This window comes from Indicator indicator, chromosome 11, assembly GCF_027791375.1.
Source record: "Indicator indicator isolate 239-I01 chromosome 11, UM_Iind_1.1, whole genome shotgun sequence".
In the NCBI taxonomy this organism is placed as follows: domain Eukaryota; kingdom Metazoa; phylum Chordata; class Aves; order Piciformes; family Indicatoridae; genus Indicator; species Indicator indicator.
In genome coordinates this window covers 1658311-1715690 of record NC_072020.1, presented here as the reverse complement: position 1 = coordinate 1715690, position 57380 = coordinate 1658311, and the positions used below count along the sequence as shown (strand labels likewise).

The 57380-nt window shown below is 43.8% G+C and overlaps 2 protein-coding genes across 2 annotated transcripts; one reads left to right on the top strand and one right to left on the bottom strand.

The window, feature by feature from the left end:
• The first annotated feature begins 14769 nt into the window (after positions 1-14769).
• On the top strand, positions 14770-22987 carry STARD3NL (STARD3 N-terminal like). Its single transcript, XM_054384911.1, has 8 exons — positions 14770-15012; positions 15908-15985; positions 17844-17921; positions 19568-19621; positions 19723-19840; positions 21977-22075; positions 22803-22872; positions 22971-22987. Exons 1-7 carry the CDS (start codon positions 14788-14790, stop codon positions 22853-22855), a joined length of 705 nt encoding a protein of 234 aa, XP_054240886.1. The 5' UTR covers positions 14770-14787; the 3' UTR covers positions 22856-22872; positions 22971-22987.
• Positions 22988-26193: 3206 nt separating this feature from the next.
• On the bottom strand, positions 26194-42574 carry MLH1 (mutL homolog 1). Its single transcript, XM_054384852.1, has 19 exons — positions 42468-42574; positions 41628-41718; positions 41395-41493; positions 39610-39683; positions 38165-38237; positions 37070-37161; positions 35710-35752; positions 34393-34481; positions 33665-33777; positions 32968-33061; positions 31874-32027; positions 30801-31150; positions 29476-29624; positions 29038-29146; positions 28813-28876; positions 27990-28154; positions 27167-27259; positions 26764-26877; positions 26194-26377 (listed from the first exon to the last, which is right to left on the bottom strand). Exons 1-19 carry the CDS (start codon positions 42572-42574, stop codon positions 26210-26212), a joined length of 2241 nt encoding a protein of 746 aa, XP_054240827.1. The 3' UTR covers positions 26194-26209.
• Positions 42575-57380: the final 14806 nt, after the last annotated feature.

The window sequence follows — 57380 nt, the reverse complement described above, 5'->3', positions numbered from 1 at the left end:
CTCTGTGTGCTGAAAGAACTTTCAAAAGGCAGCAGAAATTCAAAATGGTCTTTTGTTTAGAACCAAAGTACAAGCATTTCTTTGTTTCTTTCAAGCAAGCTCTTATCTTTAAGATAGGCTTTGTCTTGCTTTGATGACAAGCAAGAGCTCAAGCAACATTTCTGTCACTGAGCTGACTAGCAAACTGCTGAGGGTTTCAGTTCCCACTAACATCACAGAGAGTGGGATTTTGAGGAGGAGAGAATCGTATAACGTTTTGGGTTGGAAGAAACCTTTATAGGTCATCAGGTCCACCCCCCTGCAGTGAGCAGGGAAATCTTCAACTAGATCAGGTTGCTCAGAGAGCCCCAACCAACCTCACCTTAATGTTTTCAGGAATAGAGGTTCTGCCACCTCTTTGGGCAGCCTGTGCCAGGGTTTCATCACCCTCATTGTAAAAGGTGATATCCATCTATCTGGTCTAAATCTCCCTGCTTTTGGTTTAAAGCCACTACCCCTTGTCTTGTTGCAACATGCCCTAATGAAAAAGATTGTCCCAGTCTTTTCTTGTGGGCCCCTTTTAAGTACTGGAAGGCCACAATAAGGTCTCCTGGGGAACCTTCTTTTCTTCAGGCTGAACACTCCCAACACTCTCAGCCCCTCCTCATAGCAGAGGTGTTCCAGCCCTCTGACCCTCCTCTGGATCCACTCCAACAGGTCCATGTCTTTCCTGTGCTGAGGACTCCAGAGCTGTACACAGCACTGCAGGTGGGGTCTCACCAGGGTGGAGTACAGGGGTACAATTTCCCCTTCCTCAACCTGCTGGCCATGCTGCTTTTGATGCAGCCCAGGTTATGGTTGGCCTTCTGGCTGTGAATGCACCTTGCCAACTCATGTCTGGCTTTTCATCCACCAGCATCCCCAAGTCCTCCACAGTCTGGTCTCAATTTTTTCATCCCCCAGCTTGTACTGATACCAGGATTGCCCTGACCCACGTGCAGGACCTTGCACTTGGCCTTGTTGAACCTCATGAGGCTAATGGAGAGCCACTTTTCAAGCTTGTCCAGGTCTCTCTGCAGTCTCTCTTTAGAGCACAGGATTATAAAGTTCTGTTGGTGCACATTAGAAATCTGGGGGCTTTTAGCATTTGAGAAAACAAGGGTAGCTGGGAGCCACCTAACTTCATGGCATGCAAGAGCTACCTGCAAGAGTGGTAAGAGAGCCTTTTGATATGGTTTGTTATGAAATATGCTAAACAGTGCTGCTCAGCTACTGCACTGAATAGCAAGCAGCAATTACTGCTTGCACTAAAACCATCACATCATCCCCAAAAAATATCTATAAAGGAACATATTTTATTTCAATGCCTGACAAATGGTGGGAGTTTCACATAATTCTTTTTATTGCTACAGGGTGATCTTACAGTTCCTGAACTGGGTGGTTCCTTCACTGAAATTGAACCACACCTTGGAAGAAAGCATTAACATCAGCTTTAACATGGAAGTGTGACAGGTAAGTTATGTGAGAATCCTTAAATCAACACTTGCTTTGTAATGTTTTAGTCAAGAGATTTTTCTTCTCTGCTCTCTTGTAAAAATACTTAATCCCATCTGACATATATTATCTATTTGAGAGGAAATCTGGTCACCACCAGTGAAACTTACTTCACTTTTCTTAAAGGAGAAACAGATAAGAGTTGACCAGCAGAGGTGTTAACTCAGCTATGCAGGGATATCTTTGGTCACTGGTTTGTAGCCTGAAGTTTGAGAACCAGTCATGCACAGGAATATGAACCTCTCATCACATCCTTAAATATATTCAAGCAGATCAGTTCCTTTGATTTCAAAGGAGATTTGGGGCTGTAATAATTTTGCTCATCTCAGTATCTATCTTTACACACCACATTTAACAACAGAAGTATTCACATATATTGTGTTGACAGAACTCATTGTTGACTCATTTCAGCTGTTTATCTCTGTGTGAAAGAGAAGAAATACTTGAGACTTACATCAGGAAGTTGCTCATCTTACACTGATGTAATTGATGTAATGAGGCATATTAGAGATAACTGTTGCAACTTATGAGCATTAGCTCCTCTGAGAACAATTAGCTGATGTCCCAAAGCCAGTGCAGGCAGCAAAGAGAAGTATCCTACCTAAACTGGGACACTCTTAGACCCGCAGCCTTGGGTCACACTGAAATGACAACCCATATTTCAGTTCCAGCACAGGCTAGGAAGCTCTATACCCATTCCTTGGGAAAGCCAAGTGACAAAAAGGCCTCCTTGCCTCTTCCCAAACTTTTGTCCACCAGTATTGCAGTGACACATTCACTTTCTTAAGAACAGCATTAGAAAAAGGTGAGGCATATTTGCCTCAATTTGACATCCTTCTTGCCCTACCCCTGCCACAGTTTAAGGCTAGGGAATCTTTAGAAAGCAATTTATATGCAGTGGCTTTAATTAGAATGTACCTATTACTTGTCAAGTAGCAATAGCACTTTCAAATATGGACTTAGGATGCCTTCAGCCCTCAAAGAAGTACCAAACCCTAATAGTCTTTCACCAGAAATAATGAATATAAAGCTGAGAATAAGCATATTGAGAACAACACACAAATTTCAACCTGTCCTTGTGGCTGGCTACTTATTCTGTCAAAGAAACTACTATTGCCATATGCTTTCTTTTTCAAGGGGAGCAGACCTAAAGACTGAAAATAAGAATGTAAATAGAAGCAGAAGAAAACCAAACATGGAAGGCTTTAGGATGTGAATTATGAGTCATGACCCTGGCTTCTCTTTCCATTTTCCTTGCTCCAGAAGATTATAGACACCCTTTCCTTAATGCCTTGTAATAGGCACACATGAACACAGTCCAAGGTAACAATTTAAGTGGAATGTTGTCCAAGACCTATGTGCAACCTGCTCCACTCCTTTGGGAGGTGGAGCAGGCACTTCATTACCTGCACACAAAACTCAAGTTGCTCACGTTGAAACCTCAGTGTCACCAGAGAAAGGCATACCTGGTAGTGAACTGCTTTAATAAACTGCAGAGTCTTTCTTCCTCCATTTCACTGCTCTAATGCTATAACTGGGAGGAATTTTAGTTTGCTCTTTTCTCTGATCATGTACAGCAGGGCATATTACCTCTGTTCATTTTTTTGTTAGAAGAGATGTATCCTGGATCTAGCCTGCTGCACTGACCTGCAGTCGAACTTTATGACATATAGGATTGGAGAAGCTTTGGGCTTCTGCAATAAGGATGCAGACCAGGATTCCCCAAAGTATAGTTTTCTGAAGTGGCTGGTTGGTTTCGTTTCTGTCGTGTTTTTGCAAGGAGGCCAATCACGCTTGGATTTTCTGGTGCTAAGCTCTGTAAATGTAAGGACTGCGCCACGACAAGCCTAAGCGGAATTCAGGCCAGTGACAGCTGATCAGTCTCACTGCTTGTTTTGACTGCTCCACTACAATTTGGGGTGTCCCCATACAAAAAGATGAGACCCCCACCAGCGACAGTGGGACCACCCCAGAGGCCCAGCGGCCCCGCCCCGTCTCTTAACCGAGCTCACAGGAACGCAGGGGGCTGAGCTCCGCCCGCTCCGCGCCGGGCTCCGCCTCGCCAGTCCCCGCGGCCTGCGGCGCTGCCTGCCCGCGGTGCGGGGCCTCTCTCGGGCCGGAGCGGCGAGCCCGAGGTAAGTGTCGCTGCCGCTTTTTGTCCGGCAGCGGGGAAAGCGAGGGGAAGGGACGAGAGGAGAATGCGGGGGGGCTGCGGGGTGCGCGCAGCTGATGGGGGGGAAGCCCGGACGCGCCTTCGACTGGGGCCGGCGAGGAGGCCGCGGCTGAGGGTTGCTGCGCGAGGGGCGGCCCCTTGGGCGGGAGGGGACTGCGCCGCTGTGATGCTGTCCCTCGGTGCTCCTCTCCCTCTGTGCTCCTCCCTTCCGTGCGGGGGCCGCTTCTGTTCCTGGGGAGGGGGCGGCCCGCTCCGTCAGGACTGCTTTGTCCCCCTCGGTCCGCAGCCTTGCTTGGGGGGAACACGGCAGGGTGCAAGAAACGGCGTTTGGTGGGGATAGGGAGAGGAAGAGGAGGAGGAGGAGGAAGAGGTCACGTGGCGGAAAGCGCTGTGGCGGGGGTCCTGGTTCCGGAAAAGGGGGGCTTCGGCGGTGCTCGGCAGTAGGGCTGTGTGTGCTGCCCCCCCTCCCACCCGGCGTCGCTGCTGCTAGCAGAACCGAAGGCTGGAGGAGGGTCGCTTTTCCCTGTCTTTCTGAAATCCCAGTTCAGCAAATCTATGCTGGCGGAGGTACAGTGGCCTGCTTGTCCTGCTGATGACGGTGGGAACAAGACGGAGCGGGCAGGAGGCTCGTTTTCGGGAAACCAGCCAGAGGGTCGTCAGGAGCAGCTTTGGAAAGGCACGGTCCGATTTTAGCATCCGAATGGGAAATGTGTGGTTCAGTCTTGAAGTGTAACGTTTTTTGCCCGTGTCTTGAGGGTTACGTTTTACCTGTATCTTGAGGGTTGTGCTGGAGCATCCGCGGGGTGGACTGGTTACACTTAGACAAGTTCGAGTTGTGCTTAGCAGTTAAAGTTATTGATGAAGTGCTGAGTTCGAGTCAGTTCCTAGTTGTGTGGCAGTCAGGTGTAAATTGACTTTAGCGTGGACAGTATTCACCACAAACACTAAACTTGAAGGTAGAGGGTTTAAAAAAAAAAGTCAAGTTGGCGTATTTCTGCACAGTATGCTTTATTGTGCACGTTGGTCGTCTTGGCTTTTGTAATGTGATGTAGGACTGCGTCGAGCAGTAATTTCCTAAGAGAGCTGGCAATTTGTTCTGGAAATCTTAGTGTTTTGGGGGATCGTTAATCCAACACGGTGAGAAGGCTCTGTTCTGTTTATAAGCTGTTTGCTATTGTTTTTAGTAGATGGTTTTCATCAGCTTTGCAGTTTTTGAGTACACCAGATGCAGAGTGATTTGGGTTTTAATTTGTTGATGGTCCTGATGTTTTGAGCTAAATGCACCAACGGGCCTCTTGTTATGAGACAGGTCCTTAACTTCAAGCGTTTTTCTGTTATTTGTTTGGCAGGCTTTTTCAGGATGAATGCTGTTCTTTGTAGACTTTGTGTGCTCCAAATAAATACTTGACCTTTTTACCAATGCTGAAATTTGTGAATTACTAAACTCTTAGTTGAGACGGGGGTTAGGCATTCTTTTCAGTACATTTGGGCTAGAATGGGGCTTCCTTGACATGGTTAATTCTAATTTTCATAAATTCTCAAGTGTTTAGCCGGGAGTTTTTCAAAGTGAGTTTAGCACAATCATTCTGGAACTTCGTCCACACAAAAGAATGTATTTAGAATCATAGAATCAGTCAGGGTTGGAAGGGACCACAAGGATCATCTAGTTCCTTTCCCACTTTAAGCTTTGTCAGACTATCCTAGTTAAACACATTTTAATAACTGTGTTTGTTGAAATGTTTTACAGGGCCAAACCTAATTTCTAGTCAGAAGGATTAGGGGATTTAATTCAGTGAATTAAGTCAGTTCCTTTGCAGAAGGAACATTATCAGTTGCTTTGCAGAAGAAATTGGTGAGATGCTAGTGGTACATCACACTTGTGACAGCAGCAGCTGTGATTTTGCATGGTTAACCAGCAGCATCCAGCTGAGTCACTTTAAAGGATCATGGATGTGTTGCTTGTTAAATGCTGTCTAATTAAATTGTATCTGCTAAAAGTCTGAGTTTGAAATCCTTACAGATCATATTAAAAGAAAACTTGTCTGTTACCTCTCTGTCTCACTATAAATTCAGCAAGGAGTAAGATTAAAAATGAAAGGTTGTAAAGAACCAAACAAGTATCTTGTGATGATATCATGCTTTTCATGTTACCACTCAGTCATCAGCTGAAGCCATAAACCAGCATCATTTCAGACAGAAGGAGAGAATTTCCATGTAGCACTGACAGAAAGACTAGACAAATTATGTGGAAATGTCTTAGGATAAATATTTTATGCTGAAGGCTCTTTGCTAGAATTTGCTGCTGCTTGGATTGGATAATTATTTCCTTACAATACTCTTGAAACTTTATAAGGAGGCAATATGAAACCATGATACTTCCTTTTTGTTTTGAAGCATCTTCAAGAACTGTAAAAGAGGAATTAAGAATACTTAATTCCTTAAAATACTCTGTTTTAAGAGCTCTGAAGAATTTCAAGGACTTGAGTTTGACAGGAGAAAACTTTTGCACCGTTTTGCTGAATAGTTTCTCAGGGAAGGACAGAATCCTGAGTATTTCCCACTACTGCATAAAATAACTGACATACTTCAGGAAGAATCCCACAATTCTGTGGTAGCAAAAGAGCTGTCCTTGTGCAAGTAGTATTTGACTAGCAGCCCTGGGGTGTTGAATTGGAGAAAACAAACCAATGTATATGAATATCCTGTGTAATGAAGCATTGTTGTGTGCTTGATGTTCAAGGCAATCACTAAGCTACTTGGTCTCTAATGAATTATGTTGCATTTAGAGAAAAGCAATAGACATGCTGTTGATAGCTAAAAGGGGTTTATTTGGCCTACAGTTGTTTTAACTCTGGCAAAAGGCAGGGATTATAAGCCCTTCCTGCTTATTAGTACTTAGTGGAATAAAATTTGCAGTGAAAGCTTTATTTTTCTGAGCTGATGTTGGGTGTGCTGCAAATCAGCTTCAGTGAGCCAGGTAATAGCTGTGAAAGAAGACATAAGAAGACTTACAACCAGATTTGGCTCAGATTTTTTAACTGCCTTTTTTATCTTCCTATCACTTCCTCTTTATGCCTATTCCTCTTCCTCCCTGCTTTCAGAAGAAATCAGTGGCTTATTTTTATTATTTTTTTGTTTTTTTAAGTGTCTGTAACTTGTATGTTACTGGCATGTGTACCTGTACATAAAACATACAAAAATACTGTAGACATACATTTATGACTGTGGGGAGTTGATTGCATTTAACCTTAAAGTCATGATGTAGTTTCAGGGCTTTGGCAAGACTGGTCTAGAACATCTAAAGCAAAAAAGAGTCAGTGGTGGGTTTTGTTGGGTTTGGCTGTGTTTGTTTTGTTTTTTGTTTTTTTTTTTTTTTTAAGAGAACAATCACTTAGGTTTGGTAATCAAGTAAGTGAATACTATCAACTGAAATAAGTTGTTTGAAATGGGATGAGGTGTTGTTAACGCAGGAAGGACATGGACCTTATGGAGCAAGTCCAGAAGTGGGCCACAAAAATGATCAGGGGGCTGGAGCACCTCTGCTACAAAGACAGGCTGAGGGAGCTGGGGGTGTTCAGCCTGGAGAAGAGAAGGACCTAACAGCGACCCCCCAGTACCTGAAAGGGGCTACAAGAAGGCTGCAGAGGGACTGTTTACAAATGCCTGCAGTCATAGCATGAGGGGCAGTGGTTTGAAACTAGAGAAGAGTAGACTTAGATTGGGTATTAGCAACAAGTTCTTTACCATGAGGATGATGGAACACTGGAACAAGTTGCCCAGGGGGAGGTAGTTGAGGCCCCATCCTTGGAGATATCCAAGGGGAGGCTCGACACAGCTCTGAGCAACCTGATGTAGTGGAGGATGTCCCTGCTTACTGCAGGAGGTTTGGACTAGATGCCCTTTGGAGGTCCCGTGCAACCCAAACCTTTCTATGATTGTGTAATGCGCACACTTCAGTTTTGCAGTTTGCAGTGGTTAACTATCTTTGAGTGTAGCTGAGATCAGAGGCACACCTTCAGAATGTGTTATGGTGCATCCTTTTTGTATGTTAGTTTTTGGTATTATTCTTCACAATAGAATATAGTTGCATATTTAAGATCATGTTCTTGATTAAGCAGAAGCTGAACTCAATGCACTTTGAGTCTGGCAAGCATGTTTCAAGCGTCATGAATTTATAACCAAGTACGTTTTCAAAGTCACTTTGGTTTGACTAAAGAACTGCTCTGTTTCCTATACCTGGTTTGAGCCACCTCTGTGGAGGCACAAAGTCTTACTTGCTCATTTTAGAAGAAAAAGTCTGGGATATGCTGTGAAGAGGGAACCCTGAGGGGAAAGTGCCATTGGAGATAAAAAGAAAGGCAATGCAGATACAAAATTTGCAAGATGTTCACTTTACCATTTTCTCAGCTCTTCTAGAATAAGTGAAGTGATTGTGAAAGGGCAACAGCATACTGCAGGGCAGTGCTCAGTAGCAGGGCTTCTCCAGCTGCAGGGAAAAATGAGTCCAGGGCTGGAGCACTTTGATTTGACTTTCTGAATCCGTGAGTCTCACTCTCTTGGGATGGGGGAAGGTGACATCGCTGTCCCCTCAGATGTCCTACTGACCCAAAAGATTGACTGACTTATTTTTTTCTTTCTCCTTTTAGCTTGCAAACTGTGTCCTATGCTCTTCATCAACTTCTTCCCATGCTCTGAGAAAAATACAGCTCAGTACAAGTGTGGGATGTGTGCAGCTGTCCTGTTATATTTGTTAGGTCACTATTGAAGCATGGGAGATTGAGGAAACATCTTTCTCAAGGAACCTTAGAGGGAAAAAAATAACCCAAAACCTAAAAAGAGTAAGTGGGTTGGAGTTTTTTCTGCAGGAAGAAGTTAGCTAAACGTAGTTCTTAAATTGTGTGACTTTAGAGTTATGTAATCACTTTGCAGAAAATAAAATGTAACACACCCCCACACCTCCCCCCCACCCTGGGTTAAGGAAATAATAGAGAGTAGGCAAACTAAAATAACATTAATTTGGTAGCAAAAGCACAAATACTTCCTTTTACACTCACTCTCTAATCAAGGCAGGTTAATCACTCTTCTTGCTTTGTTTTTGGCCACCTGCTTGGTGGTGTATCTTACAAAATCTTGGGGATACATTTTTCAGGGCTCATTGGTATGGAACCAGATGTGCATTACAAATATAAGAATAATTTATGCTATATAAGCTGTACTCAAGTAGGTTTTGTGTATGAATCTTGTGTGGTGGATGAGAAATCTTTTGGCCTGAGGATAAGTAAGAGCCGATACTTCAGGGTCAAGCAGAGCTACTCTAGTTGTGAACCCTCAGATAAAGCCAAACCTTTTGTAAGGAGCTCTCTCCAGTATGCTGATAAGTCTTCCCAGTCTTTAAATGTATTGCATATTTATAACTTGTAATACCTGTTGTGTTGCTTAATCGACAATGTAGAGTATTGCCAAAGAGTTCCCCATAGTATCTTGTGTGAACAGAAGTTCAGGGAATTTTGTGGGTGGGCATCACTTTGCCTTTTTCAGTCCTATTTTCATTAAAGTTGCTAGTGCCTGTCAAATGCAACACTAGCTGCTTCTTGCTGTTTAATGAGTAACTAGCTAGGAGCTTGGTCTAGAGGGTACACTGTAAGATAGGGTATGTCGTTAACTGTGCAAGTAAGTGGAGTGAATGTTGGAGTAACCTATTCCGAAGTCTCACCACCCTCGTATTGAAGAACTTCTTCCTAAGCGTTCCCTCAGCTTCCAACCATTCCCCCTTGCCCTATTGCTAGACACCCTTACAAAAAGTCCCTCTGCAGCCTTCCTGTAGGATCCCTTCAGGTATTGGAAAGCAGCTCTAAGGTCTGCCCAGAGTCTACTCTAGGATGAAGAAACCCAGCTCTCTTAGCCTGTCCTCACAGCAGAGGTGTTCCAGCCCTCTGCTGTGAAGTAATTGATAGTAAAACAGGTAAGTTGGGTGAATTTGAATAGGCACAACATAAAATATCTTTGTTTAATCCAATTCAAGATTCAGATGCTGTGTCTCTGATCTAACATCTCAAAGAGCACCAGTATTTTAAACTGAGTGATGACTGAGAGGATGGTCAAAACCTGAAACAGGTTTCTGGGAGAGGTGGGTGAGGTCGCAAGCCTGCATTGCTTAGTGTTTGTTGCCCTTCATTCTAGATGGAATTTATTGTTCTTGTACCTGAATAATGAGGAATGTCCATAGTGATATAAGGGAGTGCTCACAAGGGCTTTTCCCAGAGCTTGCCTTTCCTATGGAATATATCACACTCATGGCTCATAGTCACCTTGTGACCTGCCTCCAGGAACATTTGCCTGCTTTGGAAACTTTTGATGTTTCCAAACTGTAGCAGAAGTTCTCGGTGTCCTACCTGATGCTGTGTTACCCATTTCTAGCCTGCACTTCTTTCTGTATGGTTTATTGTTGTAGGGGATGACTCTTCTGTCAGAGCTTCACATGATAGGGACTGTGGCTCCATACAAATACACCAGGAGGTGCAGTGTCTTCTGGTTTATGGATACCATGATATCCAGAATGTGATGTGGACAAAGAAAAACTGTTTATTGAGTGATTGTTCTTTGCAATTTGAATTCAGAAGACCTGAGCATAAGCTTCACTGTTTCGTACATGTGCCTCCTAGGGATGAAAAGATCCACAGCCAGCATTAACTGGGCTTCCACTGGGGAAATTTCATTAGGGAAAGTGCCAAATTCACTCTGCTACTGGAAAAGCTACAGGAGATTAAACACAGATGGGTCAGTGTGATGCAGAGCATGGCACTGCTGTCCATGGGGATAGGCTGTGGTCTCCAGGAGTGAGTAAAGTGTGCCCTGACTTCTAAAGTTGAGGAAGGTTGTTGCTGGTAGTGCTGAGATGGGTAAGGAGGTGGCTGCCAGGTGGCCATCTGACACTAAAAGGTAGCTGCCTCTCATTAGGAGTCCCTATGTGCCTGTAGAGCCTCAAAGAAGGGCTGAAGAGTTTGCTGTTCATACACCCACCTGAAAGCACCTGCAGATGCTGCTGTGCTGAAATTCCAGATTGTGTCACTGAGGTACAGAGGAACTTTTTATTTGTAACAAATGAAAGAAACTATGGAAAACGAGCCTCTAACACACACTGGGCCATTAATCAGATTGCAGCACGGGAGCAGTGGGTGCAGGAGGCTGCCAGGCTACGTCTGCTGGTTAAAGAACCTCAACATTTTGATGCCAGCTCAGTGTGGCAGGACAGGCCCTTGCACCTGTCCAGCTGTGGAGCTGATGGATCAGCAGGCAGAGGCTGGAGGTGAATTCCCTTGCCCTGAGTGTCCCCCTCCAGAGGGCTGTAGGGCTAAAGCAGCCTGTCAGGAGCAAGGACTTCAGGCTGCATGGAATTTAGAAGCTCTATCAGATGCTTTGGGCACACTTGAAGCCCAACTGGTAGCCAGGGTGTTTGAGGGCTGTGCTTTCCTCTCTGTAAAGGGCCCCAAAATGCAAGTGAGTGCTGAAGCAGCACATCCTGAAACAATTAGCTGTACTGCACTAATTGCATTCCTGTACTGTGCTGTATCCAGCAGCAATCCAGGCTGAGAGTATCAAGTTCCTAGCTGATTGCACTGCTTGCCACATCAGAAAGAAAAGATAATTTCTGTAGTCAGTGGTGCTGGAAAGTTTGTGGGGAAGTGCAGGTGTTTCTTGGCTTTCTTCTTCTTGACCAATTCCTTGGCTTCTCTTTTCCTTTCACCAGGACAGCCTGACCTGGGCTTTATATCCCATCCCAAAGGTTTTCCTGGGGATGCCTGCTCCACAGCAGGGCCCTCAAGGGTGAGGAGTTTCAGCACAAAACAAATACTGCTTCCAGCCCCCAAGTGGAATGATTCTGCTGACACCCTTGGGTTCAAGTGGCCCAAGGTTCACCATAGTGCTGGAGACACCTGACCAAACACACAGCACAGATGTCTTTGTCCTGTAAAGCCTTTGGACAGCCATGTAGAGCTACAGGAGGAAGCTTTAAAGATGTTGTGCTTGGCCACCCTTGCCTGGTGCTTTTGGCTGGCTGGGACACGACTTGCTGTGGAGGCAAAATCCAACACTCCCTCCTGCTCTTATAAAGGTCTTCCAGAGAGGGAGACTTCACTGCTGAGCACACGTCTGACATCATGCAAGAGCTGCTCTAATCCAGACAGCACTGGCCCCAGTCTGTGAAGTGTGAGAGCACTTTGCTTCCTCTGCCTTGGTTGCTGTGACTGCCTGTCTGGCCAGGCCAGCTCGGGTGGCTGGTGTGGTGGGAGAGGCAGCAGGTGCCTGGGATGTGTCCTGCCTTGGTTCACTCTGGGCTTCTGCCTCTGATTTGTCTTAATGCTTCCCACAGGGACCATCTGTCCTTTCCATCCACATGAGACTGTTGGAACAAATAATCCTAAGGGCAATATTGTTCTGACAGTGTGAGCTAGCACAAGGTGGAAATGAAAGGGGGGTGAGGTGCTTTTGGTGTCCAAACTCAGCAGCTAAGGACCTTGGAAAGGAAGGAACAGGGTCATAAGCACTGACTGTTGATTTCCACCAGCTCGAGATGACTTTGTGCTCAGTCTGTCCACTTCAGCTTGAGGTGCAAATGTTTGGTACATCCTTGGAGTGAGCCTGAAAGGCCAAATCCATACAAACCTTCCTCCCCTCCATGGGGCACCTGAAGTCCCTGCATCGGTCCCCATAGGGCCACTGAGTACTGAGTGAGCAGCATCATTGCCAAGTCAGGTAAAGAAGAGGATGAGATTGAAAAGTAATGAAGATGGCGAGTTGTAAATATGCTTGAGAAGCTCTTGAAACAAGGGGGAGAGCAGTACAGAAGTTTTTCTCTTTATTCTGGCTAATGATGAAACTGATTACCTCAATCTTATATTCCCACCACTTAATGTCTCTGGTTATGTCTGCTCTACCTAACACTGGGCTGTATTAGAAGGGGTGTGGATAGTAGGTCGAGACAAGTTCTCCTCCCCCTCTACTCTGTCCTGTTGAGGCTATATCTGGAGTATCGTCTCTATCTGTGGGGCCTTCAGTTCAAGAAGGACCTCAGGGAACTGCCTGAAAGTGCAGCACAGAACCGCAAAGATGCTGAAGGGAGTGGAACGTCTCCTTGCTGAGGAAAGGCTGCAGGAGCTGAGGCTCTTTAGTTTGGAGGAAAGGAGCCTGAGGGGTGACCTTGTTCGTGTTGATGCAGATGTGCAGAGCAGTGTCAGGAGGACAGAGCCAGGCTCCACTCTGGGATGTCCAATGACAGGACAAGGGGCAGTGGGTGCAAGCTGGAGCTGAGGACGTTTCATGTGAACGTAAGGAAGATGATTTTCACTATGAGGGTGACAGAGCCCTGGAGCAGGCTGCTCAGTGAGGATGTGGAGTCTCCTTCTCTGGTGACTTTCAAAACCTGCCTGAATGCTTTCCTGTGTGACCTGCCCTAGGTGAACCTGCTCTGGCAGGGAGCTTGGACTGGATGGTCTCTCAAGGTCCCTTCTGACCTGTAACGTTCTGTGATTTTGTAACAGCTCTTTAATGATTAGGCCCAGCTAAAGACCTGTCAGCTTTCCTGGTCCCATGTCTTGACAAGTGAGAGCTGGAAGTCCCATACCTTGGGTGGTTTTGTAAAGCTATAGGTGGGAGCAGGATGGCAGCAACCCTCTTGTGCTTGGCCTCCCACTTGGTTTGGCCCACAGCTGGATCCCAGAATGAGATGGTGATTGATACTGGCTGGTTTTGCCTCTGATCACTTGTGGCCTGCAGGTAGACACTCACCTGGTAAGGTAGTTTCTGGTCTGTTACTGTTCTGATGACGTAGCCTGAGAAAAGCAGACTTTGAACTACCAGAATGCTGTTGTGTAGCTTCACTTAGACCTTGGCCATCCCCCTCTGGTCTGCCTCTTGTTGGCATGATGTATGCCCTGGCAGCTGCCTGCCCCCTCACCGTTCCTCCTCCCTGTGTCCTTGTATCCTCGTGTTTGCGGTGCTGCAGACACCCTCTCTGCTTCTCCTGTTGTGCTTTGCCTGACTCTGTTTTTGCAGGCTTGGAATTGAAACACTTTCAGAATACAAGAGTGGGAAAGGTTTCTCTTTTACAGTTTACTGAAAGACACACAGGAAGAGACAAGTTATGTTCTTGAATTTCTAAAAGCAGTTCCCCTAGCACCACAGAGGCTTGTCTGATGGGATTTGTATTGCAGGATCTATAGCTTCATCTTCTGAGCCTTTTGGATAAAATCCATTTCTCCGTGTGTTTCCTTGCAACTTTTGTGTCCTTAGTCGACTCTTTCAACAAGCCTTTATTGGAAAAAGGTTCTTGTGCAGTAATGTAGTGAATCACACATCACACTTCTCCAGTTTTATAGAAATCTAACCTGAATATGTTAATTTTTTTCAAGCCTTGTAGTCAGGAGAGACTCAGGGTACTCTAACCCCTGGGTTGAACGCAGTCTTTTCAGAGAAACCCTGTCTGGCAATGGAAGCTTTCATAGCAGCTGAATTTATCTAAGAGCAAAGAGCAGTGTATTTGCACTAGAGAATGATTACTACAGAATTACAAGGTTTTAATGAACTTTTAATCCTTTTATTGTGTCAGCTCTAGATGTGCTGGTAGCTAACGCTGCTGGTTTTCAGAATTGTATGTGGAACCTCCTTAAACTGGCTTCCTGTTGAGAGTGTTTAGATCAGATTTGGAAACCTTAAAGACACACAGCTTCATGCTTTTTATTCATTCCCATTTACTGATCTCACTCTAACAACATGGAGAACAGAGGCTTCTAAATCTAGACAGGCCCAATGGATTGCACATGGATCCTCATTTCATAAATCCTCAGAGATGTAGAAAGCCTAGATATGGCTAATTTTAGAAACAATTTGTACAGCCTACTCATCTGTTTCTCTTCCTTTTAGCCAACAAGAACTGACATGGCAAAATGAAAATGCCTACTGGAGCTGTGGGGGTTTGGTGACTAATGTGTTGCTTCTCTTTATTTGTTTAGAAAGTCTTCCTATATGGATCAGCCTTCTAGTGATGGTGAAACTGGAAGAAGACTACTCTAAGCAAACCCAGGATGAATCGAGGGCTAGGTGATGCAGAAAATGCTCACAGTAGCAGTGTGGAGTCCTGTCCTTCCTTACGGGATGTCCACTCCATCAACCCCACGCAGCTGGTGGCAAGGATTGAGTCCTATGAAGGCAGAGAGAAGAAAGGCATATCAGATGTCAGAAGGACTTTCTGTTTGTTTGTTACTTTTGATCTCTTATTCATAACCTTGCTGTGGATAATAGAATTAAATGTGAGTTATCTTTTGATTTATTCACTTCAGGAGTGGTTAATGAGTTGCTCTTTTCTATTCCAAATTATATGCTATTTGTATCTCTTTAAAGCAGCTTGTTACTTTTAAGCCTTCATGACCATAGTGTCTACTCAACTGCATCTCCTTTTAGTCATTAGTATACATGGTTTATTACCTTCTTATTATTAAACCTTTTGATGTTCCTGTAGTCTGTCAACCATGCTGAAGAAACAACTGGAAATCCAGTGACCTTTTCAGGCAGCAAGTAAACAAAAATGTTGCTGTACACCTTTGAAATCTTGCAAGTTTGAGTTTTACCAGGATTTGAGTGGTTGCCTTGTGAGTAACTCAGTCATATTTCACTGAGGGGTTAGTCCCTGCAAAGACTTCCAGTGCCCAAATCCTTTCTTTTACTGGGTATATTTTCTTTGAGGCAACCTTAACATGCTGTACCTTGCTAAAGAAAAGATCTGGAGTATAAATTCAGTTACTGTCTTGTTTCTTGTTTGCTAATGTAACTAAGCAGAGCTACTTCCGGGTGGCTTTATGATCAGCTGTTTTGATCCTTCTTACAAGACATAAAATGCTCAGACCTTACATTTAATAATTTCTTTTTCCTTCAACAACTTGTTTACTTTTGTTTTGGGCCAGTCTGAATGTAGCTCGCATAGGGCAAGTGATATTCCTAAATGTTTTGACTTTGAAAATTTATATAGTCATGAAAAATAAGGACACTGGTCTTGAAGTGGATATTTTTAACATGCATGTCCTTTGTACTTAGTTTAATGATCTTGTTGTACATCAGTGAGGAGCTCTTCATTTCACCCTTCAGATTTGTGTGTATTTTGGCTTTACTAACTTCTGTTCTAAAGCTCTGTGTATTGTTTCTTTGTAGGTTAAAGGAGGCATTGAGACTACCTTAGAGAAAGAAGTCCTACAATATGACTACTCTTCTTCATATTTTGATATATTTGTAAGTGTTCTTAAATAGAGAACAAACAAAACAGAAAGGAAGAAAAGGCAGCAAAAGGATAGTTTATCCACAATCTTCCTTCCAAAGGTGGTGCCTAGTTTGAGTTCAGGGAAAGTGGTGTTGGTCTTTTCTTGGTAATTTAAACCAGAAAGGCTCATGTCTGTTGTCACCCATGTAGAGGCTGCCCACTCCTGCTTTGGCAGCAGGCTCATGGAGCCTGTGGATAGAGATGCTTTGGCACACTTAAATTGTTTCTTCTGCTTTCATAGCTGCAGAAAAGCAGATGAGGAACTCAGTCAAGACTGTGAGACTGTTGTAACATAAAGATAATTCATTAAAGGAACAAGGCCAGTAGTGTTCCAGCTGAAAGCCTTGTTCACACTTTGCCCTGTATAGGTCATGTCTTTTGTAGATTTCAATGTTTTAGCTCAATCAATTTTTAAACTTTTCTTTAAACCCAGGTGATAGAAAGTGTGATTCTCCTTTACTATGTATAAGCACCTGAAGGACATGGGAGGAACTCTTCTGCAGTAGGAAGTTTCTCTGTCTTTCAGCATGGCCACAGCTCTGCATTTGCAATGTGTTTTGCACTGCATGGACCAAGTTACTGAACTTGAAGTGAAAGCTGTATGTTTATGGTTCTTCTAAAGAGCCCCATGCTTTTGCAGCCCCATTAATTCTACCAGTTTTTGTTTTCCTGGCAGAGATGGTTTGCTATGAATCATTTTATATTAGTGACTATATCCAGAATCCCTTTTTTGAAACTGATGTAAAAACCCATCCTTGTTTCTGCATTGAGCCATGTGCTATGTCAAATGGAATGGAGTACTGGGTGAAAAAATTTCTAAGCTAGTAAACTACTACTGCTTCTCCCTTTCTCTGTCACTGTTTTGCTGACAGGTCCCCCATGATATACCTTCATGTTACCTGTGAATGTTGGTGCTCTGGAAATCATTTTGCCCTGTAGTTGAACCAAGAGTTAAAATCATGTAATGCAAAATAATAGACTCTTATTCCCTGGGAAGTGACTAGGTCATTGAATTCCACAAAATTATTTGTGGGCTTATACAGGATTTCTTCTGTTTATGCTGCACATCCCTGAAATATATATTTGTATGAGATGAGAAGGGTTCATTATATCCCTGGCCATGTCTGTCCTTGATTTCTCTTCACTTTAAACATTTGTTTCACATTTTTCAGATCCTGAACACAACTTTTAAAACAAGTTGGAGACATCTATTATCAAAGACTAAACAGGGAAATTGAAGGTTAGGTTCCCTGACTCAGAAATCTTGGCTGTCTGCTATTTCATTACTGCAGTATATTTGGAATGGTTTCCTATTGCTGGCATCTCCATAAAGAGTGATTGATTGTTGCAGTGTTAATATTCCAATAAATACCACAAATTTAGTAAGCAGAAAATGGGGTTTAAAAATTCTTCCCATTTTCTGATTGCATCTGTGAAGTCTTTACAGTGTTTTATGACGTTCTTGCACAGTAGCACACCGCTAAGAACAGTGAGATGCACAGTGATGCTCAGGGCATTTGCTGGATTGACTGCATCTAGGTTTAACTGCTAGATGTCAGGCTGATGTAATGATCACAACCAGAATTGGTGTAACTTGTGGAATTGCACATGCCTGCCATATCCAAGCCTCTGTAGGCACCTGTGTGATGCCATTTGCTTTCCACATAGGAAATTACTTTGTTTTATAAGCACACATCCAAATTTCTCAGAACTTCGATCATCGTGTTTCAGGTTGTTTTGTAAGCAGTTAGCATTTTCAGTGAGCTGAGAATCTTGCAGTTCTTCTGTGTTCTGAATTAACCAACAAATATTTTTTTCCTCTCTCTATAGCTACTGGCAGTCTTTCGATTTAAGGTGTTAATACTTGCATATGCAATGTGCAGACTGCGCCATTGGTGGGCAATAGCTGTGAGTAGTAGCCAAGCGTAATGGAGTTTGAACTAGAATGGGTTGAAACAAGACAAAATTGAGATGCCTCTTAATGATTGTATGTTAAGAATCATCTTGATGCTATATATAAAAATTCACTGTATAGTACCAGATGAAAAATTTCTGTGCTGGGAGATTTTCAGCCTAAAAACAAGAATTGAATGGCACAGTGGGTGTGGTCCTTGTTAGTATGATGTTGATACACACTGAAGATTTATTTTGAATCCAGTATGGATGGCTAATTGTAACTGCTTGTTATCTGTGACCTGTTAATTGATGTTGGAAATATATTTGCATGTGAAACAGTGAACTGAATTGGAAAAGAAGAATTGGCATTATTGTACCAGAGATCCAACTGCCATTGACTCCCACATTCTTAGATTTTAAAGTTGTAGGTGCCACCCACTGAGCACTAGCACCTGTCTTGCTTCATGTTCCAATACAGAATGTTGAATACAACTGTCTTCTTAGAAATGAAGTTCTTGAGAACTGTAGGCAACCACAGTGGACAGAAGCAAATGTCTTTATTGCATCTGTACTGTCTGGTGGAGAAAGAGAGCAACACTTGATGACAAATTCATATTTCCACTGGTCAGTGCTTGAGATTGTCATCCAACAGGCGTTTTGCTGGCTGAGCACTTTGTAAATCTTAGACCTAGGTGCATGTAGAACATGTTTAGGTGTAACTTTCTTCAAGTGAGTAGCATGCAGTTTGTTCATTAGTATGAGTTAGCTGCCATGGTTGCTTTGAAATTTTGTTGTTAGCAGGGTGCAGGCATATACAGAATCCAAACTGCTGCTCTCTAAGTGCATGACTCTCTAGGTGTGTAGCTTCAGGGTATTTCTTCCAATGACATCTTCCCATTTGATGGAGTTTGTGAGATGGTGAGAGTGAACCCATCATGGCAGTAAACAAACAGATAAAGCTTCACTGAAGTTTTTGCAAAAGCCATCTGTCTTAAAGTTCTACCTGTGCTTACCAGAAGCTAGTTACGTCCTGCTATTAATTAAAGAATTGCTGGACCCAAATGTGAACAATACTTGTCCACTGGTTTTTTGGGTTTTTTCCCTTTTGTTCTGTAATTTGGATTTTTTTCCAGGTACTTTATTCTGCTTGGAGTACCTGATTAGACTTTCACAGTACCACTATGTGAATTAAAACATTCATTCAAGTTTACTCCTCCAAAGATTATTTTTTTCTGTTTGTTTTTTATTTGGATGGTAGTGAAAAGCATTTGGAGCAGTTGCTGTTTGCTTTTTCCAAAATACAGCGATACATTCTTTTATTTAAGGGACTTAGTGAATAAAATGCTGCATCTTCATTATCGATCACGATTTACAGAACTTTACAGAACTTTATAGATCACAAGTTATAGAACTCAGAATCCGTGCCTTTCTCTTGTGTCGAGATCATCATTTAGAGATGTTCATATTAGAAGTTATCTTTATTAAGGGGTTTTCTGTAGTAACACTTTAAGTTAAATGTATCCTGCTTGTGACCTTTTATTAATCTATGATCTTGCAGTTGTTGGTAAATATTTTAATTTGCAACTGATAGATAATGGCAGCAATGAGCAAGTGAATTCATTTATTAGTCTTAACTGTTCTTGCCCTGTCTCTTTCAGTTTACAACAGCAGTGACCAGTGCCTTTTTATTAGCAAAAGTAATTATTTCACAGGTATATATTCTCATCACATGTTTGTTTTACTTTGCTGTTTTTCTGAAAACAAGACTCTTCAGGCTAATTTCTATAATGTTGTGTGGTTTCTTGCCTTCAAGCTGTTCTCACAGGGTGCTTTTGGCTATGTGCTTCCCATCATATCCTTCATACTTGCCTGGATTGAAACGTGGTTCTTGGACTTTAAAGTGTTACCACAAGAAGCTGAAGAAGAGAACAGTAAGTTCTTGGTCCTTCCCCTCAGTCACTGCAGTTGGCAACATTTGATTCCATGTTATGTGGCAGAAGAAGGAGTCTTCCAGCTCCTCAAAATCTGAAGAGCTGTGGGAAGCATTTGGCATATCTTTTCCTTTTCTGAAGAGGATTATATGCTTTCAAATAAGTGGGTTTTCAGCTCATTTAAAGAGGCAAAGTTAAATGTTACAAGGGCCAGATCAGCAATTAGGGGAATGTATGTCATTTTGTATGCCTAAGACATGAAAATGTAACTGAGTTGGGCTGGTAGCATTTTATTTTCTGGGTGATGCATAGAATAAGTGTTTGGTTCTTGTTTACAGAAGAGTAGATACAATAACTCAATGTCACTGACTTCTTTTGAGGTGGAAAAGGGAAAGCAAAGGAGTATTGTGGAGAGGCTGCTTCGTGCACAGACAGAACGAGCCCAGAGCAAGTATGAATTTCAGCCTCTCTAAGATGAGGCAGCAGGTCATCTGACACTGGGTTCAACCAAATGGAGGGAACCCACTGGTTTAGTCAAAAGAGGATATTGCTTGAGTACACTTGCTTTTGCCTACAGAAAGGGAAACTTGCGGTAACTTTTTTTCCTTTGAGAGGGTGAAAGAGATGTCTCAATTAACAAATCTAACAAGTTCAGGGACTTTTGCATATTTTGTTTTATACTGACTATTCAACAGACAAAGAAAGTATCTGATGCATACACGTAAAATCAAGAATCTGTATTGCTAAATCTCTGTGGGATTCAGTGATGGTTTCTTCATTGTCCCTGAACTTCAGATGGCAATATATGGGCTTTTTTACTTGAACTCTACATAGCGAGATTTCACTGGAAAATGTGGCTTCAAAGCAATAAAATCAGACAAATGATAGGCACTCTTGGGTTGTGTTTTGTGGCTATACTTCTATAGTGCCTTATTTGCTTCGAAACCTGAGGCAGATAATGAAAGCAGATATCAAAAGGTTTTACTCTTTGACCAGATGTTTTTCTTTCCTATCTGTAGTGGGAGAGGAGGCTGACTTTTTATGTCTTATTCTTTTGTTGATTAAAACCCAACCAACCCCAAAAATGCTTCCACAGTAAATTTCTGCCTAATGCAACAGTGCTCAAGATTTAGAGGTGTTTATTTGTAAAAAAAAAAAAAAAAAAAAAAAAAAAAGAAAGAAAAAAAGGAAAAGGAAGAAAAAAGGGCAAAACTGTGGTTCCCCAGAAGAAGATTTCCAGTTCTGGAAATTTTCCTTCTGTGTGCAGGATTTAAAAGTAAAATCCAACCAGTATGTGTCTTGTAGTACCTTCTGACTTGTTAAGTATGAAGCCTGACCTTATTTTGGACAGAGTGGAAATAGAAGTAAGAGATGTCTCCTTTGGAGATTTTGACCTGTTTTCTAAAATAGATTGGTATGTAGGAATGGTAGTTTGAGTTGGAAAGTGATCTTTTTAATAACTGCTGTCAATCTTCATGTGACAGAGAGTGGAGGAGGGAAGTTCAGTAGCCATATGTTGACCTAAGAAACCATCCATGCCCTGTTTTCAGACCCATTGATGGCAGTAAGGATGAGATGAATTGGCTTCTCTCCCAGCCCCTTATGGTTTGGGGTTTTTTTGCCTTGTATTAAACACAGTAAAATAGCCCCCTGTCATTTCCAAATAATTTTCTTGATTTCAGATGAGGCTGAGCCCTGAGGAGTTGTTGAAGGTGTTGAGACAGATAGGTGAAAGCAAGCTGTTTACAAGGAGTCTCAGAGTGGTGAAGTAGGATTTTTTTTGGTTGTGTATCATAGCTCACTGATCATAAAAATCTGTTCCAGAGTTTCAGCTAGCCAGTGGATATTGATTAATTTACATATGGCATCCTAACCATGCAGTTAGGAAGGATTCCATAACCTCTGTTTTGCTAGAGTGTGTCTCCTTGCCTGCCTGAAGTTACACAGAAAGTGTGAATGTTAAATTTCGACAGTTTGTTTTTCATCCTGAGAACCTTATTTATAGAAGTCAGGTATTTGGAATGCTAATGTAATACATCAGTTCTTGAGCTTCTTCATCAGTACTTCACCTTTAAAATGCTATATGACAGCATTGAGGAGTTGGCTGGGTTTTTTGTTGTTCTTTTTTCTTTTTAGGATTTTTAATAGCACAGGATGCTTCTGAACGAGCAGCTCTTCTTCACTCAGGAGTCCTCTCTGATGGGCAGTTCTATTCTCCTCCTGAGTCTGTGGCAGGTACTTCTCTTTGCATAGTGAATGATTTTTAAAAATTATTTCATTTACATTAAAATCCTGCATACTTCACCTCCTTCAGAGAGTCAAGTGGGGGAAGGGTGAAAAAAATCTTGTCTTTTTAAATTAAAATTGTACTTTACCATCCAAAATTGAAGATTCCTTTCTATTCAGTAATTCAATTTAGTTACTACCTATCAGTACACATAGCTGAGAGGAGGCAGGGGATGAAGAGGAGAGAACTGGGCAGGAAAAGCTAGAGGGAGCTGCTTGGTTTCTGGCTTAGAATGAGACAATCTCCTGCCAGAGCACTAGGTACAGAAATTGTAAAGCAATATTTCTGACTGCTTTGAAAGCGTCTTCTGAAGTTACCTTCCAAAGGACAGGATGTAGCAAGTGGGAAAATCTGCTTGTAAGTGAGCAATGTGGAGTTGATTGTCCTGAGCATGTTGTAGTGAAAACTTGAACCAATTGCTAACTGATTCCATTGACAAGATTGGTATTCCAAGGATGATCCCAGTGATGGCTTTTGGGTTTGATCACAGTTACAAAAATCCTTCAACATGAAACAGCTGAAAAGATAGGAAATCTAACATAAAAAGTAACTTTTTATGGGAACTAGTTGCTTTGGACTGCCTTTTGATAAGCCATCACCACTGGTTGTCTACTTTTTTTATTTGGTTGGGTTTTTTTCTCTTCCTCTCAATTGATTTCTTGTCTTCCTTGTCAGGATCTGATGAAGAGTCTGAAGAAAAACAAGACAGTGAAAAACCAGTTGTATAGCAAATAGGAGAAAGCAGGTATGCTCCTTTCCATAGAACCTGAATATTCATAAAATATTTCTCTTCATAGTTCTCTTAGGACTTCATAATCCTTGAACCCCATCTGTCTGTTTTAGCAACCTTCAAGCAGGAGATCTTCCCCCAGGCTCTTGAGATCTTGTTGTTGGGGTGAGTTCTGGTTAACCTGGGTGTAGCAGTCTGAGTGCTCTGTTCTGGAGTACAGAGTAAAAGGCTGTAGTCAGGATTTATTTGTCTTTGCTCCAGGATTTGTTTGTTGGCTGTCCTGGAAAGGACAGCGGTGACTCAAATGTGTAATAGCTCGTTTTGGGGAAGTAGCAAGAGCTGTTTCTTTGGAGATGGTAATGCAAGAGTGCTAGGAAGAGATTTTCTTTAGGTTTAGGACAGATATACTCATCTTGAAGACTGCATGGGCAGGACTGCTTTCTTCTGTCTAATGCTACTAATGGGTTACATCACAGCATCTGCATCTTGAGATCCTTGTAGTGCACTTTGGTTAAATAGGAGATTTCTGTATTCTGGAAATCACTGCAGTTACTTTTGGAATTATCTTGCCTTGTGCTTTCCCTTCATCACACATGGCAAAGCTGAAGCTAGGGGAAGCATTATGTATTCTTAAGAAGCTGAAGCTTCTGAGCTGAAATCTTGCATGCCTGGAAGAGTAGATGACTTTTTCTTTTCAGCCTCCCTGTTTTCATTCTGCTCACTTGACTTGCATCTTCTTCATCATGACTTGTGTGATCTGTTACAGAAAGAAAATCTCTGAGGGAAGTTTTTTGGGTTCAGAAACTGGCATCAGAGTCTGTGGCTGACTCGCTGGTGGAGCTGCTGAGATGAGAATTTACTCATTAGAAAGTAAAGGGAACAGTTCTCATGTACTGTAATACCTCATAAAGATGTACCTTGTTGACATATGTATATTAGATTGCCTCCCAGGTGGTATGAAAATATTTGTCCATGATGTATTTTATTATTCAGTGATTCCTGAAGTTGGTCTTCTAATGACTAGGTAATTACTGAAAGTGTTGTCTTGTGTACCTAATCAAGAGACTGCTAATATAATGAAGTAAAACTTCTCTGTGGTGGAAGTATATTTAATGATTGTTGGGACTCACTAGGTAAAACTATTTTATGTTGTTGCAAATTTGTCATTAGTTTTTATGTTTACTTTTTTTAACTCCATCCATTTTCTTTTTTAATGGTTATGTTCACTTTCTAAAATAAAAATGTTAAAACATGGGTAATGCATTATGATAATGTGTTGCTTTATTTTGACTGGAAGTCCACATGGACCTCTCATTTATGTCTTGTGGGGTAATAAGGACTCCAGTTGGCACAGAGTTTATTCTAAGTGGGTTATAGTGCTGTTTGGCTGCATGTAGGGATGCAGTGGTAGTGCAACATCATGTCACAGGATCATAGAATGGTTTAGGTTGGAAGGGACCTCTAATGGCCATTTAGTCCAACCCCCTCAGCAGTCAGCAGGGACATCCTCAACTAGATCAGGTTACCCAGAGCCCTGTTGAGCATCACCTTGAGTATTTCCAGAGATGGGGCCTCAACCACCTCTCTGGGCAACTTGTCGTTGTTGCATGTCTGATATCAAAAGGATGCAAGGAACTTTTGGAAGTAACCTAGTTCCCACTCCTGTACTGATGGTGGTATTCAGGTTCAAGGAGAAATCTGGGGTAAGGGAGCCATTGCAAACACTAGTGTTACCCCAGTGGTGAAAGGAAGGTAGTTGTTCAATTTAGGTGTGCAACTGTAAGATACGTATTTCCAGATACTGATCTTAAGTGTTAACAGATGCTTGAGCAAAGAAATTTTAGGTATCACCCAGTTCCTACCTAAAGAGGAAGGTTGTTGCTTTCTTTATAGAGCCATTAGGGTTTGTCAGCCACCTGCAGAGCAAGTACTGATCTATTCCCCACATTATGTGTACGCACTACAATGCAAGGAGAAAACAGGATGGGCTGTGGTCTGCCTCTTCCAATCACAGCTTCTCCTTGAAGCAGAAGTGAACTGTTGCAGTTTGCAGGATTTTTCCACTAAAAGCACAAACCAAAAGCCACTTCTCAGAGCATTAACCTTTGTTCAGTGCTGATTAGGGCTGCATGGATGCAGCATTTCCTTTCTCTTTCCAGGCTTTGGGTCCAAAACCTGGCAAGTAGGCTGGGAGATGGTTTAGTGCCAGTGAGCTTGAGTCATGATCGCCTGCTTAGGTGTCCTGTTGTTAGTGTTGAGGCTACAGCACCAAATAAAACTATCCTAGGGGCAGTGCAATGGGGCAAGGAAGAGATGGAGAGGAACATGATGCTATTGAAGTCTGCAAGAGCTACCTTCAAGATGTTTTGAGAATACCTTCACAGCTATTCTATTTCACTTCAGTTGCTATCAAGCCTTAAGGGTCAAGTCATCACCTGCCTTTTTGCTTCAAGTGACAGTTGTGTAAATAAGTGTATGGTGAAAGATTAGGCAGTCTGTCTTCCTAAGCATCTTCTCAAGGATGTTTTTCCTTTCCTCAGGACAAAGACATCACCAGACATATTTTGACCAGCTTCTCCTAGAAAATGCTGCCTGCTTTTGTTTCTAGCACAAATGAGATGGTTTATGTAAAAGTCAGTGGTACTGGAATGATCACTTGGCGTGACATTCTGACAGCAAGCTGGCTTGCCTTGTACTTAAACTAGCCCTGAAGTGGTCAGCCTTATCCATGTACCCCAGACATGCACTGTCTCCAATCTGTCCCTCTGGGACAGTACTCTTAACTGCAGCTCTCCTTTGAAATGAATGTCATGAGTCCATGCTCATTTGCTGTCTGTCAGAGGAATCCTGGTTCATTTTCAGACTCCTTGATGAGAAGGGAAGGGATTTGCCACATTTCAGCAAAGAGTCTGCAATATCACAAGACTGGCACCTGCAGTAACAGTATTTGAAGTGCTTTGCATGTATTTTCACATTGCAGGTACTGTCACACAATAGTTCTTAAAAGGAGTTAGCTTGCTTCTTGAAAGCACTGAGTAAAACCCTCACATTTCAATTAAGTTCTGTCCCTTTTTGCAATTACTTAATCCAGTTAATATTCTCCAGTAGAACTTGTGTTTTGTTACCTTAGTGCTCAATAGTGAAGCTCAAAGCATTAGTAGAGATTTTATTTTAGGAACTTCAGCTGGGTTTAGACATAGCTAAGACAATTTATTCTTTGATCAAAAGGAAAAACAGACCACTTGCTCTCCCTCTTTGCTGCATCAGGATTGCAGCTTTATCCTTCACTCAGTGAAAGAGAATGCAGCATGAATGTTTTTTTGATGTGTACCAGTCTGTAATAACTACTTGGTTAACACCTCTCAAAAACTTTATACAGGTCAGGCAGGTTAGCAAGCTGCAAAATGTTGCCGTCCTCTGCAAAGTGTTTAGGAGGTAAAAGGTAAGTCCTAAAAGCTTTGTAAAGTACATGTTCCACAGTCCACTTCCATGTTGTTGAACCACAGTCAGCCTCTTCATTCTGAAATGCAGGGGGGAAAAAAGGACAAACTGAAATTCTCTCTTGAAGATAACTTCTTACTGTAAAATTCTGCTGGTATTAGAGTTCATTCTACAAGGTCAAGTTAATTTTAAGCAGATCCTTAAAACAGACTGTATTTTTAATTTGAGTACATCCTTATTCTATAGAAATTTATCATATTAAGTAGACTACCATGCCAAAAGTCTCAAGGATCTCTTAAATAGAATACTTCAGAAAACTCCAGACACGTTTTTTTCAGAATCTCACCACACTGCTACTTGGTTCCCTTCCCTGGCAGTAGAGTTGAGACTGGAAGTCTCTCATTGCAACAGAAGTTGCCTGGGTGTTAGTTGTTTGTTCATGTGACTAGTTCCACTCCCTCATACCTGAGAGCTTGTGGGGTTGGCCTCATCTATTATATATTGCTTTCTAATGGAGTAGAACATAGCTAATTCTTTGCTCAGGCTTTCAAAACACTCCTTTTCTTCATCCCAGTTTACCTGTAACAAGAAAGAAGTCATTTACTAGGACAGCAGCCAGAGACTTAGTATAGAGAAAACATAAAAATGTCTTTGCCTTCTTCTTTCTGTATTAGTGTAAGATACAAAAAAGGCAGAACTCAGAGGCAAAGCACAACTGACCAGTAACCAGAGCAAAAGAGGCTGGAGCATGTAACAGTACATTTAAGCAACTCTAGCCTTTCCTTTGCAGCTTCTGCTGAATGAATGTGATTGACTTCATTCTTCCTGCATAGAAGAAGGACTTAGTGAAGTCCTGAGGAGAGCATACCTCTGTGGCCAAGCGAAGGATGAACATGGGCAGGCCTTCCAGCGGCGGAACGTAGTTCTCTATCAGAAGTGGCAACCCAGTAAGGTTTCCTTCCTGCAAGGCAACATTGCTGCTTCAGTAAAAAAAGTGTTCTTTCTTGCAGAAAATGCACCAGAGCTGACCTATTGCAAGCTTAGAGAGGTTAGGGGTATCTCAAGTTACAAATTTTTAAAGCCTGATGCCAGGCAGGCATTGCAGGCAGAGGGTTAGTGGTGGTGGTGAACTTCACAAGGCTGCTCACCTCAGGAAGACTGAATTTAGCTTCCTCCTCTACCTCTAGACAGACTTCTACCTACTACAGAGATCCCACTTCCCAGGGGAATATCCAAGTGTCTGGGTTCTATGACCCTTGATGAAGGTGTTCAGCTTTGGATAGGGGATGCATTAGGCCACACACAGAGAGAAGACACAGAGATGGTGATGCTGTAAGGCCCCCCCTGCCTGGCTAGAGTTCTGGGTAAGCTGCACACCTTGTTGGGTAAGGGATCTGCATTCTAGTTATGGAAGCAATGATTGCTTTATTGGGTGACTAAATACAAACTGCTTTGAGTGGCACCAGCAGAATGAGTCCTGAGCATTTTAATGGAAAGGGTAGGCCAGCTCAGTCTTACTGGAGCTGGTACTTAGTGACTGTAAGCACTGCAAGCAAACCACTGCAGTTATGTTACCAAAATGCAGGAACGTTTAGGTTGGAAAAGACTTCTACAATCAGCAAGTCCAACTGTAAATCTAACATGGCCAAGTCCTCCACTCAGTTCCTGTTAGAAGTAATAGCAGCAATCACCTCATCAATTTCAAGAGAGAAATAATCTTTCAACATTTCAGTCTTCTTTTTCAGAAATTCCACAATGTACTCAGCAAGCCCTTCTTTTGGGCCATCTTCTTCTGTCCAGCCACTTACAGGATCCTCTAAAGCAAGCATTGAAAGCTCATATAAAGGAGCTGGCTCCTAAAAATGCAGGAGGCAAAACTGTTGTTAATGATCAATGCCCTCCACTGGAAGTCAATAGCTTCTTCCTTCACCTATATACTAACTGTAGTGTCATTTCTGGCCTGCAAACAGTCTAAAAAGTATCAAGTTTCTTTCTGATGTTGTTCTGTGCAGCTCCCAGTCCTCCAAAGTGCTGTGATATTTACAGGATGAACACTAGGAATCAACACTTTACTTCTGACAGATCACAGGATCTGTCACAGTGTGTCAGGGCTGGAAGGAACCCCAAGGATCATTGAGTGCCACCTGCCCTGCCATGGGCAGGGACAGCCCCCACTAGCTCAGGTTGCCTAGAGCCACATCCAGCCTGGCCTTGTATTCAGATGAATTACTTGTCCCAGTGTAACCAGCAACAGCAAAACTCAAGTGAGTATCTCAAACTGATGCAAAGAGCAGGCAGTCAGGATGACAACTTAGCTACAAAATAACTGAGTTTTCTACATTCTGTTCTTCCTGTAAAAGAAAATAAAACCCCAACATTGTTCTTGTAGTGGATAAAAACCAACCCATGAAACTACATTTTCATCTGAAAGGACATTCTTGTGAATAAATTTTTTTAAAAATGTAGTGTAAAAAAAAAAAATATAGAGAGGAGAGAGTGTGAAATTATACTTACAGACAGCCTTAAGACTCCAAAGTTGGCAAAGTCATAAATAAGTATCTGGTAGAAGAGTTCCTGGCTAAATTGAAGGACAAAAATTAGCTCTAGAGGCAAGATCATTAAGAGAGAAAAGTATCCTCTTGTAAACATCAGATAAACATCTTCCTTCATGCTAACAAAGATCTTTAACTGAACAGTAAGATTCACACACACTATCCAGATGTGTATCAGCTGCTTTACCTGAGTTTTGTTGTGTTGAGAAGATAGAGCTTTGTCTGATACTGGGCCAGAGCCCACTGAGGACTGACACAGCCAACAAATGAGTGGTCATGTAGCATCTCCTGAAGCCCTGAAACAGTTGAAGGGGGTGGGGAAGAAGCAAAAGGATCTAATTTAGTATTTGCAACCCTACCCTAATTTATTTAGTTGAGTATTTTGAATATCTTCTTAGTGTTGAAGTCTCAGCCTCCTCTTCAATCACTGCTGCTTCTTCTAGAAAGAATGTTTTGCAGTATTCCTCCTTTGTGTGCATACACCAATACTGCTCTATTAAAGCATAAGTGAGAATAGTTTATATTAAACAGTTAAACTGCAAATGCATATTGGAAAAAATAAAAGCACATACTGAAAAAAATAAAAGGACTGACAAAGACTTTGAGAAGCAAAAGGCTTGCTTACGTTCATGTGCTTGGTTGCTAATTTCCTCCTGCAGAGTCAATACACTGGTCAAGTTGATAATTCTTCTTCTAGGGGTGCAGGCAGCAGTCATGTCCTTTCTGCTGTCCTCTTGCTCCATTTCTATGTCCACATCTTCCCGTGGTCTCTTCCTACAGTACCAACACAAAAGAAATTGTATTCAGTTCACAAAGATGATGAACGTGCTGGAACACCTCTGCTATGAGGATAGGCTGAGGGAGCTGGGGTTGTTCAGCTTGGAGAAGAGAAGGTTCTAGGGGCAACCTTAGAGCTGTTGGAAAGGATTCTACAGGAAGGCTGCAGAGGGACTTCTCATGAGGGTGTCTAGAGACAGGACAAGAGGGAATGGTTTGAAGCTGAGAGAGAGCAGGGTTAGACTGGAGCTTAAGAGGAAGTTTTTCAGTAGGAGGGTGGTGAGACTCTGTAGTAGGCTTCCCAGGGATGTTGTGGATGCCTCCTCCCTGGGGGTGTTGAAGGCCAGGCTGGATGAGGCCTTGAGCAGCTGAGTCTGGTTGAGTGGTGGCCCTGCCCATGGTTGGAGGTTGGAGCAGATGATCTCTAAGGACCCTTCTGACCAAAGCCATTCTATGATTCTATCGCTTAGGCAGAACAGACCAACAGGTTGGATGCTCAGTTCATGTGCTCTGTGGTAGCACAGGAAATGCAGAAAGTCTCCCAATGTGTCCCAGAAAGACAGACTTCTACTTGCAAGGCATCGTTTGTTAGGAAAAGGTAATTCATAGCAAATTTATGACTCTAATACCAATCAGGTCAGATATCTCTTGTTTAAACACCAAGAAAATTGGGCACTAAAGGACATACCAAAAAGTGTCGATACTTCTAATGAATTTTTTCATGATAATTTTTCTGTAATACTAGGAGGATAACAGGAGGAACAGATTCCTTCAGAAGACTTTGGCCTCTTAACAGCTCCTGCAGGAACTCTAACAACATTGACCTTTTACTAGGGTAATGTCTGTAAAGTTTGGTGATGTAATTCCTAACCCCCCGCCCCCCAAAAGGGCCTCCAAAACCAGACAAAGAGTTCATGTCATGATCTACTGCTTCCTGCCTTTCAGTATGCACAGAAATCCCACTCCATGTACAAAACTGACCACGAGTGATGTAACCTACAGGGCAGAGATGAAGTTTAATTTCTCATTAAAATGCCATGGAAAGTTATTCCAGGAAACATTTTCTTTCTGAAAATGCAAGAGTTCAAAGAGGTCAGGAAAATCTTCCTTTTCAAGGGCTTGCCATGAGATCACAAGGTGGCCTTGCATGGCCTCAGGAAAGGTGAGACTTACCGAGGAGGCACTAGAGATGAGCGCCTGCTCTTGCTCAGCGCCCCAGGCATCGCTGTGTCCTGCACAGCACCCATCTCAACTAGATCACTGACACTTTCCATTTCAGCATCTTGTGGCCTGACCACAGCCTCTGGAGACCCTGCATTAACTTCTATTGTAACTTCCATGGGAGCTGTACTTCGGGGGTTGTTTGCTGGCTGAAGAAAAGCATCCAATTTCTGCTCTCGGGAATCGGTGCGGACCATCTGATGCGCGTAAACTTTATCACTGGCTCCTTTGCTGACAGCAGAAGAGTTTGCTGCTGATTTTACCCCCTCACTGGAAGAGCAGTCAGCTCCCGGAAGCAGTGTCTTCATTCAGATATGGGGAAACAAAGAGAAGAGATTCAACAAGAAAAAACCCCAGAGCTGAGCCACACTTCTCACAGCACTGCTCAGAGGCAAGTAACTTTCAGACCCCACAAACACAGCTGCTTGAACAGGCCACCAGCTTTGCACTTGCTATCCACACAGCATAAACAGTATCATCTTGGCAGTTAATGAGGTCATTAATTGCATTCCTTTGTCTCACAGGGAAAATTTTTGATGTTAAAAAAAAAAAAAACAAACAACAAACCAAAAAAACCCCACACAAATTTGGTTTTTTGGAATACATTCTGATTATAATTCTTATACTAAACTCTACATAAAGAGATTAGGAAATGTCTTCCTGATTTTTTTTTTCTGATTAGATTAATTCCAAAACGTTGTTAAATAGACAGAAGAGTTTCCTCAGTCACATCTTTCACATAAGCCAGGGGGAAAAATAAATAAAAATAAAAAATTACTACACATGAAGGCTACTATACTTGTAAAGTCACAAAGACTGATCAAATAGCTCACAGAAAGATATTTAAAGTTATATTTCTCTCTCTTATCACCTTGTTAATGTTGGAGTATCAAAGCAATTTCATCCCGGAACACAGAGCAAAGATCTCAGCAGTTCAATGCTGCTGACTGTCGACCAGTACAAGTGGTACAGGGCAAACAACAGTTAAAATGAGCCAGAGCTGTGGTCGTTTCAGATGTTCTCACCTGAGTGAAGTACATCCTTGAAGAATTGGAGCCCAATAGCTTGCTCTCCACGTGCTGCTGCACACACTCTAGAATAGTGTCCTCATGCAGGAAATGGACCTCATGCTTTGTGGGGTGCACGTTCACATCTACATTCTGGGGAGATATTTCCAGGCTGTAAAACATTTTGAAAGAAGTGAACCTAGAACTTCTCATGGCTGGCAAAGAGCACATAAATTGGTTCAGTACAAAATAAGACAGGCTTGAAGCCATTGCTCCATGGAAAGAAGTCAAAATGGTCCTGAAATGTGCTCAGGTTACACTAGAGTCAGACTGATTTGGCATATTAAGGAATACTTGCTGTGAAGAACTCTAAACTCACCAAAATCAGCTTACATAGGTAAGCTTAAGCCAGTCTCCATAAAACAGTTAAGAAATGTCTTTTATTGCAAGGTCTGCTGAGCTGATGGCATCTGATGCCCTGTCATTTAGCAGGAGTTCAATTAAATGCTGCAATGCAAGAACTTTATTGTTGGAAAGCACTGGATGTCAGTAACTTTCACTGCTGAATGGCAGTACTCAATTACTTAGCAATTACAAAGCCAGGTTTCCACTCTAGTCATATTGTCCGTTTTTTTAAAGGACTTTTTCTGTTCAATTTTAGCTACTTGATTTTTTAGACAGGATTATTTCCTGCAATCAGGATGCAATTCACTTCTTTTTGCTGCTTTAGCATACCCAGAAAAACAGCAACTGTTACAAATAATGACACAGATGTGAATCCCAGGAAGGAAGAACAAGTTTGCAATACTTTATCTGACAGTTCTTAAATGTGCTGCTGTATTCCTAGTGTTACCTTCCTAAAGTGAAGCAGATCCAGGCCATCAAAGCTGAAATCGCAGGCACTACTTCTTAAAACAAAGCCCATTTTTTTAATGTGATTTGGTTTTAGACCGTTAAAGATGCACAATGACTTCTCTGTCTGGCAGTTAAGTACCAGTATAGAGTGCAGTACTTAACACTTCCATCAGGAACACAAATGTCCTTTTAAACCTTCCCACCCTAGCTGTATCCTACCAGAGGTACTAAAAGGCTACTCCTTGCTGTTGCTTTACCTGAGGTACAGGAATGGATGGGTGCCTTTGGGCAAGTAAGCAGCATACACCGTTTCGATGGCTTTGCGCAGGGCAGCCGACTCTACCAATCGATCTGAAACACAACAAGAAGCTATTTCCACAGAGCCCTGCTGAAACACACTGCACAGTGCCCAGCTACTCCTGCACACCAACTTCTTCATGCTTCACAGCTTCAAAGTGCATCTGTTGTACCTGGCTTTTCCCCCAGTCCTGTTTAGGCCTAACATAAAAGCAGGAACAGGCAGCATCTTCCAAGTACATTTTGTATTTGGAAGTATTTTGTTCTGCAAATACTGAAATAATCACAGAATATATCTGGTTGGAAAAGACCTCAAAGATCATCCAGGCTAGCTTTCCATTTCATACAGCCAAGGTTTGCTACACCTCCTACCAGTGCTGCTACAGAACAGAGTCCCCTCCTATGTTGGCAGGACACAGTTGTAACCTTGATACTCCACAAGCTCAACTTTCTTTTAGGCCCAGCCTTAGCTGAGTGCAAAGCAAGGCACACATTACAAATAGAAAAAACCCTGAAGATCTGCATTTAACTGCAGTGCTTATTCTTCCAAGTCTTTTAAGAACACTCCCACGCATTTTGTAGTTCTTCAGGAAGTTCTGTTCCAATTATTCTTCTGTACAAAATGCTGTTGGTTTGGGAATTTTTTTGTTAACTTACGGTTTATGAAGAGTAAAAATATACACTTCTTCACAGAGTAGTTTGCATTGGTGATGTAGCCCTTCATTTTAAAGGCCAAACTCGAATCCTCACAGCCCACTTCTATCAGTTCCCTATTGACAATATCACAGAAAAAACAACAACAAAGAATTATTCTGTGGATGCAGATTTCAAACAGTACCCACATGCAGCACTACACTGCTCTATATTCTATTTATATCACATTTAAATTACTTGAGAGTTCAAACATTGCTGAGCCATAAAAATTATTTAACCTGAGCTGTAGTCTTTCCTCTTAAGTTCAGCTGTAAACTAGTAACAGTGTATGACTGAAGTCTGTAAAACTACCCACAGGATCTCTTTAATTCCATATCACAGTGTCCATTAAAATGTTAACACCCATTGATCCTTCTGCTGGGCATTTCATTCTTTAAGGCCCCCACAGCAACAGATACAGACACTTCAGAACTGTCAGCAGACAGGGAAGAACAGTTCCTTTACTTTGTCTGGTTTTGTAACTTCCCTCTTTCCTTTGATACATTTAAAAAGGTCACAGGTGCTGCAAGATGAGGGAGAGCTCTGATTATTTCAACACTCCCTCCACTCTCTAATTCACCTTGAAGGAAGCAGGAAAAAAAAATGAGCACAGCTCATGTTCTTTCAAGGAGAAAAGGGAGGGAGATTTACTAGAAAAATTCATGAGAAAAGGAAACTTGACATCAACAAACCTGCTCACAGCATTTCCAAAGATGGACCTGATGTTGTCCACTGTTGAGGCATTTGACAGCGTCCTAACATCTGACACAGTATCACCTTGCTGAAGAGATCAGAGACAGGCATTGATCAATTCCCAGTTCTGGCTGAACTTCTAGAAATCCATTGACCTTCCCAACAACATTTGAAATGCAAAAGAGCAGGGCATAACATCATGATCATGTTTTGTATCATTATTTGTGTTCAGAAAAACACCAGATGGTGAAGGCACAGGATTACAAGATTTGCTAGGTCACATCAGCCCCATGCAGCCTAGTAACCCTGTCTGTGATAGGGAGGAACAGCAGCAGTTCAGTGGCTAGCTGCCAAGAATGCCACAGAGAGAGGGTTCTCTACCCCATCCTCTCTCATCCAGTGATCAGTAGCCAGACTCTCAAAAGAAGCTGAAACAAAACACTGACCACATGGAAAACTCCGAAGTCCTGATAAATATTTTGTCTTGTTTACTTTTAACTGGTTTCTATCCAAACTACATCAAAGTACATTTCAGCATTTCCAGGGAAGGCACTATATGCCATGCCCCTTGCAAAAGATGCAGTGCAAATCTTCTATATGGATCACAGAATGTTAGGGATTGGAAGGGACCTCCAAAGATCATCCAGTCCAACCCCCCTGCCACAGCAGGGTCACCCAGAGCAGGTCACATAGGAAGCTGGGCTTCAAATGTCTCCAGAGAAGGAGACTCTGCAACCTCTCTGGGCAGCCTGTTCCAGGGCTCTGTCACCCTCACAGTGAAAAACCTTTTCCTTCTGTTCCTGTGGAACCTCCTCAGCTCCAGCTTGCACCCATTGCCCCTTGTCCTGTCACTGGACATCACTGAGCAGAGCCTGGCTCCATCCTCCTGACAAAAATTTCTTCTTTCTGTTTCCACAGAACTTCCTATGCCTCAACTTCCACCACTGCCCCTTGTGCTGTCATTGGGCTTCACCCAGCAGAGCCTGGCTCCATCCTCCTGACACTGCCCTGCACATCTTTATCAACAGCAATGAGGGCACCCCTCAGGCTCCTCTGCTGCAAGCTACAGATCCCCAGCTCCCTCAGCCTGTCCTCACAGGGAGATGTTCCACTGCCTTCAGCAGCTTTGTGGCTCTGTGCTGGACTCTTTCAAGCAGTTCCCTGAGGTCCTTCTTGAACTGAGGGGCCCAGAACTGGAAACAATACTCCAGATGCATCCTCACCAGAGCAGAGCATAGAGGGAGGAGAACTTCTACAGGCCCGCACATACAGACAGATAAACAGACATATGGTGTAGTTATGAAAACTTGATGTACCTTTTTAACTGAAAAGCTGATGCCTGAGTTATGGATGGCATACCTGAAACACAAGCAAACAGAAGACTGCAGTGTGTGAAAGAAGAGGTTACTTTTCCCAAACACTGAAAAGCAGCTAATGATAGGGGCAGACAATTCTATTTCCTGTCACACAGCAACATCATTTGAGACAATGAGTTTTTGTGGTCTAGACAGCTACAAAAATACTTTATAACTCAACCTGTGGCCATGTGAAATAAAAGGATCACCTTAGCTTACTTTTCAAAAATCCCAATCAACTTCTATAGACCTGGTTAACTCAGTGTCCTTGCATGGTTTAACTAGGACAGCAGCAAAAACTCCTCAATATGATCAAATCAAGGCTCAACTACTATGGAGCAGGATCTGAAAACTGGCTGCTTGCCTTTCTAATTTCCCCTACCCAGCTGGTTCAGCTGTCTCTGATGCCAGGACCAAATTCTGACACATCAGCCATGTAGCCTTGACTTAAACTTCTAGGGAGGTTGCTAAGTTGAGACAGAACACACTGTAGAACCCTGCAGCATGAGGAATGTACAAATGCAGGGGTTAGACTCTTGTGACCAAGACAGTTAAGAACTCAAAAATTCCAGAAGGAAAACAAAATAAAAATATGTAAAACCCTGATGCAAAAAGAAAACCAAAACCAAACCAAACCAGAAAAAATCAACTCAGTGAGCTGGAAGTCTGTAACTCGGCAAGACTTCCAGATCAGCCTGTTCCATGGAGCAGCAGGACCTGGCCCTTCAGCTCCTGGCTGAAGTCTGCCTGGCCAGTGAAGACTCTTAAGTTGCTTGCTCAGGGAGCAGGCTAACACTTGGCCTTGGAGTCTTGCTATTCCTTGCTAGCTTCTGTGTTGACTGAAAGTGTAAAGCTGTTATCTTGGTTAAATTGTGGAGATCTTGCTTGCAGAGCCTCTGCCCATGGCAAAAGATGCAACCAAGGGACCCAGGAAGGGAACATCTGGCAGCTAAAGTGATAAATAAAAAATTAAGATGTGACTTTAGTATTTCCATACTCAGCCAGATCTCAATGCTCCTGCACAGCTTTCACTTGGATTCTATTCAGCCCAGGTTCATGGAGAGTTCACTGCTTTGTTATCACCATCTGCTTGCTGGAATTCTTACTAATAATAATCTCAGACCACAACCAGTGATTCTCCTCTGGATTTTCCACATCAGATTGGACTGCTACCTGGCACAGCACACTAACAGATAGTTAACCCCCCCAACACACCAAAACCAGCAACAAAAGCCCATAGAAACCAAACACACATATGCCAGCCCCTCAGAAAGACCCCAGTACCCAGCAGAACAAATTGGAGCCTCCCAGTCCAGTTTACCTGCCAACAACTTCTAGGATTTTTGCATATTCTTCACTGGGATTTTTTAAAGCTTTCCTCCTTGTATTTACATTGTAAAAGAGATCTTCCACCTACAGAGAAAAAGATCACAATCTTTTATCTTCTCTTACTATATAATTAATCTTCTTAATAGCTACTACAAGATTCTCTGGAAGTACTTCAGATTTTGAAGGAACATTCGAGTAACTCCTTCCCTGCTTAGGTTCACCTAACAAAATACAACTCCAGAGAAATGGATGCTTCCAAGTATTTTGGTGCAGCAGTATCCTTACCAATAACAACAACTCTACAGCTCACTTTGCAGGCAAAGTTTTAATCAGAAGACAATGGATTTTCTCATTACAGAGTTATACTGAAAAGCAAACAAATGTTGAAAGAATTGCTGCAATCGAGGCAGTTACTGTCAGTAAACCAGCAACTTAAACTGCTCATTTTCACCATTTATTTAAACAACCTGCACATTATTTTTCAGCTGTGCTGGGAAAGGCAGAAATTTAAAGTTCAGCTTCTTTGTTAGGACGTTACCTAAACACTGACATGGGAGGCTTGCTCCTGAACACAGGTCTGCCTGAACACACTTTCTACCCTACACTGTGCCACATGCACACTTTTTGTTCCTCACCATTCTAACAGCAACCCTCCTCCCAACCCACATTTAGATCTTGGTATAAGATATGAAATATATGACTGAAAACCAAGCAGCATGTTGGCAATGTCCTGTGCCAGCCCTTGTCTTCCCACTCTGGCTCATACAATGTAGATCACTCCTCCATATCCTGAGCTTCCTGTAGCCCTTAACTGTCGACTGAGGCTTTCAGCAGCCCAGAAGGATTATGAAATATTTCTCTGAGCTTATCCGCAGAAGGGACAAGAAAAAACCCAGGATCTTCTGAAATTTACCTTGCTGTCTTTGGTGACAAAAAACCCCCAACAAAGAAAAACCCCAAGAAACCTACACACCACCATTTGGAAAACATTCTCCAAGGTGATACAATGACACATACCAGTAAGTGGTGCAAGCATAAGGACCAGGGAACAGAAAAGGGACAAGAGAGAAGAGGCACAAAAACCTACTATGATCTGAGTGCCTTGGTTTCCAGCACAGGGTTTCGGAGGAGCTTTAATTTTGCCATCACTGTAGGTAGCTCTAGGAGGAAAATCAAAAGTCATCAGACACAGTGACAAGACAGCAAAAAGGTTAAGGCAAGAGAAATCCCATCAGTGTCACACTCCTCCCAGCAAGGAACTTGGGACACTGAGAAGAAAACTGTTGACCTTAGGAGCCAGAAGGGGAGTGGGAGAGTGGGAATGATAGCAGACAAGAAGTGGCAGCTATTGGGATATGTTTTGGAATTGTATGAGACCTATGTACTCTGGTTTATCTTTAATATCTAGATGTGGGCTGCTTAGTTTGAAAAAGAGCAGGCTGTGGGGAGACCTCATGGCTCTCTACAACTACCTGAAAGGAACCTAAGGAGAGGCTGGTGCTGATCTCTTCTCCCAGGTAATCAGTGATAGAACAAGAGGGAACAGCCTCAAGCTGCCACTGGGGAGGTTTAGACTGGACATTAGGAAACACTTTTCAGGGCAAGAGTGGTCAGGAATTGGAATGAGCTGCCCAGGGAGGTGGTTGAGTCACCAAGCCTGGATGTGTTTAAAGGTGGTTTGGATGTGGTACTTGGGGATGTGGTTTAGGGGTGACCCTTGTAGAGTAAGGTTCTGGGTTGGACTTGGTGATGCTGAGGGTCTTTTCCAACCTGAATGTTTCTGTAACTCTTCCCCTACACTTTACACATCTCAGTGATAGGAAATTCTTGATTTATACATCTAAAATCTGTTTCCTTTTTTGGCTGTAGCAGGACTCTGAGCATGAGAGATTTCTGAGCCACACAGGTACTTTCAGCAAGCTGTACAGATGCAGGATTTCAAAGGGCACACTTTGTTTTTTGCCCTCTGCATACCCTACATATACTTAATGCAAGAAAGACTAGAGTCACATTAGGTTTTGAAAAAACAAGATGCAGGGCTTCTCTTCTTTTTTCCTTCTGTATTTTCCATACAATTAGTTGAGAAATTAAAGGAAAGGCTTGTTTATATTTAGTTTCCAAAAGAATATTCAGAGCCTTCTTTGGATGGGAGTAGGCATCTTAAGAAAGCAAACTAAGCTGTAAGTTGCTGTGCTCAGAGGCTTAGGAAATTTACAAGCCATGCTGACTGTGTATATACATCATTTTATCCTGCAATGGATGGAAAGACACAAGCTCATTATTGCCTGCTGAAGCAGAATTCCTTTTCAGATTCTGCACACTTCCCCCCCTCTCCATTTTAAAACACTTTGTTTAGCTAAATCTTACCTTTACAACCTGGAATAAAAATAAGATCACACAAAGTGCATTTTCTCACATTCTAGGTCTTTAACTCCAGAAACACTGAATTTCTTACCCCACCCTCCTCCTTAATGAGATCCATCTGTCCAATCCTGCATGCATCAGAAGTCCCTGGGCTCACAGGTGGCATACCTGTATGCACACTTGGCATCAGCTGTTTTAGTTGTTACTGTAACGTGGGCAACGTGGCTGATGCTAGCCAACGCCTAGAGAAAGAGAAAGCGCCTTTGTAAAACTTGCCCTGGAGACCACTCAGGAGTGTCCACACTGCAAACAGCAGCACTGTCTTTTGATACACATCTTGCAAGTAATTAATAAAAACCCTCATGAAATACCTGCAGGTCAGTAAAGCTTTAGCAAGTTGTAGTGCCTGCGACACTGATTTTTATCCAGGGCCTTCATTTTTTGGCTTTTCTAACGTTTCATTCCTTCTGACAATGCAAGCAGAAAACTAGAATGTAACTAAAAGCAACTTGCAAAGTTATTACAGTTGTGTCCTTTTCTTTCTTTCATGTTTCAAAAGAAAAAAGGAAGGGCTTAGCCATTATGTTCTCATCCCTGCCCAAAAGTCTTCTCCTGGCTGTAGGTAATGTTACAAAGTTAGGATACAAAGGGTTTGCCTGGAAAATCCAATGACTGTGTCCACAGAGCCTGCTGAAACCAGCTTCAGGACCAGACTGCACTGGCTGTGGAGCTGATGATGTTGAAAGCATGTGAGGGGAGGACTCAAGCAGACTACTCTCTAGAACATGCAAAGATGTACGTATGGAGGGGAAAGCAGAACTCACCTTGGACTGTTCTTTCAGACAAGTTTAGCTACAGCCTATGAGAATATGGAGAACTAGTATAGCCCAGGGGTCAGAGGTTACAAGATTTGACTGACAGCAAAAGGGAGACAAATGCACACCTCAAATACTCAGCTTTTAAGTACAGGATTGGACAAATGTCTGATATTTGCTCAAATCTTTGTCTTTCACCTGTAGGTTCCTGAATCAGCATTTAAGAAAACAAGCTTTTAAAAAATTACTTAGAAAAAAAAAAGTCTTACTCAAAAAAAGCAGAAAGAATATCTACCTCTTCCTGGCCATCCATCTAATCTTGAAAGACGTGGAAAATTATTTAAACTATAGTCTGATGGAGCACACCAAGTGGTGGACCAGTGGACACCAAGTTGTCCATGGGACAGCAATGTGCCCTTGTGGCCAAGGTGGCCAATGGGATCCTGGGGTGCCCAGCAGATCGAGGGAAGTTTTCCTTCCGCTGTACTCTGTCCTAGTGAGGCACCACATGCAATACTGCATCCAGCTCTGGCCTCCCCAGTTCAGGAGGGACAGTGATCTGTTTGAGAGAATCCAAGGAAGGGCTACAAGGATGATGAAGGCACTGCCTGGTCAGGAGAGGCTGAGAGCCCTGGAGCTGTTCATTCTGGAGAGAAGGCTGAGAGGAGATCTGATCAATGTCTATAAATATCTGAGGGCTGGGGGTCAGGAAGGCAGGTACAGGGACAGCCTCTGCTCACTGGTGCCCTGTGATAGGACAAGGGGTAGTGGATGGAAACTGCAGTACAGGAAGCTCCACCTCAACAAGAGGAAGAACTTCTTTAGTGCAAGGGTCACAGAGCCCTGGAACAGGCTGCCCAGAGACATTGTGAGGTCTCCCTCTCTGGAGACTTTCAAGGCCCATCTGGATATGTTCCTGTGTGACCTGTGATGGATTCTATGGTCCTGCTCTGGCAGGGGGTTGGACTGGAAGATCTCCAGAGGTCCCTTCCAGCCTCCAACATCCTGTGGTCCTGGGACACTCTCAGAAAGCCAAAGCTTCTGTGAGGATTACTGGCAATGAGACAGTGTGCCAGCCCCACTACAAGAGGACTACAACAAACAATCAAGAGTTCCCAAACCCTGATGAAGAGCTTACCTCGCCTCTAAAGCCGTAAGTAGAAATGCTCGTCAGGTCTTCAAACTTTTGCAGTTTACTGGTAGTAAATCGCTCACACACGATGTCCAGATCTTCTTTCTATGTGGAAGGGACAAGTAAGAGTCACTTTCTGTTTCCAAGCTTTTTCAAGGTCAGAAACATTGATAAACTGAACTGAAGTTTAAAAGGTAGTGCTGAACATCAGCATGCCGCTGGCAGCTTTGTTTACTCACCCTGATGCCACAGCCGTTGTCTTGGACCTGGATGAGCTTCAGACCACCTTCTTTAACTACTACCTGGATACTTGTAGATTTAGCATCCAAACTGCAGAAACCAAGAAAACATTCTAGAGAACAGCACCTCATACCTGCCTTCAGTTCCTTCACAGAATCATTGAGGTCGAAAAAGATCTTTTAAAATCAAGTCCAACCATTAACCCAGCACTGCCACACCCACCACCTAACCTGTGTCCATCAGCACCACACCTACACATCCTCATAGAACTTCTGCTCCAGACCTTTCACAAGCTTTGTTGCCTATCTTTGATCTTCTTTGGCTCCAGCACTTCATTGTCCTTCTTGTAGTGAGGGGCCCAAAACTGAATACAGTATTCAAGGTGCAGCCTCCCCAGTGCCAAGTACAGTGGCATGATCACTTTCCCACTCCTGCTGGCCACACTATTCCTGGTACAGGCGTGGGTGCTGTTGGCCTTCTTGGCCACCTGAGCACACTGCTGGCTCATGTTCACTCAGCTTCTTTTCTGCCAGGCAGTTTTCCAGCCACTCTGCCGCAGGCTCCTGCATGAGACTATCATAACCCAAGTGCAGGACCTGGCACTTGTGGAACCCCATACCACTGACCTCGGCCTACCCATCCAGCACGAAAAGATCTCTCTGCATAATCTCTCTACCTGCACAGATATCAGCAATCTTCTCCAACTTGGTGTTGTCTGCAAACCTGATAACTTGCCCTCAATCGATTAAGATAGTAACCAGGACTGGCTCCAATACGGAGCCTTCTCTGTGTTCGACGGCCCCGGAGCAATGGGTCGGGAGGAGCAGACCCGCATTTACCAGTTTTCTATCATCTCCTTGATGGCGTTCGCCGGTCTCTGGATGACCTCGCCGGCCGCGATGCGGTTCACCACGGTTTCATCCAGCCGCCGTATCACGCCGGCCATCCTCAGTCCCGTGACAGGAGTCCGGCTCGGGAGGCCGGCTGCTCGGGCGCCCCAGCTAACGGGACTCTGGGGGAAGAGCAAGGGCCTGGGATGCTCACGTGGGGGGAACCCGGGAGGGAGGACCAGGGAGAACCCGGAAGGGGACACTAAAGGCGAACCCGGAAGAGGGTACCGGAGAGCCCCCGCGGGCCGTTCGGGACACCGAGCGGAGCCCGAGAGAAAGGCACAAGGAGCTGACGATGGGGGTGAGGGAAGAGGATCAGGGACCGGCGGGAAACAGCCGTTCCGAAGCGGAGAGCAAGGGGAGGTGAAGGGAACGTCCGCACGGCCCCACTCCCGCCAAGCCGCCGCTCGGCCGCCCCCTCGAGCGGACAGCTCTCTGATTGGGCGCCGCAAACGCCAATCACCAGGCCTCCTTCCTTCCCGCGCCAAACGTAAACACGGCGGCGGGGAGCGGAACGCGGAGGGACCGAGGGAACCCGTCGCGATTGGCTGAGGGCACGGCAAGGGGCGGGGCGCGGCGGGGCGCGGCGCGGCGCTGCAGGGTCGCGCGGCGCGGCGCGAGTTGGGGGCGTGCGTGGGTGCGCGCGCCTCTGATCGGGGAGCAGTGCGCCGCCTGGCGGCCGGAGGGTGCGCTGCGTGTGGGGTCGCCCTGCATCTCTGACGTAGCAGCGCAGCGACTTGGGGCAAGGCGTGCGGGGAGAGCCTGCCGCGACCTGGCAGCGCTTGGAGGAGACCCGCGGGAAAGATGGGGACAGCATCTGTAGCGGGACAGGGGGTGATGGTTTTAAACTAAGGGAAGGGAGGGTTAGTCTAGGTAGAAGGCAGAAGTGAGGGTGGTGTTTCACCATTGAGGTTGGTGAAACACTGGCACTGCTCAGAGAGGTGGCAGAAGCTCCATCCCTGGAAGGATTCCAGTTAAGGTTGGACAGGGCTCTGAGCAGCCTGATCTAGCTGAAGATGTCCCTGCTCACTGCAGGGGTTGGACACAAGACATTCTGTGATCCTCTGATTACCTGCAGCATGTACTTACCATTCCAGCTCAAACAGATGTTCCTGTTTTCAAAGAGAAGTTGAGCAGAATTCCAGCAACAGACTGCTTATTTGGTTTTTTTTTTCTTTTCCCTTATGCTAATACTTTTATAAAATCCTTTATTTTATATAATTTTATACAAAATCCTGTATTTTATAAAGCAGCTCTTTTTTTTTTTTTTTTTTTTTCCTCCAGAGGTGATATTTTAGTGTCTGGAAATATCTTCCAATTGCCCTTCAAGAAATTCCCTCCATGTGCATGGTGATGGGAAATGGTATCTTCTGCCCTTCTTACAGCTTTTACTGCCAAACAGCAGCAAAGTTTATGACTGTTTCTTGAAACTGTCTCCAGCTGGCTAGCAAGAGATAAGTGAAAGAATGCAAACCAAATAACCTTGACTCACAGACCTCTGCTTCTTTTCAGCTTGTCTTGACAAGCACCCAGACTGTCCAGGCAGTTCTTTTAACCCTGAATGCAGACCCACTCCTCTTGCAGTCAATTTCATGCAGCTATAGCATGGAGAATAAAATGTTAACAGAAAACTTGTGCAACAATGGTTGGCTGGCTGAGTAGCAGAAGCAGCCATACTGCCAGGACTGCTGTAGTTACTAAACTTATTTACAGGGAAGTTGCTGCTCAGAGTTAATGCACAAAAAGCCCCATCCCAAGACAGAGAAAGGCACCAGACTCCTGTTCCAGTGAAATTAAAACTCTCCTGTGTATAAATCAAGACAGTTACTGTTGCTCGTCTCACACAGGATCACATCTTAAGCTGCAGTAATTATATTTTGAATTACAGAATCACAGAAAGCATGTGGTTGGAAGAGACTTCAAAGATCATCCAGTCCAACCCTCGACCCCAACATTGCTATCTCATGGCCCAGGGCTAGGGGGAAATGAACTTCTACTCGTAGAAGAGCTGCTGGAGACTCTGTTGCATGGCTTGATACATAGCCTCAAGCCTTTGTTGCTAGAGGAGGTTTTGATAGAAAATATTCCACCAGTTAAGATTTTTCACATTAGTTTATAGTGCAATTTTTTGAGCTCTGAAGGAAAGGGCCATGAGGATGATCAGAGGGCTGGAGCTTGTCTCCTGTGAGGACAGGCTGAGAGAATTGGGGTTGTTCAGTTTGGAGAAGAGAAGGCTACGAGGAAACCTGTATCTGAAAGGGGCTACAAGAAAGCTGGGGAGGGACTTTTTTAGGGTGTCAGGTAGTGATGGGACTGGGGGCAATGGATCCAAACTAGAGGAGGGGAGAGTTAGATTAGACATTAGGAAAAAATTCTTCCCCATGAGGGTGGTGAGACACTGGAACAGGTTGCCCAGGGAGGTGGTGGAAGCCTCACCCCTGGAGGTTTTGAAGGCCAGGCTGGATGTGGCTCTGGGCAACCTGCTGTAGTGTGAGGTATCCCTGCCCATAGCAGGGGGGTTGGAACTGGATGATCCTTGAGGTCCCTTCCAACCCTGACAAATCTGTGAAAGCAGGTTCTGGGAGCTCATCATGGGAAAATAACTTTGAAGTCCATATGCTGTGTGTTTCTATCTCCTCATCCTCCTCATCCTCCCCTGTGTGTGCAGTCCTGTCAGGTAAGGAAGCATTATGTCCACTTTATAGGACCCCAGAGCACCCAGAGGAGCAGGAAAATTTATGCAAGATCCAACAGGAAAGAGCATCCAGGCACAAGATTTGCTAAGTGCTGAAAATATATAACAATGTCTGCTGACTCTGCTTCTTCTGGCAAACATCATAACCACAACTTCTGCTAATTTTGGCCACACCAGGGTTTCACAGCTGGCTGTTGTTAGACCCACATCCCAATCAAAAGCAAACACCAGCAGCCAGCATAGGCCAATGTGGTTTTGACCACAGATCAGATTCAACAGGTATCAATGGAGTCTTGCCAGTCCTCCTCAGAGCAGCAGGTCTGCACTCTCTCCTTGAGTCAAGACACTCTCTGAGGGTAACTCCTCAAGGCTGAGAGCCATATCTTGATTGGTGACTGTCCTGGTTTGGCTGGGACAGAATCATAGACCAACCACAGGCTGAAGGCTATTAGCAGTCTGTAGTCAGGCAGGGCAGCTGACCTGAGTTGGCTGCAGGTGTATCCCAGACCATGGATGTCACAGGCATGATAAAGGGGGAAGTCTGCTAAGGACAGGAATTCTTCCTGCTTTGTCTCCTCTTCCTCCTGTTCCTTTCAGTCCCTGGAAAGATTCATTTACCTGCTGCTCAGGACTGCCTTCTTTTTTATCATGACTGCTGTGCATTCACTGGGCTGACTAGAGCTTTCTGTGCTTTATATTTGCATTGGTCTTAGCTTGGCTGCTTCATTAAATCTATTTTCATTCCAGTCCATGATCTCCTCTCCTTTTCATGATTCCTCTTCTCAGCTGCAGAGGGGTTATCAGGTGGTAGAACAACTGCTAACTTTAGCTCCAGACACAGGATAAATACAGTGAGTGAAATGTGGTTTGGGGTAGTTCCTTTCTGGAACTTCAGTAAGCTGTGTAGTCTTTAATCTTGCTTGGAATCTGGATCTTGTAGTTTACTAATGTTGTTGGCTTCATTAATTATTTTTTGTTAGAATAAATGTCTTTTGAACCTGTAACTTCCTGCAGTGAGCCTCTGTGCCAAGGGGGTCATGCTGTATATGTGGAGTTATTCATTGTTAGTCTAAGCTTGCATTCTAAGCAACACCCAACAGTGCATAATGTTAGCCTAGCTGCAACACTAACACTGCTTGTAGTCCAGGTTAATAGAGGCAAGTCTCACTAATACAGTTAAAATAGTTGTACAGAGTAATCTCTCTACTTGCTGTTCTTTCTCTGGTGTCAGTTTCCCTCTTCCAGTGTCCCTGTGGGTTCCCAAGACAGACTGGAGAGGGTGTCACCCAGAGACCAGCACCCCACATTCTGCTTTAGGAGGAGGATTGATACTGGGATGGAGGTTCTTTCCCCCTTGGTCTAGGGGGCTGTCTGCTTTTAGTTATTATATATGTGGTCTTTGTGCATGAACTTGTTCTTCATTGTTCGCTTGCCTGTTCTTTCTTTTATATCTGGACTGGTTTAACAGCATTATCCTCCTGCAGCAGCCATTGTGGTTTGTGTTCATAGGCTGGGACCTCTGGTACCAGACCATTTTTCATTCTTCTCCCTCCCCTTTTGTTCTAGACTAACAGATAATGCAGTCAACAAACATTAACTATGTATTGTCATGATAAACTAAAACTAACCTAACTGAGACCCAACCTGGCCATTAGATAATTGCCATCACTGCTAAAACAAGGCAAAATCAGCTCAGGCCAACATAACCCAGCCACGTGCTGAGACCCTGCTCTGTCAAGCCGATGCAAATCCTTCAGCCTTTCACTTGTCATGGCAGAAGTGGTGTTCACCTGGCTACAGACTAAGTCCTGACTCTTAGGGCAGGCCCTGCTGTAAGCAAGGCATTCTGTCATTGTCCTTTGCCAGCAGACCAGAACTATTTGTTATCTCTTCTTTCCATCTGACATTAAAAACTGTTGCAAGCAGAACACTTTTTATGTAAATGAATCACACATTGGTAGGGTGGCAGCATTTTCCATCTTCCTAAAAACGGTGTGAAAATGGAATTTATGAGGCTAAATTTATGCCAGTTTCTTTTTTCCCCACCCCATTACTGTAACTGCATTGTTCCACAGTGGTTAGATTTTTCCAAGCCACTGTTCAGGATGATGCTAGGTTTTGTGATGCTCATTTTTTCCCTTGACAAAAAAGGTCTTCTGGGCCTGTCAGGAACTATGAAACCAGAGCCCCAGTTCTCCTCTTTTTTTTTTTTTTTTTTTTTTTCCCAATGCATTTTCTGTGCGACTCTGCATTCTGCAGAATATAAGGGATCCTGCTTTGGCAGGGGGGTTGGCCCTGATGATCTCATGAGGTCCCTTTCAACCTCTAAGGTACTGTGATACAAGACTTATCTTGGAAAAAGCTCCCATGGGGCTTGAACATTGATTATCCTCTTTAAATTAAATACCTTACAAGAATGGAGAAGGTAGATATGCTGACGTTTCAATGCCTTAGCCTTTCCTTCAATAGATGAAGTGGCTTTTTAAAGGCATTGAAGTCTTGGGCCAAGAGCTCTCTGATGACCTCTGCATTTCTAAAGTTTCTAAGCTAAAATAAATAGAAATTGAAATGCTTCATCTCCAGAAAGAAATGCAACAGGGAGGTAGCCTTATTGTGGCTTAGGAAGACCTTATGGCAGCAATTTCAGTATAAAGGGGGCCTGTAGGAAAGCTGGGGACAGGCTGAGAGAGCTGGGGCTGTTAGCCTGGAGAAGTGACACATGGAAACAAACTCCACAACTCTCTGAGAGTTCTAAAGCAAGGAGGTATGTTTCTGTGCTGGTTTTAGGGCTATGCCTTTAAATGTCTTCACAGCTCTTGAGCAGAAAGTAGTAAGAATGTAAATAGATCACAGTTGGGTGTAAAAGAGGAAAATTATGATTATTCTAAACGATTCTATTGGAGGGATAGCTCCCTGAAGATTTGGTTCCGAAAACAATGTTCAGTTCTGTTTAGCAGTGCAGGGCAGTTTCTTCTGCTCTCTTCTTGCTTCTGTTGCTGGGAAGATTTCTAACATGCCTCTGCTGACCTTGACTGCTTGGTCAGGTATTAACCTTATCTACGTCTTCTCTCCCTCTTTCCTTTTTGCCAAAGGGGTCAGGAGGAGGCAGAGGGTGGGGGCAGGGAAACCAGCTTTCCTGGTCTACTGGGTGTAAAAAAGGACAATAATGATTATTCTAAATGATCCCATTGGAGGGGTAGCTCACTTAAGATTTGGATCTGAAAACAATGTTCAGTTCTGTTGCAGCAGTCTAGCAGAGTGTTTCTGCACTTCTCTTCTTGCTTCCTTCGCTGGAAGATAACAGCTGTCAGTGCTCACCTTGGCTAAGTCTAACATAATCTCTGCTGCTTTTCTCTCTTTCTTCCCTTTGAACAGGGGTGAGGGTGGAGAGGCAGAGAGACAGCTTTCCTGGCTTTGGCCAGGAAGGGTTTCAGCTGTTTTTTTGTTAATTGTAAATATCTGTAAATATTGTACATACTGTACATTTGTATATTCATTGCATTCCCCTGTAGACTGAAGTCTTGCTTGTAAATATAGCTCCATTTGCTTCCAAACTCAGCTAGTCTGGTGAAGTTAATGTTGGGAGGGGAACTTCAACCCACCACAGTTCCTAAAAAGCAGGGAGGGATGTTTCTAAAGCCAGGATATGTGTGTAAAGCAGGTACGGATGTTTCTAAAGCCAGGATATGTGTGTAAAGCAGGGAGGGATGTTTCTAAAGCAGGGATATGTGTGTAAAGCAGGGAGGGATGTTTCTAAAGCCAGGATATGTGTGTAAAGCAGGGAGGGATGTTTCTAAAGCAGGGATATGTGTGTAAAGCAGGTAGGGATGTTTCTGTGATGGTTTGAAACTGTCTTTTTAATTTTTCCTTGCAAAGTTCAGAACAGAGAAAGTGAAAGAATGTAAATAAGTCACTATTGGGTGTAAGAAAGCAAAATAACGATTGTTCTAAACACTTCCATTGGATAGATAGAAATGTTTAAGAACTATTACCCAAAACAAAGTAGGCATTCTGCACATTCTGCGTTCGGCAGTGGGGGCAGTTGCTGGGCTGTCTGGTTGCTGTTTCTTCTTCTCTTCTGGCTGAAGATAACACACTGACCTTGGCAGCTAAGTTAACAACTTTCTGCTCTAACTAAACTCTGCTTCTCTGTCCAGGGGGGTCTGGGGGGGAAGCTCCTGGGAGAGGGAGGCCCCCTTTGGGAGGGTCCCCTTGGGGGGAAGCAAAGGGAGATCGGTTGTGCTTTTCTGTTGATTGTATATATTTGTGAATGTTGTGAATTTTGTATATTTGTACATATTCATTGCATTTCATCTGCTTGTAAATACAGCTTTTCATTTGCTTCCAGACTGGGCTAGCCTGGTTATTGTCGGTGGGGGGGGGAATTTCAGCTCACACCGACACACTTTTTTCTTTTGGCGCCCAACGTGGGGCTCGATTGCTTGTATGATTTATTCCTGCTCAGATTAGGAAGCAAAATGAAGCTGTTTTGGGTTCTGAGTCATTCTATTTTATCTATTATCAGTGTGATTGTCTACAGATGGGCTGTTTCCTGCATGATAGACAAGATTGTGAGATATGTGGCATATAAGTCGTTTCTTTGGGTTAAGAACAAGTTACTGAATGCTGTTGAATTCTGTTGTGGTCTTATTGGGCTTAGAAGATATGGTAACTCAACTATGAATCTGCTAGCAGACACATTTGAGTTTGTTACTCCTCTTACAACTACAGAGGGTCTTTGGAACCAGTGGTACCCTAGATATCTTGTGCTAGCCTTAATTTTGTTGTTTCTTGGAATAATCATATGGCTGCTGATAGCACTGTGTCAAGAAAGACGTAAGGCTACTCACTCTTCCGACCTGCGTAGATGTAAGAGGAAACATAGAAAAGCTCAGAGAGGTTCGGAATTGGTTTCTGATTCTGATTACGGTGACCAGGAAATCACAGTTCAGGTTTGTGAGAAAGCTGCTGATAGTTTTGACTCAGAGCCAGCAGCAGTAGCTGCGGGACCTTTGCCAGAATCTGAGATAACAGACTCGGGTACACAGGCAGACATAGTTACACAGACAGACTCGGCGACACAGACAGACTCGATTACACAGGCAGAGAGGGGTGCACGGGCAGAGAGGGGTACAGAAACAGACACAGTTGCACAGAGAGAAATGGATGCGCAGACAGACATAGTTACACAGAGAGAAATGGTTGTGCAGGCAGACATAGTTACACAGAGAGAAATGGTTGTGCAGGCAGACATAGCTGTGCAGGCAGACGCCATTAACGAGGCACAGTCTCCTCCTCCTCCCTCTGCTGCCCAGACGGACGCAGCAGTGTCTGCAGGATCTCAAAGCACACCTCCTGCCAACCCTGCACAGACTCCCTCTGCTCCTGCTAACCCTGCACAAAATTCCTCTACTCCCTCCAACTCTGCTGTGAATGTGAAAGCCAATCCAGTAAATTTGGTGGCCACTGTAAGCAGAAAGCGCAAAGGAGCTGCAGGAGGAGATGCAGATGCTGCAGGAGATGGTGCAGATGGAGATGAGGGTCCTTCTACTCAGGGTCCTTCTGTTAAGAAAGATCCTTCTGGTGAGGAAGAGAAGGTTAGCCTTAAAACTCTGGCAGACCTTTTGAGACCCCACATGGATGATGGAGATGTAGACCCTGCTGAATTAGCAACTGCAGGCAGTGCCTCTGAACTCAAGGAAATTCAACGGAGGATTAAAATAGGATTATGGGGACAGCGACCTCAGGATGATGATGATGATGATGATGAGGATGACATACAGTCAGGTAATGCACCCAGACAGGAAATTAGACATGTGAGGAAGGATTACATCAGAGGAGATAATGAGCCAGTCCTGTCTTGGCTAGCCAGGTGTTTTGATATGGGAGCCCCAGCATTGGTGGTAGGCGACAAGTCGGCCTCTCAGTTGGGGATGCTCTCAAAGGATACAGGCATAGACAGGCATCTAGGCAAGTGCATTGGTAAAGCTTCTCTGTGGGCACGCCTCCTACTGGCAGTCTCGCTGAGGTACCCCAGCAGAGATGATTTACCATGGAACCCTAAGCCTTGGACCACAATAGATGAGGGAATCAAGCGTCTGAGAGAGTTTGCTGTGAGAGAAATAATATACGGAGATCATAAGACTCTGAATCCTGATGAAATTCCTGTTGGAACAGGCCTTGCCAAAAAGCTCATTAAGCTTGCTCCTCCTAATTATGCTACTATTCTGGCAAGCAGGATTGTGGCAAGAAATTATGGTGGAGTGCCTCCCACTGTTGGCTATTTCACTGACCAAATGAGGCAATTGGAGGATAGTCTTGCACGTACTTCTTTGGTTTCAGCCATTGAAACTTTGTCTGGAAAGATGGAGAATTGCATGAAAGAGCTGAAGGAGGAATTTAAAACCTCCATATCCAACTTGATGAAGGGGGATGATTCTGATTCCTCTTCCTCCAGATGGATACAAGTTTCAGCTGTTAGGAACAGACGTGCTCCAAGAAGGCCATTCCAGAATAGGTCAAACCAAAACAGACAGCAGAGGCAATCACGTGGCAGTATCTGGATAACTCTGCGTGATCAGTTTGGTGAGAACATGAACAGATGGGATGGTCAACCAACTTCTGATCTTTTCAAGAGGTTACGGGAGCTGCAGAGGGGCAGATCCCGAGGTAGCAATACCAGGAGGGTAGCTGTCGCTTCCTCAGTTTCCCAGAACAACTCTGATAGCTCCAACAGTGATCCTAATTCTGGTGCTGGACGTTGTGCCAGCTGTACATGTGGAGGTAATCCCCACCATTAGGGGTGCCCTGCCTTCCGCCAGGGGGAGGTAAGGGATAATGGAGATAACAGAATCTATTGGGATGTGTACATCCAGTGGCCTGGCACTTCAAAATTTCAGAAGTACAGGGCCTTGGTTGACACAGGAGCTCAGTGCACCATAATACCATCAAATTATCAAGGGGGAGAATCTATAACTATTCAGGGAGTCACTGGTGGATCTCAAGAGTTGTTTAAGATAGAGGTTGATATAAGTTTAACTGGGAAGCAGTGGAAGAAACATACTATTGTAACAGGTCCTAATGCACCTTGTATTTTGGGAATTGATTTTCTGAGAGAAGGGCGTTTTAAAGACCCTAAGGGTTATAAATGGGCTTTTGGAATAGCAACTGTAGAAATTGATGGAGGAAAATTGAAGTTGTCCATTAGACCTGAGCTTTCAGATGAATCTGCAGTTGTGGGACAACATGAGATAGAGGATGTAAAGCTGCCGGTTGCTTCTCAAACTGTGCATCACAGACAATACAGAACCAACCGTGACTCTTTGGTGCCCATTCAAAACTTGATTCGTCAGTTGGAGAGTCAGAAGGTCATCAGCAAAACTCATTCACCTTTCAACAGTCCAATCTGGCCTGTGAGAAAGCAGAATGGAGAGTGGCGTCTGACAGTTGATTTCCGTGCCTTGAATGAAGTAACTCCACCCATGAGTGCAGCTGTACCAGACATGGTGGAACTCCAATATGAGCTGGAATCCAAGCAGGCCAAATGGTATGCTACCATAGACATTGCTAATGCTTTCTTCTCTATTCCCATAGCAGAGGAATGCAGGCCTCAGTTTGCTTTCACCTGGAGAGGCATTCAGTACACATTCAATCGTTTGCCCCAGGGGTGGATCCACAGTTCAACCATCTGCCATGCAGTGATCCATGATGCTTTGGAGAAAGGTGGAGCTCCAGAACACATTCAGTTCATCGATGACATCATCGTCTGGGGTGAGACTGCTGAAGAAGTCTTCGAGAAAGGTAACAAAATCATTGACATTCTCTTGCAAGCTGGTTTCGCTATCAAGCGAGACAAGGTGAAAGGACCTGCCAGAGAAATCCAGTTTCTGGGAGTGCGGTGGCAAGATGGTCGCCGTCACATCCCAATGGATGTGATAAACAGAGTCTCCACCATGGCAAATCCCATCAACAAGAAAGAAACTCTGCGTTTCTTAGGCATAGTGGGATTTTGGAGACTGCACATTCCTGGATACAGTCAGATTGTGAAACCTCTCTATGATGTGACTCGAAAGAGAAACAGTTTCCAATGGGGTCCTGAGCAACAAGCAGCCTTTGACCAGATCAAGCGAGAGGTAGTCCAAGCGATGGGTCTGGGACCTGTCCGAACTGGTCCAGACATTAAGAACATTCTGTACACAGCCACCAGTGACAATGTTCCAACCTGGTGCTTATGGCAAAGAGCTCCAGGGGAGACACGAGGACGTCCTCTTGGTTTCTGGGGTCGTGGCTACAGAGGCTCAGAGGCAAACTACGCTCCAACAGAGAAAGAGATTTTGGCTGCTTATGAAGGAGTGAAAGCTGCTTCTGAAGTGATTGGAACTGAGTCACAACTTCTTCTAGCTCCTAGATTGCCAGTTCTGAATTGGATGTTCAGAGGCAAAGGTTCTTCACCACATCATGCAACAGATGCTACCTGGTCTAAGTGGATGGCTCTGATAACACAGAGAGCTCGAATGGGAAATCTCAAAAGGCCTGGTTTGGTGGAGGTGATCACAAACTGGCCAGAAGGCACAAGCTGTGCAAAACCTCCAGAGGAGAGAGTAACTCGTGCAGAGGAAGCTCCTCCTTACAGTGATCTGTCTGATGATGAAAAGAGATATGCTTTGTTCACAGACGGTTCCTGTCGTCTTGTTGGGAACAAGCGGAGATGGAAATCTGCAGTGTGGAGTCCAACGCGCAGAGTTGCAGAAGCGAGAGATGGAGAAGGAGAATCCAGTCAATTCGCAGAGGTAAAAGCTGTCCAGCTAGCTCTTAACATAGCTGAACGTGAGAGATGGCCAAAGCTTTATCTCTACACCGACTCGTGGATGGTAGCCAATGCCTTGTGGGGTTGGCTGAAAGACTGGAAGAAGAATGGCTGGCAGAGGAAAGGAAAGCCAATCTGGGCTGCAGATCTGTGGCAAGACATTGCTGCTCGCATTGAGAGAATCCCAGTGAAAGTGAGACACATCGATGCTCACATTCCTAAGAGCAAAGCTACTGAGGAACAACAACACAACCATCAGGCAGATCTAGCTGCAAGAGTTTCCCAGGTGGACACAAACTCTGATCCTGATCTTGACTGGAAACACCGAGATGAGCTGTTCTTAGCTCGGTGGGCCCATGACTCGTCAGGACAGTTTCTAAAGCCAGGATATGTGTTTGAAGCTTGGAGGGATGTTTCTAAAGCCAGGATATGTGTGTAAAGCAGGGAGGGATGTTTCTAAAGCAGGGATACGTGTGTAAAGCAGGTAGGGATGTTTCTAAGGCCAGGATATGTGTGTAAAGCAGAGAGGGATGTTTCTAAAGCCAGGATCTGTGTGTAAAGCATGTAGTGAAGTGTCTAAAGCAGGGATATGTGTGTAAAACAGGTAGGGATGTTTCTAAACCCAGGATAGGTGTGTAAAGCAGGTAGGGATGTTTCTAAACACAGGATAGGTGTGTAAAGCAGGTAGGGATGTTTCTAAAGCAGGGATATATCTGTAAAGCAGGTAGGGATGTTTCTAAAGTGAGGATATGTGTATAAAGAATGTAGGGAATTGTCTAAAGCAGGGATATGTGTGTAAAGCAGGTATGGATGTTTGTAAAGCCAGGATATGTGTGTAAAGCAGGGAGGGATGTTTCTAAAGCCAGGATATGTGTGTAAAGCAGGGAGGGATGTTTCTGAATTCTGATATGTGTGTAAAGCAAGTAGAGATATTTCTAGAGGAGGTATATGTGTGTAAAGCAGGTAGGGAAGTTTCTAATGCCAGGATATGTTTGTAAAGCAGGTAGGGATGTTTCTAGGGCCGGGATACGTGTGTAAAGCAGGTGTGGATAGTTTTAAAGACAGGATATGTGTGTAAAGCAGGGAGGGATGTTTCTAAAGCCAGGATATGTGTGTAAAGCAGGGAGGGATGTTTCTAAAGCCGGGGTACGTGTGTAAAGCAGGGAGGGATGTTTCTAAGGCCAGGATATGTGTGTAAAGCAGGGAGGGATGTTTCTAAAGTCGGGATACGTGGGTAAAGCAGGAAGGGATGTTTCTAAAGCACGGATATATGTGTAAAGCAGAGAGGGATGTTTCTAAAGCAGGGATACGTGGGTAAAGCAGGTAGGGATGTTTCTAAAGCCGGGATATGTGTGTAAAGCAGGTAGGGATGTTTCTAAAGCCAGGGTATGTGTGTAAAGCAGGGAGGGATGTTCCTAAAGCACGGATATATGTGTAAAGCAGGGAGGGATGTTTCTAAAGCCAGGATATGTGTGTAAAGCAGGGAGGGATGTTTCTAAAGCAGGGATATGTGTGTAAAACAGGTAGGGATGTTTTTTTAAAGCACAGATATGTGTGTACAGCAGGTAGGGAAGTTTTTAAAGAAGGGATATGTGTGTAAAGCCGGGAGGGATGTTTCTAAAGCCAGGATGTCTGTGTAAAGCAGGTAGGGATGTGCCTAACCAGGATATGTGTCTAAAGCAGGAAGGGATGTTTCGAAAGCAGGATATGTGTGTAAAACAGGGAGGGATGTTTCTAAAGCCAGGATATGTGTTCAAAGCAGGGAGGGATGTTTCTAAAGCCGGGATACGTGGGTAAAGCAGGGAGCGATGTTTCTAAAGCCGGGATACATGTGTAAAGCAGGGAGGGATGTTTCTAAAGCCGGGATACATGGGTAAAGCAGGGAGGGATGTTTCTAAAGTCAGGATATGTGTGTAAAGCAGAGAGGGATGTTTCTAAAGCAGGGATATGTGTGTAAAGCAGGGAGGGATGTTTCTAAGGTCAGGATACGTGGGTAAAGCAGGTAGGGATGTTTCTAAATCCGGGATACGTGGGTAAAGCAGGGAGGGATGTTTCTAAGGCCGGGATACGTGTGTAAAGCAGGAAGGGATGTTTCTAAAGCAGGGATACGTGTGTAAAGCAGGGAGGGATGTTTCTAAAGCCGGGATATTTGTGTAAAGCAGGGAGGGATGTTTCTAAGGCCGGGATACGTGTGTAAAGCAGGTGTGGATGGTTCTAAAGCCAGGATATGTGTGTAAAGCAGGTACGGAGGTTTCTAAAGCAGGGATATGTGTGTAAAGCAGGTAGGGATGTTTCTAAGGCCAGGATACATGTGTAAAGCAGGGAGGGATGTTTCTAAAGCCGGGATACGTGTGTAAAGCGGTTAGGGATGTTTCTAAAGCCAGGATATGTGTTTAAAGCTTGGAGGGATGTTTCTAAAGCCAGGATATGTGTGTAAAGCAGGTAGGGATGTTTCTAAAGCAGGGATACGTGTGTAAAGCAGGTAGGGATGTTTCTAAGGCCAGGATATGTGTGTAAAGCAGAGAGGGATGTTTCTAAAGCCAGGATCTGTGTGTAAAGCATGTAGTGAAGTGTCTAAAGCAGGGATATGTGTGTAAAACAGGTAGGGATGTTTTTTTAAAGCACAGATATGTGTGTACAGCAGGTAGGGAAGTTTTTAAAGAAGGGATATGTGTGTAAAGCCGGGAGGGATGTTTCTAAAGCCAGGATGTGTGTGTAAAGCAGGTAGGGATGTGCCTAACCAGGATATGTGTCTAAAGCAGGAAGGGATGTTTCGAAAGCAGGATATGTGTGTAAAACAGGGAGGGATGTTTCTAAAGCCAGGATATGTGTGTAAAGCAGGGAGGGATGTTTCTAAAGCAGGGATATATGTGTAAAGCAGGTAGGGATGTTTCTAAAGCCGGGATACGTGTGTAAAGCAGGTAGGGATGTTTCAAAAGCCGGGATACATGGGTAAAGCAGGAAGGGATGTTTCTAAAGCACGGATATATGTGTAAAGCAGGGAGGGATGTTTCTAAAGCCAGGGTATGTGTGTAAAGCAGGGAGGGATGTTCCTAAAGCACGGATATGTGTGTAAAGGAGGGAGGGATGTTTCTAATGCCAGGATATGTGTGTAAAGCAGGGAGGGATGTTTCTAAAGCAGGAATATGTGTGTAAAGCAGGGAGGGATGTTTCTAAAGTCGGGATACGTGGGTAAAGCAGGTAGGGATGTTTCTAAAGCCGGGATACGTGGGTAAAGCAGGGAGGGATGTTTCTAAAGCCGGGATACGTGGGTAAAGCATGGAGGGATGTTTCTAAGGCCGGGATACGTGTGTAAAGCAGGGAGGGATGTTTCTAAAGCCGGGATACGTGTGTAAAGCAG

Coding starts and splice junctions, on each gene's coding strand:
- STARD3NL (XM_054384911.1), top strand. CDS start 14,788: ATGAATCGAGGGCTAGGTGATGCAGAAAATGCTCACAGTAGCAGTGTG. Junction 15,986..17,843: donor CTTCATATTTTGATATATTT/GTAAGTGTTCTT, acceptor CTCTCTCTATAG/CTACTGGCAGTCTTTCGATT. Junction 19,622..19,722: donor CAAAAGTAATTATTTCACAG/GTATATATTCTC, acceptor CTTGCCTTCAAG/CTGTTCTCACAGGGTGCTTT.
- MLH1 (XM_054384852.1), bottom strand. CDS start 42,574: ATGGCCGGCGTGATACGGCGGCTGGATGAAACCGTGGTGAACCGCATC. Junction 39,684..41,394: donor CTTACGGCTTTAGAGGCGAG/GTAAGCTCTTCA, acceptor CTCTTTCTCTAG/GCGTTGGCTAGCATCAGCCA. Junction 37,162..38,164: donor ACCAAGGCACTCAGATCATA/GTAGGTTTTTGT, acceptor TTTTCTCTGTAG/GTGGAAGATCTCTTTTACAA.